The 72,089-nt window shown below is 41.9% G+C and overlaps 2 protein-coding genes and 1 long non-coding RNA gene across 6 annotated transcripts; 2 read left to right on the top strand and 1 right to left on the bottom strand.

Annotated features, from left to right (window-relative positions):
• The first annotated feature begins 18,021 nt into the window (after positions 1 to 18,021).
• C1galt1c1 (C1GALT1 specific chaperone 1) lies at positions 18,022 to 22,507 on the top strand. Of its 3 annotated transcripts, XM_035450264.1 has the most exons (3): positions 18,022 to 18,261; positions 20,613 to 20,791; positions 21,159 to 22,507. In XM_035450264.1, exons 2-3 carry the CDS (start codon positions 20,743 to 20,745, stop codon positions 22,118 to 22,120), a joined length of 1,011 nt encoding a protein of 336 aa, XP_035306155.1. In that variant the 5' UTR covers positions 18,022 to 18,261; positions 20,613 to 20,742; the 3' UTR covers positions 22,121 to 22,507. The 3 variants fall into 3 exon arrangements, with proteins under 3 accessions (XP_035306155.1, XP_027289307.1, XP_035306156.1); XM_027433506.2 differs by lacking the exon at positions 20,613 to 20,791; XM_035450265.1 differs by lacking the exon at positions 20,613 to 20,791 and having other exon boundaries at positions 18,022 to 18,220.
• An 8,970-nt stretch (positions 22,508 to 31,477) lies between these two features.
• LOC118239429 lies at positions 31,478 to 45,744 on the top strand. The gene is made up of 2 exons (XR_004771494.1): positions 31,478 to 31,649; positions 45,427 to 45,744. It is a non-coding gene; the product is annotated as an uncharacterized LOC118239429 (long non-coding RNA).
• Mcts1 (MCTS1 re-initiation and release factor) lies at positions 38,915 to 49,715 on the bottom strand. Of its 2 annotated transcripts, none has more exons than XM_027433545.2 (6): positions 49,390 to 49,715; positions 48,116 to 48,268; positions 47,516 to 47,613; positions 45,481 to 45,614; positions 40,379 to 40,446; positions 38,915 to 39,121 (listed from the first exon to the last, which is right to left on the bottom strand). In XM_027433545.2, exons 1-6 carry the CDS (start codon positions 49,398 to 49,400, stop codon positions 39,040 to 39,042), a joined length of 546 nt encoding a protein of 181 aa, XP_027289346.1. In that variant the 5' UTR covers positions 49,401 to 49,715; the 3' UTR covers positions 38,915 to 39,039. The 2 variants fall into 2 exon arrangements, with proteins under 2 accessions (XP_027289346.1, XP_027289345.1); XM_027433544.2 differs by lacking the exon at positions 49,390 to 49,715 and adding an exon at positions 48,772 to 49,228.
• Between the last annotated feature and the right edge of the window lie 22,374 nt (positions 49,716 to 72,089).

Genomic DNA, 72,089 nt, shown 5'->3' on the forward strand with positions numbered 1-72,089 from the left:
ATGTTTCCCAGAGAATCGAAGGGTATTTCTCCAAGACATGAGCAGATTGTGGTTGAACCTTGGCTGTGAGCCTAGAAGGAACTTTTCAAGGTCACTGAAACACCATGGAAAGAGCCATTCCCCTAGTCTCACGACTTAAATGTATGATTCCTGAGTGTTAAATCTGTACATAGTATATAGTCCAAGTACCCTGAATAGTGTTTGCTGCACAATAGTTGCTCAGTAACTGCTTTATGATTTAATGAGTCAATGGATGAATAGAGGCATGCGAGTGCCTATGAATCGTGAACTGTCTGCCATTCCTCTCTTCTCCAACTTGGAGTGAAAGCTGGGTCCTCTTTCCTGGTTCTCCTTTAGCATCCGTGATTTCCCCATATCTAGCACCGCTCCTCTTACCTATACTACTAAATCAGATTCAACACGTGACATTCTGAAGGCATTTCTTTCTCTGTGGTTCTCCCCTCTTCCTGGATGAATGCTCCTGCTATTTGCCAGCATCCATCTCTGAGAAAAGCTGGATGGCCTCTTCGATTGTTAGGACACTGACCTTTCTGCTAGAGCTACGGTATGGTTCTCAGGCCTGATCGCACATTAAATTAGCTTTAAAAGAATCTTTCCCTAGACAACATTCCCAGAATCTCTTATTTAATTGTTTTGCTGTGGGACCAGAGTGTAGGCAATGTTTCCCTAAGTCCCCAGGTGATATTAATGGACAACTCAGACTCAGAACCACAGCCTCGAGTACAGTCTTGCAGGCCGCACCAAGTGCTTTTGGGTGTGCCTACTCCTGAGACCTTAAATACCTTTCACAGGGAACAAAATGTTTCATTCCATAGAAGAAAAAAAACAATAAAGTGCAAATCTCCCTAGAAGAGGCATTAAGCCATGTAAAGACATTCATGTGTGATCAATCGGCTTCTTAGTCAGATGGCCTCGGTTGTAGCACAGACCACCATTTCTGAGCCAAGTGATCTTAGACAATGAACTTCTCTAGCATGCAAAATCAACTATTAATATGCCTGGCATGAAGCAGGTACTCGATATATGTGTGTTGACTCTCAAAAGGAACCTCTGGGCTTTATCTGAAAACTGAGGGCCATACAGCTGTCTTCCTACCGCCTAGGATTGCTATGACTCTAAAAATAGATCACAGGCCTGAAGGCACTTGGGTGCCATACAAATGGCAGCTCTAAACATTGCTTTTCGTTTATGGAAATGGCAAATGTGTGTGCCACTTTGTCAAAACTTTTTTAGGAACCTTCGTGCCTCCAGGCTCATAAAGAGCTCTGACAGCAGACTGAGTGGGACTTTCACTGACAAGCAAACTAAGATGAGATCAGGTCGTACGGTTTACACCAGGTGGCTCAACAAAATGAAAAGTGGAATTCTAGGACCATTAACTCAAATGCAGCCATTCTCTTCATCCAATGACTGCTACTGAAGGGTTATCAATAAATGCCCTTAAATAACTACGTTGATCATCTGATCAGAGTGGCAGACTGGTCATGTTCTCATTCGATGCATTTAAAGCAGGCGTTCTAACCCGGTTTCCCCAGGTCTATATTCAGTCCACTGCCATCCATCCTACTTCGGTTTCTGCTTTCCTATCATCTCTGGTTTCCCTTTTAAGCTATTATCAGTAACCAGGCTTTGGCTGTACTGAGCAAAATCAAAAGAAACATTCCCAACTCTACCTCATCGCAGTAGCTTTTATCTGTCCGTGTGTCACTTTTTAAATTTCAACCCTGGGAGGGGGGGGGGGGAATGCAATGAAATGGCAACACTGAAGACTAACAGCCACAAGATGGCAGAATTTACCATTGCATTTTTCCCTTGGGTCTATCATTTGTTCATTCATTCATTCATTCATTCAAGAATTATCTTTGAGTGAAGTGCAGTGGTAGACCTCTGTAATCTCAGCACACAGAACTCAAGAGACTGAGGCAGGAAAACCATGAGTTCAAGAACAGCAAAGGCTACATATCAAGACCCAGTCTTAAAAACATATATATCTTTGAGTGTCTGGGGGTTTTCCTAGAAGTCAAGAAAAATACAAAAGACATATATATTTCTGTTTCAAGTCTTGATTGTCTGGCAACAGGGAGAAGTCTATGAGGAGGGGATGGCAAAGCTGAGGGCCCTCAGCTGAAAATAAAGTCATTGTAAGGGGCAGCTGTAGGAGGTTAGTTCCAGAAACTTCCATAGGCATCAAAATTTATTCACACTTCAAAGTGGCATTCCAAATAAACTATATGAACTATACCAGTTTCCTGTATATTTTTTAATCAACTGTAACTTACTACATAAGTAGGCTACTTATACAACTTAACACCAGGACTTGGGAAACAGTTCATTTAGTAAAGTGCTTGTCAAGGGGACTTGAGTTCAATTCCCAGAACCTAAGAGGAAAAGCTAAAGCATGGTGGCATGCTTGTAATTCCTTCACTGGAGAGGCAGAGACATGCAGAACTCTAGAGTTCAGTGGCTAGCCAGCCTAGACTAATCAGTGAGCTACAAGCCAAGGAGACTCCCCCTTCTCTCTCTCTCACACACACACACTCACACAGACACACACAAAGCCCAAGGTGGACCTCTCTGGCTTCCACACACCAACACACATGCATACACCTACATACACATGAACACCTACACAAAAAAGAAAAATTTAATAGAATTCAAATTCTATAAAAATATTCATCATAGTGCACTATTTAAGAAATAATGAAAACAACAAAAAAAGAAAAAATGAGCTGGGTGTTGGTGGCGCACACCTTTAATCCCAGCACTAGGGAGGCAGAGGCAGGTGGATCTCTGTGAGTTCGAGGCCAGCCTGGTCTCCAGAGGGAGTGCCAGGATAGGCTCCAGAGCTACAAAGAGAAACCCTGTCTCCAAAAACCAAAAAAAGAAAGAATGAATGAATGAATGATAGCCAGGCAGTGTTGGCACACGCCTTGAATCCCAGCACTCCGGAGGCAGAGGCAGGAGGATCTCTGAATTTGAGGCCAGCCTGGTCTACAGAGGGAGTTACAGGAAGGCCAGGGCTGTTAGCCAGAGAAACCCTGTCTCAAATAAAACAACAGAAAAAATGTTTTTCTTATGCTCTGAGTTTCATCCCTAGCACCAAAAAGGAAGAAGATAACTAGACACAATTGCAATTAATTCTAAAGTACAGAGTGCTATGAAAAGAGATAGAGTTAAGGATGATCTCAGTCATGTAGATCAGAGGTTTCCCCCAAGAAAGGGTAAGCTGGACAAAGAACAGGGAAGTATTTCAGGTAAAGCAAACGGCAGGAAACTGACTCCAAGATCAGAAGGTGCCTGGCCTATCAGGAAACCGAAAGATCACTGTAACCAGATGTTAAGCACACTGCTTTAAAATATCTGCAGGCTTTACATGGCCCTCAGGCACTAGGTAAACTGGGACCTGTTGCTCAAAATTCCTTTGTACTTATGCCATTACTTTTCTAGTTCTTTCTAGTCTAGGCTACCCTGAGTATCTTAGTGAGACATTGTCTCAAAGAGGAAAAAAAGAGGACTCAGGGTACAGCTCAGCAGTAGGGCTCTTACATACTGTGCCAAGGCTTTGAGTTTGATCTAACACACCACAGGAAAGAGAAACACAGACTGAGAAAATGAATGGGTGTCTCAGAATGATATGATTAATGATACTTTCAAGGCTGCATTATTTTAAAATGTTTACTTGGGGGTTTGGGGAGTTTGAGGTTTTTTTGGATTGGTTTGATTTGGCTTGTTTTGTTTTGTTTTGTTTGTTTGTTTGTTTGTTTGTTTGCTTGAGACAGGGTTTCTCTGGAACTCACCCTGTAGACCAGGCTGGCTTTGAACTCACAGAGATCTGCCTGCCTCTGCCTTCTGAGTGCTGGCTCAGATTAAAGGTGTGTGCCACCACTGCCTGTCATTTATTTTTATCTCTACTCTTTTTCCCGAAGTTTTAGGCATACAACCCAGGGTCTCATGCTATTTGGACAAGTGCTCTAATATGAAGCTACACCCCAGCCAAGTTTAGTGACTTTTAAGGTTGGATTTCCCTGAGAGGGGCTGTTTGTTTACAATGCCTATAAAAACAGCACTTGGGAGGTAAAGCAAAGACACAAACTCTCTGAAGCTCATTGGCCAACCAGCCTGGTCTCAAAAAAACAAAGGTGGACAACGATCAAGAAAAGACACTCAATATTGGGCTGAAGAGATAGCTCAGTGTCTTACTGACTTACACTTACTGGTCTTGCAGAGGACCCGGGTATAGTTCCAGGGGATCCAATGTCCTCTTCTGACCTCCACTGTCACTGCAAACTCATGATGTTCATACATACACTCAAACATACACATAAAATAAATACTTGTTTTGGTCTTTTTAAGACACTTTTAAAAAGATTTATTTATTTATTTATTTATTATGTATACAGTGTTCTGCCTACATGTATACCTCCTGAAGGCTAGAGAGATCTCATTATAGATGGTTGTGAGCCACCATGTGGTTACTGGGAATTGAACTCAGGACCTCTGGAAAAGCAGGCAGTGCTCTTATCCTGAGCCATTTCTCCAGCCCTTTTTAAGACACTTAACATTGATCTCTGGCTTCTACACATAGTTATACACACAATACCCCCCCCACACACACACATAATAAACACTAACAAGTATATGTACCACAAACATACATACACATCATAACACACTAAAATCTGTGTATTTTCTTATTGATTGCAGTTTTTTAAAAATCTGTCTTTGTTCCTTGGCTATTGTGTCAGTTTGAATACAAATGGCCCCTATAGGCTCATATATTTGAATGCTTGGTCTTTAGGGAGTGGCACTACTTGAGAGGGATTAGGATGTGTGGCCTCTTTGGAGGAAGTGTGTCACTGGGGGTGGGCTTTGCAGTTTCAGATGCTCAAGCCAGGCCCAGTGTCTCTCCCTGCTGCCTGATGATCCAGATACAGAACTCTCAGCTCCTCCCCAGGACTATGTCTGCCTCCATGCCTACATGACGACAATGAACTAGACCTCTGAAACTGCAAGCCAGTCCCAAATAAACACTTTTGTTTATAAGTGTTGCTGTGGCCATAGTGTCTCTTCACAGCACTGTAATACTAAGACAGTTATGAACTTCATGGATCAGAGTCTATGAATGGTCTTTGTACCTAGCTTAGAATAGGTATTTACAACTAATGTAGAGTAACTATTTAGAAGATGTTTGGATGTTGCCGAATGGTGGTAGCGCACGCCTTTGAACCCAGCACTCAGGAGGCAGAGGCAGGTGGATCGCTGTGAGTTCAAAGCCAGCCTGGTCTACAGAGCGAGTGCCAGGACAGACTCCAAAGCAATACAGAGAAACCCTGTCTCAAAAAAACAAAAAAAAAGAAAGGAAGGAAGGAAGGAAGGAAGGAAGGAAGGAAGGAAGGAAGGAAGGAAAAGAAAGAAAATGTTTGGATGTCTAGGTTAGGTAGGTTCCAGAGATGTTTTATAAGAAACCACATAGATTACATGGGCAGTTGGGTTTAAAAACTAGTATTTAGCTGAATAAGTGAATACAAAACAGGAAAGGGGAAAAACTCATAGTGGAAGAGGGCAGATTCGGGACAAAGGAAATGTGTTGTCTTTCTTCACATGAAGAGGTGGGGGAGGGGGAAGAAGGGAGAGACGAAAGAGGGAGGGAAAGTCAGAGATGAAAGAAGAGAGGGAGAGAAGGAGAGACGGAAAGGGAAGAGAAGAGGGAGGGGGAGAGATGAAGAGAGGGGAGGAGAGAGAGGAAGAGAGAGAGAGAGAGAGAGAGAGAGAGAGAGAGAGAGAGAGAGATCTTCATGATAACCTCTAGACTGGTAGGAATTGCTAATGGCCACAGCTGTCCTTGAGCTCTTATTAAATCTCTATAGGCTGGGAAACGGCTTAGTCAGTGAAATACTGGCCCTACAAGCACAAGGACCTGAGTTTGGTTATGTGCTTACTTTTAAAGCAGGAATCTCTTTTTAAAAGATTTTTCTATGTATGAGTATTTTGGCCGCATGCATGTATATGCACTACATCCACGCCTGATGCCCAAGGAGTCCAAAACACGTCCTAGGATTCCCTGAAACTGGAGTGACAGGAAGTGCTTTTAACCACCGAGTCATCTCTCCACTCCCACAACCTGGGCTTGCTCCCCCCAAACCTCCATTTTAAAAAAAGCCCAAAGTGATAGTATGCACTTGTAATCTCAGCTCTGGGGCAGGAGAGACAGGCAGATCCCTGGGGCTGAGTGGCCAACCAACCTAGCCAAATGGGCAAGTCCTAGGTCGGTGAAAGACTCTTAAAACAAAGACAGCTCGTGAGAAATGGCACTTGAGGATAACCTCAGACCTCCATGTACATGTGCATACATGTGTCCCCACACATGTGCCTATACTTACCCACACATCTCAAATAGCCAACTGGGGCAAAGAAAAGAGAGATTTCGCTGACTCTGTTTTTACCTAATAGGTTTTACCTATTTAGAAATCTGTCCCTTACTTTGAGAGCCCGTCCCACGTGAAGGGTTACACTCTGGCCCTGGACACATGGGGAAGGTCCCAGGACCAGCACAGGAAGATTTGGTGGACTTTGCAGAGCCCCTGTTGAGGGCCCTACCCTGCCTGGGGAGTGGTGGGTGGATGGGTGGGGGGTAGGCTGGGGGTGGGGGAGGAGGGATGGGGGTGAGGGGAGGGAGAGGGAGAAGGGACTTACATGTGAAACAAGCTTGTTCCCTAACTAGAACTAATAAATAAATTTAAAAAAAAAGAAATCTGTCCCTTGGACACCTTCCAGAATTGTATGGAATGGCAATAGGTAGACTGATAGTGTACCTGTAAATCATTGGTAGAAAGAAGCCTTGCCTAGCATGGATGGCACAGTCCTGGGCTCCACCCCAGGAAATAAAAAGCAGTTGGTGACAGGGATCGTCTGGAGGCGCTTGTTTGTTTTAATGGGGTCGGAATATACTTTTACCAAACTCTGCCAGACCCTAACCAAAAAACTTTCCATTGTCCTGAGGCTTGCTGAAATCCCCTGCCCCTGTGTTGAAATTCCAGGCCCTTCTCCCTCACTGCCGTTTCCTAGCTCAGTCACCCACCTTCACCTACATCCTGAGAGCCAGAGCAAGGCAGTTTCTAAAGAGAAAACAGCCTGCGCTGGACAAACAACTCCAGGAAGTAGAAACTGCAGGCTCCTACAGCTGCATTGAACTTCCCATTCTCCAAACCCTCTCTATATAAACTCCAAGTATCACCTTCCCCTTCATAGGCACCCACCCTTTCCCACAGGAGAGCATCTGTCCCCAGCTGTTTGAATTAACAGTCTCTTCTGCTGGGGTCAGCCTGGTCTCCCGCCTTCCTCTCTCTACACTGCCGCAGACACCTAACAAATGGCATGCTCACACTTGACAGACCTCAGAAGTAAGAATCATGAACTCCTTCTATTGCCACTTCACCGGAAAAGCAGCATTTAACTGTCCCATGGCCGATCGATGCCAGCACTGCCAGAGCTACAGAACTATGTTGCGCACGTAAGATTACAGCAGAAGTCTGGAATCAACCCTGGAAGGATCGCTGAGTGACAAGACTTCACGCTGGGAGACACTTTAGGTAGTCAACAGATAAAACAGAAAAGATTTGGACGCCTGTTCAAAACTTACAAAACAGGTCGATGAAGTGGCTGAGGGTAGTCAGATGAAGAGAAGCACATACTTGAGATAGGGCTGCGAGAAGAGATGAGGGAAGAAAAAGCAGAGAGAAAAGGTCAGGCTACAGACAGCCCTGCAATAGCAGCTGCTTTGGAGGCAGAGGCAGAAAAGCAGCCCGCACTACAGAGTTGAGTGAGGAAACAAGTCTCGAGTGTGTGAGGGATTTGCTAGATTAAGTTAGCTGAGGTGGGAAGAGGCCCTTTACACGTGGGCCCCACCATCCCATGAGCTGGAGTCCTGGACTGAATACAAAGGAGACAGTAAGCTGAGCGCCAGCATCCATCTCTCTCTGCTTCCTGACTAGGGATGTCACGTGATCAGCAGTTATACTCCTGCAGACAGGCCTTGCCTGCCATTTGAACTTCCCCTTAAACTGTAAGGCAAAATAAGTCCTTCCTTTCTTAAGTTCCTTTTGCTCCAGTATTTTGTTGCAGCAACCAAGAAAATCACTAATACTGCAACTTAATGATACCATCTCTCTAACTTTGAAAAAAAAGGCTGGGGATACAGTTCAATGATGGAGAAGTTCAGGGCGGGATCCAGTTCAGAGCAGGAGAAGGGGAGGGAGGGGGAACTGGGGTTGGCATATAAATTGGAAAAAATTTAAGTATAAAAAACTAAAGGAAAAGACGGACCAAGTTAACTATACAAGTCTTATATCATCTACATAACTAAATACCAAACATCAAGCAAAAGACTAGGTTTTACCTCCCCCAAATGATATGATGGACTTTGAAGGTCCCCATGGAGGACCTCACAATCCCTGGGGAAGAGTTGGGGGATGGGTTGGGGGGTTGGTGGGGAACATGGGAGGATGGGAGGGCGAGGGAATGGGGGATGGATATGTAAATATGAGTGCCTCTAAAATAAAAAAATACTAATAAAAAAGACTAGGTTTTAAAAGTAGTTAATATTCATATTACAAAAGATTGATATCTTTAAAACATTTTAAGATTTGTTTCATTTTTCAGTGTATTAGTGATTTTCCTGTATATATGTATGTATACCACATGCTTGCCTGGTTGGTAGTTGGTATACATGGAGGCCAGACCAGAAGAGGGTGTCGGATCCCCTAAAGCCTGCATTTCAGAGACTTGTGAGCCACCATATAGGTGCTGGGAACTGAATCTGAGTCCTCTGCAAAAGCAAGTGCTGTTAACCTCTGAACCATCTCTCCAGACCCATGATTGATAGTTTCAATACATAAATCAATTAAAAATTTAAAAGCATAAGGTATCAAGTTGAACCAGCAGAAACAAACAGAACATTTCATAGAAAAAGAAATATAAGAGCTGGGCATTGGTGGCACACGCCTTTAATCCCAGCACTCGGGAGGCAGAGGCAGGCAGATCTCTGTGAGTTCGAGACCACCTGGTCTACAAGAGTTAGTTCCAGGATAGACTCCAAAGCCACAGAGAAACCCTGTCTCGAAAAAAAAGGCATTTTTTTTACCAGCAAGTGGAGTGCAGGAATAGCTCAGGTTTTGCTAATATACCCATGGCCCAGATATCCATCTTCAGCAGCACAGTCAAAAACTAGCAAAAAAAAAAAAAATAGCAAACAAAGTGTTCAGGGAATGCTATTGGGAAGCACACTAGTTAAATTTTACACAGGAAATTCTGACAATTAAAAAAATCACATGTAAAGTAAGTATGGTGATGAATGCTCCTGGGGTCAGTATTCAGGATGCTGAAGCAAAAGGATTGCCATGAGTGTGAGGCTAGCCAGGGCTACATAACAAGACTATCTCAAAATAGAGGTAACACTTCTAGAAAGAGCTTGCTATTTGCCAAGCACTGTGTGATGACACTGATTGACTCCCTCAATCCTCACTCAGTTTTGCTCCTCAATATTAATCATTTACAATGATGAAAACCTCAAGATCCCTCCAACATCCAAGCATTTGCTTAAATAGAGCATAGATCCACTATATGATAGAATTGAAATAATCTGTATTTACAACCACAGTTTTTAAAGGATACAGAGGACGATATGTGTATTGTGTTATATGTGATATATCCTCCTTTTGTTTTTAGTAATGCTGAGTATCGAACACAGGACCGCACACAGGCTAGGAAATTGTTTGACCACTGAGCTATACTTCAATCCACCATTTCTATAACATTAGAAATTACATGAATATATATGCACACGTGTATATAGAAAGAAAAGTTTCTGAGATATATGCCAAAATGATAACAGCAATTATTTCTAGGTTGTGGGATTGTAGGTGATTTTGATTACTATTTTATGCTTTTCTGGTACACCTTGTGGAATTTTGCCATCATGACACCTGTTTCCTGGGAGGTGACTTTGTGGACCTATAGCCTATGTAGTCACACAAAGGCCCATTTCTTAGAAAACCTCATGTTTGCTTTAGTGCTCTAGTGGCACTGATTTAATTTTTTTTTGCAGTCACTTTTTGTTCAGTCTCATACTATCAAATTATTTCTACATATATAATTTGTTTTGATAATATTCATCCCTCATTACCCTGTCTTGCCTACGCCCACTAATCCCCTCCTTCTTAACTAAGTCTCTATCTTAGTTTGGGGGACTATTGCTGTGACATAAAGCAACTTGAGAAGAAACAGTTTATTTCACTCACAGTTCCATGTAGCAAAGAGTTCATCATCAATAGCAGTGAGGGTAGGAACTCAAGCAGGGCCGGAACCTGGATGCAGGAGCTGATGCAGAGGCCCGGGAGGGTGCTGCTTATTGGCTTGCTACTCATTATCAGCCTGCTTTCCTCATAGAACCCAGGACCACCAGCCGAGGGATAGTACCACCCACAGTAGACTGGGGCCTCCTACACCAATCAGTAATTTTTAAAAAATACCTTAAAGGCTTGTCTACAGCCGGATCTTATGGAGGCATTTTCTTAATTGAGGTTCCCTCTCAAATGAATGTGGCTTCTGTCAAGTTGAGATAAACTATCCAGTTTCATGTCATTTTTGTTTTGACACAATGGGTTTTGTTAGGATTGCTTTCATGGGTATGGGTGGGAGATAGTTTATAGGCACTTGGGCACATTACCAGTGGCTACACCACTGTAGACTATGTCTCCCTCTCTCCCAGCAATGATTATCTGTCTCTAAATCCTCAAGGAGCCAGGCTCCTTCAGCCCCACCTCATCCCATGTCAGGATATTGATGGGGCCCATTGGAACTCTTTACAGCTCATGAGAAGGGCTTCACATTTTCATTTGGTGCTCAGTCTGAAAATTCCATGCAAGTCCCTTCAGTATACCCTTACCTCTTCAGTTTGAGCCACTATGAGAACTTGACATTCCCATTATCCTTCCTTCAAGAGGAAAAAAAATTCTTAACAAAGTAGCTTCTGACTCTTTATTGTTTCTTATTTCTTTTTAATTTTATTTTATTAAGGGGTGTGTGTGGAATTCTGGTGACTCTAATTGAAGTCCCTAAGTTTGACATGGAAGCTCTTCTATTCACTGATCCCCCCTCTCTCTCTCTTTCCTCTCTCTCTCTCTCTCTCTCTCTCTCTCTCTCTCTCTCTCTCACACACACACACACACACACACACACACACACACACAGAAACATGTGTGAATGTCCTGACTCTTTTATCTCTCCCCTAGGAAAGAGAAGGAAAACTTCTGAGAGTGGATTACTTTTGTTCCCCACTGAAGTTTGGTTTCACACTCTCTCCAAGCCACTAACAAGATAGAATATGGGTGTTCATAAATCAGCCCTACATATAAATGGTTCCATATCCATATAACTAAGGCTAAGAAAAATCCCTGAAGAAAAAAAGATGTTGTCTGAGGACCAGGTGTGGAGGCACACACTTTTAATCCTAGCATTTGGAAAACATAAGGAAGTCAGATCTTTGTGAATTCAAAGCTAGCCTGGTCTACATTGGGAGTTTTGAAACTCTGTCTCAAAAAAAAAGGAACAAAAGAAAGAAAGGAAAAATAGTGACTGACATGAATAATATATACAGGCTATTTTTCTTGTCATCAGTTTCTCAACAGTACAAGAACTATGAACACTTTAGATTTATCATAGTCAATCTAGAGATGATTTAAGTTCACAAGAGAATTTGAATAGATTATATGTAAATACTACACCTTTTATAAAAACGACTTAAGAATCCTCAGATTTGGATATGGGGGGGAGTCCTGAAATCAACTGATAGCTGAGAGAGAATGGCATTAGGTAATTTGCCCATGTTTTCCAATTGCTAGTGTTTCCAGAGGTGAAAATACTTTTCTCCTGGCCTGCTACTCCAGTGAACTCCAGCTACTATCATATTTCATTTACATGCCATTAAATCTGTATATGTAGGCTATCTATATATTTAGCAATGAACCTTAATGGCTACAGCTTCACCATATCTTATATGAGGTCTTCATAATATCTATAAGTAGTTTCAGACCAACAACTACAGTCAGCATTTATAGATACCAATGAATTTAACTAACCCCATACCCATGAGATTTCATTATAGCTTATTCACCCATGTCAACAAGGTTTGAATTATTCACATAGATTTTTTTAAAGATTAATTTATTTAGTATACAGTGTTCTGCCTGCATGTCTACCTGAAGGCCAGAAGAGGCACCAGATCTCATTACAGATGGTTTTGAGCCACCATGTGGTTGCTGGGAATTTAACTGAGGACCTCTGGAAGAGCAGCCAGTGCTCTTAACCACTGAGCCATCTCTCCAGGCCCCTCACATAGAATTTAATATAGTCAGAGGGGAAATAAAAAATGGTTTGGGGCAAATAAAGAATTTAATATAGTCATCAATTTAGTGATGTCATTGTGTATTTCTTCCTTTAGATCTTTTGCAAGCACTTATTATTTTATAAAATATATCCCACCTCACCACATCCCTAAGAAATCATGCTGTTGAAATGTCAAAACAATTTTCTTAACATCCATTATCCTTTGTCTCCTGTTTCTTTTTTTTTTTTAATATTTGGGGTGGGATATTTGAAGTTTCCTATTGAGAGGAAAGGGAGTCAAAATCCTAACGTGGATCTATTTCCTTAAAAACAGAGCGCAGGGCCGTGTGTGGTGATTCAAACCTGTAATCTCACTCAGCACTTGGGAAGTGGAGGCAGAGAGATGAGGAATTCAAGGCAAGCCTCAACTACAGAGAATCGAAAGCCACCCTGGGCTACCTGAATTCTTTCTCAAAGATAAAAGAAAGGAATGATGAGGGTTTTGTTTCCATAGTCTTACAAGCATGGGAACCTAATGAAGCCCAGAAGTTAAAACTGTCAAGCACATACTGTGTAACAGTTACCTCCAAAGGGAAACATTCCCTCCAGGAGGGAGGGAGCCTCCAGGGATAAACATAAGGTCATGCCTCTGAGAACAGAAACTTGGCGGATTCTTCACATCTCCCACCCCCAGAAGTATAAAAATGACTCAACAACTGCTGGGCGAGGACCCTGAACAGCTGAAATGCAGGGAGGAGCTCTTTCTCCACTGTGGAGTTGTTTGGAGAGCTCCAGGGTTGCAGCTTTCGGGCCTCACCACCTGTTTGGGAGTGGGCTTTTCAGTGACACACACAGCTGCTTTTGAGACATCTGTGTTCTTTACAAGTAAACCCTCACCCATGTTCTGTTAGTGACCCCATTAAAAACTCATTGGCTCACCGAGTTGGACTTTGGTGCAGTCATTACTTTGGTGTGTCATGAGGTCCCTTTCTGGATAGCTAGAGGTGCGCGTGCTTGCGTGCGTGTGGCATCTCTCCAGTAAAAGTCTGCCACATAACAACATGGTAGCATATGTTTATAATCCCAGTCCTTGACAGGTGGAGACAGGAGGATCCCTGGCACTCATTGGCCAGCCAGTTTAAACTAATTGGTGAAATCGAGACTAATGAGAAACCTTGTCTCAAAAGAGAGGCCTCCACACACATGGTGTACACACCTCTTTACCCATATACATACATACATACACACACAAATAACTATAACAACAACACCAGTGTTCAGACAGGCGTGGTTCCTGCTTGCAATTCCAGAACTTGGAAGGCTAATATAGTAGGTCTGTAAATTCAAGACAATCCTGAGCTATAAGTAAAGGGGACTCCTTCACATTGGGTGGGGGGATCCCTTCCAGACCTTGGATTAGGCACAAATCACACCCAAACACCTGTTTTCACAGAGAGATTCTTTATTAAGCAGGGAAGAAAAGTCAGTTGCTGCTTTCTGACTCAGGCAGAGACACAGCAGCAAATGACCTTGCAGGTGTCATTCTTAAGAAGAGAAAAGGGGGAGATATGGGTTAGAATGGGCTAGGATGTGGTGGTAAAAGAGATAGGAGATGAAGGAGAGGGGGATGGAGAGAATGGAAAGGACCCAGGGATATTTGGTAGCTATAATTTAAAATAACATTAAAAAGCTTTTGACAAGATGTCATGACCACTCCTGGAATTCCCTAATTGAAGGGACACTAGCCCACTTGAACATGTGTCTCTGGCAGGACACATGAAGGACAAAGGACTGCCTCTGGATAGAGAGGAGACAGACATGGCACATAGACAAATGGCAGTTTATAAAGGTAAAGGGGCAAACCCCATGTTAGGAGGTGTTTAATTTTAATTGGGCATGTTAATTAGGTGAGCCAAAGGGGGCTTCTGATTGCTTGACCTCGATAGTCAGCCCAGGAGAAGGAAGTAGCCAAATGAGGGAATAGACCTTGGTGACTAGCTTTAGGAATGTAATCTAACAGTTTTTTAGCAAGGTGTAGGGGATGGGAGGAAGAGTAAGGCCTGCCAGAGCCACATGTTCAAGTGGGCTAGTGTCCCTTCAATTAGGGAATTCCAGAAGTGGTCGTGACATCTTGCCAAAAAACTTTTTGAAGTTATTTTAAATTATAGCTATCAAATGCTTTACCTGTGCTCCATTTAATGCTTCCAACAAATTCCATGGATTAGAAAAGCATTATAAAGCTCATCACAATTCCGCCATTGCCCCTTTGAGCTCAGGTATTCTCAACTAGTTTTTCTAAGGTAATAGGCAAACTTCCCAATTCTTCAGTGACCTCCATTGTTATATGGACAAAACTTTAATTCTTTTTTTTTTTGAGATGGGATCTCAATATGCAAACCTGACTGGCCTGAAACTCACTATGTAGACCTGGCTGAACTGAAATGTCTGGCCTCTACCTCCGAAGTGTTGGGATTAAAGGCTGGCACCACCACACCAGCCCCTAATTATGAATTGTTTTTAAATAAACATAGAAACATAGAGAGTAATGTGAAGTTCAAAGGATCCATGACTCATCTTTAGTAATTACATTCTGCCAATCTATCACCACTATTTCTTTTGGCAGGGCTGGGCGCTGAACCCAGGGCCTTGCTCACATTAGTTACCTAGGCCCATAGACTATGGAACGGAACGAATGGCACCACTCGTGGCTAGACACATGACTTGCCCCCTTAAACTTCTCTGGATTTTACACACACACACACACACACACACACACACACACACACACACACACACACACACACGTGCTTTACTAATCACCTAGATGTTTCTCAATTCGGTCAACAATCAAGTTTAATTGTCACTGACATTTCATTCAAAGTTTTCAAGGAAAGATATGCCTGTAAATGTGGATCTTACACAAACGGAATGAGAACAACAAGGCTTGAGCCTGATCCCACCGGCACTATATTCTGCACTGGGGGCACCACGCAGCCAGTGATGCTGGCTGGAGCACAGTATGAAACAAGCAATCTTGTCCCTTAAAATAAGAACAAAGCCTACTTCTGTGCAAACAGTGCTATCATCCCAGTAGAAGCCTTGCACAAGCCCTTGACCTTGTTTGTAGTCCTCTGAGTTGAATGAGAAACCCCAACTTGCAGAAATGAGGCTCTCCTCTCAAGAGGGTTGCTTTGTAAATCTGTGTTTGTTAATTTTAGGCACCCACTGATGGCTTCTCACCCACACTACCTGGCTAAGACATCAGCAGTAGACAATGCGCCTGACATCTATTTTCCAGCTTCCCACTGGTGTGGAAATTCCACTGTTAGCAATCTCACCATTGCTGGCCTTGGTAATGCAGTCCTTTCACTTGCCTCAAGGTGAGCCATCTTTAATCTACAAAGGAGGCCTTGATTGCTTCACTCATTATGAGGTTGCATGCTTTTGCAGCTCCTTGTGTTTATTTTCATTTCAAATGTAGCATTTAACTAAACATAATCACACAGAGAGAAAAATAAGAACCAACACTTCGGGCTTTTGCAGAAATGATTACAGTCTGATTGGACTGTGAAATTGATCATCCTTGCCCCCTGAAAAAATAGTGTGTTACCACTGAAAAAGAGAAGGACAGTTATAAAATGAGCTATGCATAGATGAAAATTGAATTTACTAGCCCTGTTTCATTCAACACAAATGTAAGTAGATATTTGGCAAGATAACCCAGTACCTAATTCATATTAAAAAAAAATTAACTATAACGGAAGACAGTAGATCCTTCCAGTAAGAAGTCACCCCCCCAAAAAAAGGAAGAAGAGGAGAAAGGTATTAATAATGGCAATGCCATTCAGAAGTAATTACTGGAGAGACAGAAACAAAGAAGTCTGGCAACCTCTAAAACTTCCCCATTCATGCTTTTCACAAGTCTCTGGAGAAACAGGAGGTATAAGGAGTGACTCTTCAATTGCTCAGGGAAAAGATGCAGAAAATGATGAAGACGTGGGCCAAACAGTTTGTGAAAGATGATGAGGTAGGTGAGAGACTGTAGACATCTTTTTTTAGGATATGAATAAATTGGGTGTCTGCAGTGGAGAGGAAAAAGAAAATAACCTTAATGCACAACATAAAGCAAAGCAATCCTAAAAGAAACTCTGCAGAAACACAAGCCCACGTAGAGTATGTGCAGGACAAAGCCAAAAACAGTTGATTTCTCTTCACCTTGTAAATAGCACTGATAATTTTGAACTTCTTTCTCTTAAAGACAAACATACCTCCCCCTGAAAAACAAGGCTTCCCAGGAATATAGCCGCCAGACTCAGAACAATATTTCCTGCAATCTAGGTTTCATTACTGTTTTTGGTTTTTCTTTTTTTTTCTTTTCTTTTTTCTTTCCTTTTCTTCTTTTTTTTGTGGGGGGGGGCGGTTTCTGAGACAAGGTTTCTCTATATAACAATTACAGTATTTATTGAACCATTTATTATACTTAAGTCAATGGCAGTCAGCCATCAAATGTATGTGGTTTCAGGAACTCAAGCCCAAGTCACTCACTATTCAATGTTACTTGAAGCAAATCTACTCACAGCACATTTTGAGTAGCTATAAGGCTGGCCTTCAACTTGCAGTCCTTCTATGTTGGCCTCGCTAGTGGTAGGATTACAAGTGTGACCCAACAGCACCAGCTACAAAAGAGCACTTCAAGAGACTGTATTTCTTGCTTCTGGAGTCCTAATCAGACCTGAATTATACAGCCACCTCTGCATCTAAGTTATTGGGTAACTCTTTGAAAGCAACCCTTATCCTGTATTGGGCCTGATTCCTCAACTGTATTTCTAACATTCATTAACTGCCCAAATATTTGCCTATTGCATGCCGGCACTGTGTGCTAGCAATACAGACTGGAACAGAAAGAGCCAACATTGACTAAACGCTTCCTTTACACTTGAACTTTTGCTAGGGGAGTTATGTACGCTGACTGATAACCTGTGAGCCACTAGTGTGATCTTTTCCAAACATAACAAAGGAACCAAGGCATAGTGAAGCTGAAGTCACTTCTCCAGGAGATCATGGATTTGGATAAAGATTGGATAGCTTTGAGGCTTCAAACCCCACCACCCCAGTAACCAGAGCCAATTGTTTCTCTTCAAAGAGATTACTATTTCCATTTCTTTTCTTTTTTTCTTTTTGGATTTTCCCCCACAGGGTTTCTTTGTGTATCTTTGGCTGTCCTGGAACTCACGTTGTAGATCAGACTAGCCTTGAACTCACAGAGATCCACCTGCCTCTGCCTCCCGGGTGCTGGGATTAAAGGCGTGCGCCACCAGTGCCCTGCTTACTTTATTAATTAATTAATTAATTAATTTTTGCGATTACTTTTCCAATGATTTGCATTTTGGTTGCAAGCCACAAATCCTGGGAAGAACACCCTCTTGTCACTACAAGGGTACCAACACACACATTAGAATAGGTTAGAGAAATGATCCAGAAATCTGTAACAGGCAGACAGCACCTGACTCTCCTACTCTGGAAGTTTCCACGCCCAGTAGGCCGGCAAGGAGCAGAGTGTGGGCGGACCTAGCACACGCATGCCCTTCGGAGCCTCTCATTGGGTATAGTTGAGCGTGCGGGTTACGTCTGGTCTGAACCTCGGTGCAGGGCGGGCCGTTTCAGCGTCGCGGAGCTCGTTCCCCACCCCCGCTCTTTTCCTGCAGCTTCCTGTATCGCCCGATCTTTAATGAAACCAAAGAGAGGACACCGTCCCCGTCGAGAGCAGCCTGGTCGGGAGCGTAACTGAGTGGCCGGTGGACGAGAAAGGAAAGCCGCTGTAAGCCTGAGTTTTCCTGCCCTTGAGCCATTCTAGATGCGGTGAGTGCAAAGACCGCGGTCCCCACTCCAAGTGCAACACTAAGCGGCTGCTCCCCTCCCTCCTCTGGGAAAGGTCTGGGCCCTAGCCCATTCCCAGGATGCCCCACTCAGAATGCCCTGGCAGGTGCGATGGAAGGACCCCACGGGGGTGGTGAAGAGCACCCTTCCCAGAAGTGCTCCCTTGGCCCCTCAATGGGATTTTGAAATACTCAAGCCCGTCCCTGTACTCTGTCTCCATTTTGATCTCCACCCACTAACTCCTTAAAAAAAACTTTGTCTCAAAAACAAAGTTTCTTCCCTCACTGTGTGTGAAGTTTTAAATTCCCTTCTGCTCTGTAGAAAATACCCTAGCATGTGGATCGCTGGTGTTACATTTTTTTTATATTCCTCCACGGGGGGGAAATGTTAGGATAATTTGTGCAAATAGTTTTGTGTAAAATATGTAGACGTTTGGGTTTTAATAGTATTTTTGCTGCCAGGAGGAGTATCCCTGTCGGGAAAAATTCTGACACAAAATCAAGCGAAGGGTCTTGTCTGGATTGTTGTGTATTGGCCTAAAATAATGATTGCATTTATAACAATTAATATTAAGGTGCACCCAACAACACTGTTTTGAGGCATAGCTTTTCTGCTGTTTCTTCTTTCCTATGGGAGTTGTTTATTAACCAAGTTCTCTGGAGGAAAGTACCATCTTGCCTCTCTCCACCCATTTCCCCAAACACACTTAGAAATGTCACCTGCCCATCACACAGCTGTGTTTGTGGTGGAAGTCAAACTTCATTTCCTGTATAAGAAAACAGCAGGAGCCAGAAGTGGTGCCGCATTAACACCAGCACATGGGCAAATGAAGCCAGAGGCTCAGAAGTTGAAGACCAGCTGGAGTTCCATAGTGAGACTATTTCACAAACAAAAAAGAAGAAAACTCAATTTAGCATTGTGTCGAAATTTGGTGCAAGCATCAATTATGTTTAGTAGATCCACATTTCTCATTTATAGCTTACTTCTATCACTGATAGCCTCTGTGACTTGGGGTCAGTTACTTAACCTCCATTTCCCTATTTAAAAGAAATATGTGATTGGCATGAGGGGAGGGGGTCACAGAGCTGGGTATTCGGGCCAGATAAAGACAGGACAGGTAACCTGCTCTATCACTCTCCCTTTTTTTCTTTTCTTTTTATTTATTTATTTATTTTTTGGTTTTTCGAAACAGGGTTTCTCTATGGCCTTGGAGGCTGTCCTGGAACTAGCTCTTGTAACCAGGCTGGTCTCAAACTCACAGAGATCTGCCTGCCTCTGCCTCCCGAGTACTGGGATTAAAGGCATGCACCACCAACGCCCGGCTTCACTCTCCCTTTTTATTCTTCCTGAGCCAGGAATATGCAGAAGGCCAGCAGGCCCCAGTGGTCTCCTGTCTCCTACCCCACAGTACTGGGGATGCACATGGCTCCCTGCTTTGTCTAGCTTTTTATATGGGCACAAGGACTGCAACTCAGGTCCTCATGCTTGCATAGCAAGCTTTTATCCACTGAACCATCTCCCCAACCTCATAACTTTAAAAACAAAATTGACATATAACTGTACATTTTGTTGTTTTTTTTTTCAAGACAGGGTTTCTCTATATAGTTTTGGAGCCTGTCCTGGAACTCTGTTAAACTAGGCTGGCCTTGAACTCACAGAGATCCACTTGTCTCTGCCTTCCTGGTGCAGGGGTCAAAGGCGTGTGCCACCAGCACCCAACTAACTACATATTTTCTAAATGAGAGAAATGACGTTAGGTAGCTTCTAAAGTTCTTTTCAAACATGAGAGACAAAGTGGAAATCTAAGGAGCACAGTGGAACTTTGTGGAGTCACAGAGGAAATTGGGAAACGTTCAGCCTTTACTAACAAAAATGGAAACCTTATTTTCCACATGTTTTATTTACATTGGCATTTCTTTCAGTTTCTAATTGAAATTAAAAATGCAGGAGTTTTTCTCCCAGTGTACCTCCCCAAGGAAGAAAATTCCTTTTGAGGAGATAAAAATACTTGTTAATGTCCCCCAAATATACCTACCTTAACTTCTTTCTCCAAACAACTTTCCATTGTGGGCTTTTATTACATCAGTAGTTCGTGTACTGTATTGTAAGACACTTAGTCGAAGAATGATATTAACAACATGTGGTATTAACCACAAGAAATGTGATTTAGACTGTTTAAAATACCTTAGGACATTAGCCACCAGTTAAATAAAGCACTAGGTTGAAAAGAGAAATTTGAGAGGTGGTGGTGGTGGTGGTGGTGGTGTGGTGGTGGTGGTGGTGGTGGTGGTGGTGGTGGTGGTGGACGCCTTTAGTCCCAACATTTCACTCAGGAAGCAGAGGCAGAGAGGAACTCTGAGTTCAAGCCCATCCTGATCTCCAGAGCAAGTTCCAGGACAGCCAGGGATACACAGAGAAGCCCTGACTCGGAAAAGAAAAGAAAGAAGGAAAAGAGAAGTTTCAATGGAAATTGAGTATCTGTTCAACTTAAAGTCTTTTGTAATGGCCAGAGGTACTTCAAATCATAGTGCAAGTTTGTCACACAAATTTTTAGAGAATGATGGAAAAACAATCTCTATAACTTTGGTTTCTAGGCTAATGCTTTGATTTCCTCTTGGTTAAATAAATGATGATGTACAAACATTGCTCCCCCCCCCCACTGCAAATTGTACTCCATGGAGGAGTTTCTATAATGTTGCAGTTTCTACCTAATGGTGACCAAATGCCAGTGAAAGGATTGTAAGAGTACTTGTCACATATACTACTCACCTCATTTCAAGAATGTGGACCTGCTTTTAAACATTAAGAGCAAATCGTAATTATATAAGAAATAAGCAAATGAAACTATTAGACTGTTTGAAAAGTCTTTTTCTTTACAGGAAAAATGCTTTCAGAAAGCAGTTCATTTTTGAAAGGTGTGATGCTTGGAAGCATCTTCTATGCCTTGATCACTACGCTAGGCCACATTAGGATTGGGCACAGAAACAGGACACACCACCATGAGCATCACCACCTGCAAGCTCCTAACAAAGAAGATATCTCGAAAATCTCAGCGGCTGAGCGCATGGAGCTCAGTAAGAGCTTCCGGGTATACTGTATAGTTCTTGTAAAACCCAAAGATGTGAGTCTTTGGGCTGCAGTGAAGGAGACTTGGACCAAACACTGTGACAAAGCAGAGTTCTTCAGTTCTGAAAATGTTAAAGTGTTTGAGTCAATTAACGTGGACACTGATGACATGTGGTTGATGATGAGGAAAGCTTATAAATATGCCTTTGATAAATACAAAGAGCAGTACAACTGGTTCTTCCTTGCACGCCCCAGTACTTTTGCTGTGATTGAAAATCTAAAATATTTTTTGTTAAAAAAGGATCCATCGCAGCCTTTCTATCTAGGACACACTGTAAAATCTGGAGACCTTGAATATGTGAGTGTGGATGGAGGGATTGTCTTAAGCATAGAGTCAATGAAAAGACTCAACAGCCTTCTCAGTGTTCCGGAAAAGTGTCCTGAACAAGGTGGGATGATTTGGAAGATATCTGAAGATAAGCAGCTAGCAGTCTGCCTGAAATATGCTGGAGTATTTGCGGAAAATGCGGAAGACGCTGATAGAAAAGATGTATTTAATACCAAATCTGTTGGGCTTTTCATTAAAGAGGCCATGTCTAACCACCCGAACCAGGTAGTAGAAGGATGCTGTTCCAATATGGCTGTCACTTTTAATGGACTAACTCCTAATCAGATGCATGTGATGATGTATGGGGTGTACCGGCTTAGGGCCTTTGGACATGTTTTCAACGATGCGTTGGTTTTCTTACCTCCAAACGGTTCTGATAATGACTGACAAAAAGCAAGAGCATGCATTTGGTAACCACATTAAGACATGTTATGCTTTCTAATCGATAATGCATCTAACACAGTAGTGTGTTTCTTTTCCTTATCTGGTCACATTGAAGTCTACTTGTACATTTTCAAATGGAATGGTATTTTTTTCCCTTAAATCATTTGTGAGAAATTTTAATGTGTTAGAAATAAATGTTTTAAGAATAGCAATTTTGCAAATAATGTATTTATAAATATTATATTTATGTGATAAAGACCAAATTATAGACATTAAAATCTGTGATGTATCTTTGCCTATTGATTTTAAATGTTTAATGTATCTTTTTAGATTTCAAATATATGCAAATGAGGTATCTAGTGAATTTGTGATTAAAATGATACTTTTAGCCTTGTGTTTCCTTTACTTTTCTGTGGGGGCAGGGTCTTACTGTGTAGTACAGGCTGGCCTAGAACTGGCAGTTCTCCCTAGCCTCGTGAGTGCCAGTATTAATGGTGTGTGCCACTATGCCCAGTTGTTTCCTTTACTTGGGATGTAGATTTGTACTCTAAGCCACATCAATGCCAATTGATTTGCTCTCCTATAATATACAACAAAGCAATTAAGGAAGTGTTCATTACTACTATTAAGACTTCAATTCTAGCCTCAAGAGATCATGCAAATTATTTACATAGGTTAAGTAATATTCCTGAAAGTAATTAAGTGGCATTCCTGAGCATTTACACTTTCCATTAACTCTATACTTCAGCATTCAGATCATGCATTTGAAATGGTGGCTATGAAAATTGTAATGTTTCACAGCTGGGCGTTGCTGGTGCACACCTTTAATCCCAGCACTCGGGAGGCAGAGGCAGGCAGATCTCTGTGAGTTTGAGACCAGCCTGGTCTACAAGAGCTAGTTCTAGGACAGTCTCCAAAGCCACAGCGGAAACCCTGTCTCAAAAAACCAAAGAAAGAAAGAAAGTTGTAATGTTTGACTAGTTTGCCCCTTAAGCTCTTGAGCTGAAGCTTAGATTAAATGTATGACCTGTGGTTTATTCATGCCTGCAGGACAGTGAGTTCTGTGCCGATCTCCTTTGAAAGAAAACTTGGTTTTGCTCATATGGCTAATTCACTTACCTAAGTTAAATGTGGGGTTTTGTTGTTTTGGTTTTTGTTACTTGTGCAAGTTCGGGGATTTTTTCCCCAGATTTGTGATTGTATCACATATTTTGTTTTGTTTTGTTTCCACTTGGCATGGGTAGGCACTAACCTCACCATCCATGTTAGATTACCATATTATTTGCTTAATTTCAAATGACTACCTAAAATGCCTATCCTTTGTGGATACCGGTATTCCTGTCCTCCTATAAGTGTAGTTAAGTTTCCAGTACCCATATTGGGTGTCTGACAACTACCTGTAACTTGGAGTCAACACCATCCTCTGACCTTTGCAGACACCTGCACACACATGACAACAGAAACACATAAAACATAATTTCTCGACTATGGAAGGCCTCACCCTCCCTGGGGAGCAGAAAGGTTATATGAAAGGTAGGATTTAGTTGAGGGGGTGGTAGGGGAGGGAGCGGGAACTGGGATTGACATGTAAAACAATCTTGTTTCTAATTCAAATAAAAAAATGGAAAAAAAACATAATTCTATTTTTATTGTATTGCCTTGCCAGTACCAGCATATTTAAAAATTTCCAGCTTTGGGCTAGAGAGTTATTTCAGCCATTAAAAGTTAGGCTCAAAACCAAAAATATAACATTTTCATCTTTAATTACATTAGCCTATCAAAATACTGAAATTGCCAGGCCCCAGTACTCAGGAGGCAGAGGCAGGGGGATCACTGAGTTCCAGGACAGCCTAGTGTAGGTAGTGAGTTCCAGGACAGCCAGGGCTTATCACAAAAACAAACAAACAAAAATACTGGACTAAATGTCAGTGAACACATCCTTTTGACTTCCCAGTCAATATATGACAAGGTAAACATGCTTGGGTTTTTACACGTTATTGCATATAAAATGTTTCCAATAATATGTAGACTCAATGAAATTATGTATATCCAGGCTTGTAGATAAACAGTGGTTCACTAAAAGGAAAATTGTGACACTGTGGTTATAGATACAGATATACTTTACATACATGTCATTTCACCTTAGTTGTAAAAATACACATTTAGTAGCTAGAAGCTAGACCTAGCCACACTCTGGAATTAGGGAGTGAGTTGAGGAAAAATAGAGGTCCAATGCAAATTGATGATGAATGTGAATGAATATCCTTTATATATGGCTAATGGGTAACTTAACAGATACATAGGTTTAGACAACTATCAGAAAACTTAGCCACCACTAAGATGTAAATGAGAAAAAAACTTCTCTTTTTTTTCAAGACTGGGTCTTTCTGTGTAGGCCTGGCTTTCCTGGAATTCACTCTGTAGATCAGGCTGGTCTTGAACTGAAGAGACCTGCCTGCCTCTGCTGAGATCAAAGGTGTGCACCACCATTGACTGGCTTGTAGATGTCTTCTAAAAATTGAATTTGTATTTACTTTTTTGTTTGTCTTAAGTAGATACTGGAGCCTAATTTAGCAGACCCCAGGCCATTTCCTTTCATGAGCTGAATCCTCCTAAAAAATGAAAACATTACGCCTGGCATTAGTGGCACATGCCTTTAATCCCAGCACTCGGGAGGCAGAGGCAGGTGGGTCTCTGTGAGTTCGAGACCAGCCTGGTCTCCAGAGCGAGTGCCAGGACAGCCTCCAAAGCTACACAGAGAAACCCTGTCTTAAAAAACCCAAGGGAAAAAATGAAAATATTATGTGTAGAATAAAAAGGAAATTATACTCTGGCTTTTTCTTTTTGATGTGGCAAAAAATAAGTTACTGTGTATCAAATCTGGCTTATAAAACCAAGAGGTTTTTAGGGGGGAGGGCAGAAGAGGATGTCATATCCTCTGGAACTGGAGTTCCAGGCAGTTGTGAGCCACCTGATGTGGGTGCTAGGAACTGAACTCAGGTCCTGGTTTTCAAAAAGAACAGTACATGCTCTTAAACTCTGAGCCATCTCTCCAGCCCATTTGGGGAGTATGAATGTTTTTATCACACTTGTGTGTGTGGATGCACGGCACTTGGCACGGCACATGTGTGGAGGTCAGTTCTCTCCTTCTGCCCCGTGAGTTCCTGGGATCATGCTCAAGTCTTCAAGCTTGGCAGCAAGCACCTTTGGCCACCGAAACATCTCTTCACCAGCCTTGCTTGGGTTTTTTGCTGTTGTTTAGTTTTTAAACACAGACTTTCTTTAGCCCAAGCTGATTTCAGATTCAAGGGTCTCGTCCTGCCCCTACTCCCAAGTATTGAAATTATAGACATGATTTAATACATGCCTGGCTTTTTACAGGAATTTTTTGTTGAGAGTCTAAAATAATGGGAATATATCTTTGTAATTTGCTCTTCACCCTCCCAGTACACTTCCTCATGCCACCAGCCTGGTTTTGCTCCTTCATCCCTCAAATAGCCCCCTTCTGCTTTCATGACACACACAATCAAAATTCCAGATATGAGAAAAATGTATGATATTTTTGCCATCCCCCAACCTACTGTTGTTGCACCTACCCCTCCCTTAAGATTCCCTTGATCCACATAGTCTCTAGCAGAAAATAGCTTCCTTTTAGCCTAGGAACAGTTTTTTAAAGTTTACCTACTTTCCCCCAGCAAATTTTAAAATTAATGTATCAGGGTTTAATTGCTCAAACCTAAAATCCCAGCTGAACAGTGGGGGCAGGAAGCACTCATGTTAGAACCCAGCCTTTATGAAATTCTGTCTCAAAAAAGTAATAATCGTGGGCTAGAAAGACGACTTAGTGGTTAAAGGTACTTGCCACCAAGCCTGATGATATGAGTTCGATTCCCAGGACCCACATAGTAGAAGAGAACTGGCTCTGACAAAAAAAAATTTCTTAATCTCTACAGGCAGATAAAAAAAAGGAAAATAAATATTAAAAATCAGCCAAGTGTGGTGGTGTAATCCTTTAATCCCAGCACATAGGAGACAGGGCAGACAGATATTTGTGAGTTTGGGGCCAGCCTCAAGTTCCAGGACAGTCAGGGGTATATAGTGGGACCCTACCTAAAAAAATAACAAAAAAATCATATTCAACATGCATCATCATGAAAAAATTAAATATAATAGAACATTTAATGGGTGGTGGGAAATTACTTGTTTGGAAAATAAAACAATGTATATCTGGGAGTCTTCCATAACTTGAGTATCATTGTGGCATCTTTACAAATTTTTCCTTTTACATGCCCAGCATTTTTGAGCTGAATGCTAGGCCTGGTGTCTCCTGGAATGCAAAAAGAGCACAAAGTCTGTCAATTTGTGTAAGGTTTGCATGACCTGTAAAGCAAACCACTGTTACATTGTATAACACTGTCCTCAGCATGTCATGGCCATTTCCCCTCTTGAACTCTTAGCAGCTGGCGTTACCCTCAGGAGACCCAAACACAATTTGGTTCATTAATTCTATCGTAAGGGGAGGGTCTCATGAGGTTCTCACCTGTTCCTAAATATATACAGGCAGTTAGTAGTTGCATACGGGGGGGGGGGGCAGCTCACAAGGCACCCACTCTTCTGTGAAAATATGTAGGTAGTTACCAGTTGCTGAGATCAAGTGGGACTCAGGAGGACCATATCCTCAAGGAGAGAGACAGTTAACAGTTGCTGGAAGAGACCGGGGCCTCACCCCTCCCACAAGATGGGTAGTTCACAATTGCTGAGCTTGGGACTCAGGAGCTCCCTACCCCACCAAGGATACACAGGCAGCTAATAGTTGCAGAGAATGGGGTTCAGGCAGACACCCCTCCACTGCCAAGGATAGACAGACAGTTACAAGTTGATGAGGAGAGAACCAGGTGTCCCCAGTCCTCCCAGAAAATAGGCAGTCAGTTGTTTAACCAGGTATAAATTGCCCATGCTCCTGTAAATACCTCCCATTAAGCTCATTGGTCACCGTGCTAGACAGGATTGAAATCTCTTCTTTGGTCTGTAGTTTTGGTACCTTATATGAGGGAAATAGGTATCTATTCATCACCCTAGCAAAAGTCACATAAAAATTAGAATATGGTGGTCCCTTTGCCTTAAAAATCCTGGATTTTGAGAGGTAATTATTTCTTTAAATTCACATACTATCCGTGTGTGTGTGTGTGTGTGTGTGTGTGTGTGTGTGTGTGTGTGTGTGTGTGTCTGTATCTGTGTATCTCTGTGTGTGTCTGTGTGTGTGGTGTGTCTGTGTGTTTGTGTGTCTGTGTGGTGTGTGCGTGTGTCTGTGTGTGTCTGTGTGTGGTTTCGTGAGTCTGTATGTGTGAGTCTGTGTGTGTATGTGTGTGAGTCTGTGTGTGTATGTGTGTGAGTCCGTGTGTGTATGTGTGTGTGTCTGTGTGTGAGTCTGTGTGTGGTGTGTGTGTGTGTGTGTGTGTGTGTGTGTGTGTGTGTGTGTGCCCACACAAGAATAGCCATGCCATTTATGCCATTGCATTATTACTTTGGCAAAAGTTCTGGCAGAAAAAGGACTTAAAGGTTTGGGGCTTTTGGTTTTGTTTTATGAATTCTTGGGATGGGACAGGAGAGATGACTCAGTGGTTAAGAGCACTGACTGCTCTTGCAGAGGATCCAGGTTCAGTTCCCACACACACATGGTGGCTCACAAACAGCTGTAACTCCAGTTCCAGGGAATGCAATACCCTCTTCTGGCCTCTACAGGTGCCAGGCATACATGTGGCAAATGGACATACATGCAGGCAAAACAACCATACACATAAAATATTTTTTTTTAATTCTTGGATCTGATAAGATATATCACCTAGGTACTCTGCTTACTAAATAAACAAGAACTGTCAAAACATGAGTTGAGTACTACCTGAGAAAGAGGGGATAAGTTGACTGGCCTAACAAAGATCTTTGAATATTGGTACTGATCATTTTTCTCCCTGTATTTATATAAAGTATATGGGAGGAAGCCTTAAGAAATAGTGCCTTTTCATGAGCCCATTGCTGACCATACATTAAATATGAGCACCACATATACAGTTTTTTATTTTTTGTTTGAATTAGAAACAAGATTGTTTCACATGTCAATCCCAGTTCCCTCTCCCTCTCGTCCTTCCCTACCACCACCCCCAACTAAAACCCTACCTATCCCATATCCTTTCTGCTCCCCAGGGAGGGTGAGGCCTTCCATAGGGTGTCATCAGAGTCTATTGTATCCTTTGGGATAGGGCCTAGGCCCAGCCCCATGTGTCTTGGCTCAGGGAGTATCCCTCTATGTGGAATGGGCTCCCAAAGTCCACACCTATGCTAGGGATAAGTACTGAACTACTACAGGAGGTCCCGTAGATTTCCGAGGTTTCCTCACTGAAACGCACATTGCTGGCGTCTGGTTCAGTCCCATGCTGGTACCCCAGCTATCAGTCTGGGGACCAGTTTAAAGATTTCAGTAACCACATTAAAGAGTAAAAAGACATAGGTAAAATTACTTTTCAGTAATATTTTATTTAACCCAGTATATCTGAAGTACTGTCATTTCAGCATGTAATCTACAGGAATAATTACATAGTTAACATCATTCTTTTTTAGTTGAGTCTTTGAAATGCAGTATGTATTTGATAGTAATAACACATAACAATTCATTTACCACATTAACAGTGCTCAGTTGCAACATATGGCTAGTGACCACCATACTGCATGGCGGAGGGCTACACAGTTCTAGAAATGTGCCAGACAGTTTTAAAATGTGAATGGGAGAAAACACCCAAAAGTCCTGTTTGGGGTTGTGTTGAATGAAATGGAAACTGGAACCTGACTTTTAGTAGGCTCCAGGCCATCACATTGCATGAGTTCAGTCAGGGGTCCATCACCTTCAAAATGAAATTATTGTATTTGAAGCAAAACATCAATTAGACATCTCAACTTTCCCCCTTATACAAATGAATCCAAACTACTCATTAACTTTAATCATCATTAATATCTTCTCCCAACTATCTTCAAAGCAATTATTAGGTCTGTCTTTGCATGTTGCACTTGTCTAATTGCCATGTTTTTTAAAAGACAGTCTGTGCATGGTGCAGTCAGTGCTCTAGCCTCAAAGATCCTCCACCTCAGCCCCCTGAGTGTTGGAATTACTCCCATATAACTAGCTATTCCCTTGTATCATTAAGGATCCAGCAAAAGCCCCTAATCGCCACAACCTTTACATGGACATAAATCACCTGGCTTCAAGGTGACTGAGTAGTAGCAACAGCTCAGCTCTCAGAACTGAGCTCAGTTTCAATGGGTTCTCCTAGTGCATCCTGCCATTGTAAGATTGTGTAAGCACTCCCCACACCCCATATGAACACTACCCCCTGTTAACCCGGTGTGAAACAGAAGATTACCAATGTACACTTCCCTCTCATGACCCACAAAGAGGATTCAACTGTGGGCCAAGATTAACATTTATGGAGTGTCATGGGAAAGTTTTCCGGCTTTGCAGCTGGGTACTTAGATTCAGATTCCATTCCTGCCATTTAGTAGCTATGCATCTTCAGGTAATTTAAATCACCCATTAGTGTCCCCATTTGTAAAAAACTTAAAAGCTGCTCCCACAGAACCATAAAAAATGAATGAAAATATATGAGAAGAGTTTGTGCATGGTGGACACGTGGGGAATGCTATCTGTTTTGTTTCCCTTTTCCTCTTCCTGCCTCTGCTTCCCAAGTGCTGGGATTAAAGGCGTGCACCACCAACACCTGGCTCTCTTGTACTCTTTTGAAAGCAATAAAGTAGTATATGAAAAAATACCTTCCAGTCATGTTTTGAAAGCTATTTAGTAGATGATGTCTTAGATGTAGCTATTACTATGCTTAATGAAGCTGTTTTAAATCTGTATTTGGCTGGGCAGTGGTGGCACAAGCCTTTAATCCCAACACTTGGGAGGCACAGACAGGTGTATCTCTGAGTTTGAGGCCAACCTGATCTATAGAGTGAGTTCCAGGACAGGCTCCAACCTACAGACAAACCTTGTCTCAAAAAAAAAAAATCTGTATTCAAATATTTTTTTAAAACATAATATTCTCTTTTTTGTATAGTGTGTTTGTAGTGTATGTGTATAGTGTGAGTATTGTGTGCGTGTGTGTGTGTGTGTGTGTGTGTGTGTGTGTGTGTGTGTGTGTGTGTGGCGATGGTTCAGCACTTAACAAACTTACTGCTCTTCCAGGGGACTTGAGTTTGGCTCCTGGGATACACATGGGGAGGTTCAAAATCACCTGTAACTCCGGCTCCGGGGAGTCTGACAATAAAAACATAATATTCTTTTTACATTTATTTTTATTTTATGTTCATTGGTGTTTGGCCTGCATGCATGTCTGTGTGAGGGTGTCAGAAGCCATGGAACCTGAGTTATAGACAGGTGTGAGCTGCCATGTGGGTGCTGGGAATTGAACCCAGGCCCTCTGGAAGAACAGACAGTGCTCTCAACCTCTGAGCCATCTCTCCAGCCCCCAAAATTCAGTTTTTTAAAATTGAATTTTAAGTCTAAATGCTTATACAAGAAAATAAAAAAAAAAACTTTAGGGACTAGGGATGTAGCTTAATTGCTACAGTGCCTGCCTAGTATGCAGGAGGTCCTGAGTTTGATCTCCAGCCCTGCATTAAAAAGAGGCCTAGTCTCACCCTCCCTGGAGAGCAGAAAGGGTATGGGATAGGTAGGGGGGCAGGGGAGACAGAAGGAACTGGGATTGACATGTAAAAGAATCTTGTTTCTAATTTTAGAAAAAATGGAGAGAAAGAAAAAATAAAGATAAAAAATAAAAAGGGGTCTAGTGGTGCACAACTGTAGTCCCAGTACTTAGGAGGTAGAGGCCAGAGATGGAGAAGTTCAAGGTTATCCTCCATACATTGAGTAAGTTCCATGCTAGCCTGGGCTACATGAGGGTCCGTGGAAAGGGAACCAGTATTTATCCCTAGTGCACAAATGGGCTTTGGAAGCCCATTTCCCCATGGAGGTATACTTCTCAGCCTAGATACAGGGGGGAGGGCCAATGATGTAGCAGACTTTGATGATTCCCCATGGGAGGCCTCACCCTCCCTGAGGAGTGAATGGGGGTGGGATGGGGAGAATAGTGGGGGGGTGGGAGGACAGGAGGGAGACAGAACTGGGACTGGTACATAAAATAAGATTGTTTAAAATAAAAAAAAGAAAAAAAGCTTCCAAGAAGGTACAGGACAAAAAATACTCCTCACCCTCACCAATTAAGGTCAGATATGTAAGTGAAGTGAATTTTGGCTTTAAAAAGTTTAGATAACATCATTTTCCAATTTTTTACATTTATTTATTTAGTGTGCGCATGTTCACGTGGCACCACCTGTATGTGGTAGTCAGAGGACAACTTGAGGGAGTCATTTTCCTCTTTCCACCAGTGGGTCCCGGGGACTGAACTCAGGTTGTCAGCCTTGGCAGCAAGAACCCTTACCTACTGAGCCATCTTGCAAGCCCCCTGGAGCACCAATTGAATAGGTAAGAGCCATTCTGCATAGAATATATTTCTCATCATGACAAACTTGAGAATGTCAATATAAAGAACCAGAAGAATAAGCCCTGAAGTTATTGAATAAGGAAGCAAATTCGGCATTTTTTACAAGTCAGGTTGGGCAAGATGGCTACAGTTTGTCATCCTGAGTTCTGCAAGCAAGAGGATTATGAAATCAAGCCTAGCCCGAGCTATATCATCATACTGGTTTGCAAGTTTCCAAGCCTCAGGGCATTAGCATAAGGCAACGTCAATCTTGGGGGACAAGGAATATCCCCTTTCGAAACAGAAATCAGTAAGAATAAAAATGAGCTTCCAGATCTTAGACTTCCCAGTAGGTTTCCATTGATGAACAAGGAAAACTGAATTTGGTTTGGTTTGGTTTGGTTTTTTTGAGACAGGGTTTCTCTTTGGCTGTCCTGTAACTCACTCTGCAGATCAGGCTGGCCTCGAACTCACAGAAATCTGCCTGCCTCTGCCTCCTGAGTGCTGGAATTAAAGGCGTGCGCCACCAACACCCGGCTACTTACGTGAACTTGAGGGGAGTAAATAATTTATTATACCCTATCATTTATTGGTCCCCATTCACCCTGACTGAAATTAAGTATTTGAAAAGCTGGGCATTAGCCAGGCGTTGGTGGGCATGGTAACCCAAGTACTCAAGGGACTGAGACAGGAGGATCAGGAGTTCAGGGCAGTTTGGACTATACACATAGCAAGACCTTTCCTCTAGGGGAAAAGAGAAATCTTTTGAAAATGTTTGGATGGTTTGATAGATTTGTCTGTGTTTCTAGTTTTCGCCTAAAAGAAAAAGCAATGGCGTGCATGCTAATATTAATGGGTTGGAGAGATAGCTTAGTGGTTGAGGGCAATTGTTTTTCTAAAGGACCCAAGTTCATTCTCTGAAGACACATGGTAGCTCATGAATATCTTAACGCCAGTTCCAGGGAATCTGATGCTTTCTTCTGGCCTCCCTGAGCACCAAACATACAAGTGGTGCCCAGACATGCAGGCAAAACACTCCTACATTTCAAAATTGTAAGTCTGCTACACACCATAAACCACTGAACTAGTGCGCATGTAAAACTGGCACCTGTACTTCTCTTTTTAATTAACTACTTCTGATAGGTGCACATCTTTCCTTCCTCTAATCAAGTTTTCTTTATCCATTTGAGGCATCAGGTCCCAAACATACTAACTGCCAAAACAATCCATTTAGTTATAAACTGACATTAGTAAATGAGGCATGGCATTCTCTCCAACTAGGGTTTTAAGTAGAAATTATTTTTACTACTTTGTCTATTTCTCAGAGTATTGGAGGATAAAATTTAGTGTTCTTCAATTGTTACTCTAAAGCAACTGTTAATTCCCTCCCTGTGACTTTTTCATTTCAGGGTTTTGTTGTTGGAAATAGCACCTATGTAGTCCAGGCTGGCCTAGAACTCACATTCACCTGGGATTAATGAACTGCTCCTAATCAACAATATCAGAAGAAACTCCTGAGTTTCTCCCTTAATCCGTCCTATGACAGATTTTATCCACTGAAAGGTTGGCTTTAGAGATGAGGTAGAATAAGCTGGTCTTCAAGCCTCAATCTGCCTCCCCCAGCCTTCTGAGTAACGGGATTGGAGGCAATTATAGAGGCGCACTACCATACCTGGGTTCTTTTTTGTTTTTCAGGCACATCTCCGGAAGTAGCAGGGCTCAATCTGAGTTCATGGTAGTCCTGCTTAGGTCTCACAAGTGCTAGGACTACAGGCACATACCACCACACTGAACCTAATTCTAATGCTGATTTTAAAACTGACCCTCAGTTTTATTCATTCACCCAGATCTGATGTCACTGTAACCCTTTACTGGGAATTAACTGGTTTTAATACAATACTAAACAAACTGATGTTACAGATGGTAAGTCTCACTATTCCTGCCACAAATGCTTTACTAAAGATATACACAGAAAGCATAAAATAAAAAAATATCATTCATTTACATACATCAGTCTTTACACAGACTGGTAAGGCTTCATTACAAACTGCTGTAAGACTATGATACTAAGAGTTATAATTGCTCTCATTTTTGCTGTGTTAATATGATTGTAACATATTTAATGTATATGCTCTACAGGGTTTCTAAAATATTTTATTGGCCTACTTTTTTTTCTTAAAAATCAACTTTTAGTATCTTCTTTATTTTTTATTTTAGAAACGATTTTATTTTACATATCAATCCCCCATTCCCTTGCCCTCCCACTCCCCAAGGATAGTGAGGCCCTCCATGGGGGGCCATCAAAGTCTGTCACATCAATCTGGGGGAGGGCCCAGGCCCTCTTTCATGCATCTGGGCTGCAACAGTATCCCTCCATAGGGAATGGGCTCCCAAAGTCCACCTATGCACTAGGGATAAATACCAGCTCCACTGTTAGAGGTCCCATAGATTGCCCAGGACTCCTAGCTGGCACCCACATTCAGAGGTCTTGGTTCGGCCCAATGAATGGCCTTCTCATACAGCACGTTTATGGTTGCTTGAGACCTCAAGTCATAGTTATATTGACACAGGATTTATGTTTTCGCTGTTTTTCTTTCATTACAAATCAATTTTAGTAGATACTCCTTTAGAAATTGAAATCATTTTGAGTTTTCTGTAGAACATTGAGAGAGATATACTCAATATTAAGGAACAAAATTAAAATATTTACCATATTTTGTTTGGGTATACATCCATATTTCCATTAATACATACTTGCTGTGTTTATGTTACCATGACCAACAAAAAATGGAATACCTCTACAAATTTAGCAAATTGCTACTCATTTTTCTTCTAAAGCACTATACCTAGAAATAGTGTATCCTCAGTTACGATGTGTTTAGATGGGAAACTTACTTGTATAGAATTATTTGACAAGTATCATATGATTTTATTTGGGGAATATCAAATCCCTCAATTTGGAAATGTTCAAGACTACCCTTGAAATAAAGAAAGGGAGGAGGGAAGAAAGGAAGGAAGGAAGGAAGGAAGGAAGGAAGGAAGGAAGGAAGAAAGAAAGAGAGAAAGAAAGAAAGAAATCCAGCTGGTTTAGTTTACAGTTGATAATGTTTTTTTTAAGAGATAAAAGAAAACAAGCTGGTCCTGGTGATGCAGCCCATAATCCTAGTTTCCTGAGAGGCTGAAGCAAGAGGACTGCAAGTTCAAGGACTGTTGGATTCTAGAGCAAGCTCAAGGCCAACTTAGGTCAATTAATGAGATCCTGCCTCAAAATAAAAAGACTGGGGATACAGTCCAGTGTCAGAGCACTTGCTTAGCATTTACAAAGTCTTGGGTTCACCCTCCAGTCCTGGGGGGTGGGTAGGGCAGGTGCTAACAGAACAGTAGCAAAACACAAGACTGCTAGAAGACTGACTGCTCAAGCTTTAAGGCACCGAACTGTGGGATAACCATCCAATCTGGGATGGTCAACTGTTACAACCCCAAAGCCTATGGATTTTTTAAAAGATTTCTCTATTGTGTGCTATGTGTTTTGCCTACATGGATGTGTATACAGCACGTATGTGCCTGGTACCAATGGAGGCTCGTCTAGATCCTCTGAAACCAGAGGTCCAGACAGTTGTGAGCTACCATGGGGTTGCTAGGAACTTAAGCCAGTCTTCCGAAATAGCAGCCTGTGCTCTTGAACCACTGAGTTATCTTATATCTCCATTCCTACATTTGGATTTTTTGTTGTTGTTGTTTTTCAAGACAGGGTTTCTCTGTGGCTTTGGAGGCTGTCCTGGAACTAGCTCTTGTAGACGAGGCTGGTCTTGAACTCACAAAGATCTGCCTGCCTCTGCCTCCCGAGTGCTGAGACTAAAGGTGTGCGCCACCACCGCCTGGCTGGATTTTCTTTTTTTTAAAAAAAAAACTTCATACTGGATACAATATAAGAGGTGCTTGTATAGCTCATTTATGTGTAATTTGTAAATTTTTTTTGAGACAGGGTCACACCATATAGCCCTATCCTAGAACTCGCTGTATAGATGACACTGACCTCAAACTCAGAGATCTGCCTATCTCTGCTTTCCAAAGTGCTGTGGTTAAAATTGTGAGCCACAACACCCAACACAAATTCGCAAAGCTCTGATAACTAAAATTGGAAACGTATTATAATTAATACTGACTTTATAAATCGGTCTTGGGCCTATCACCATTGCCCATGTTTTTCTTCATGAAATTTTCTATACCCACTACACTTGAAGCCCCTTAATTGCAAGAGCTTCTTACGTATTTTTCCTTTGTGCTATTCTATATAGGAACAAAACCTATTGAGTTCAACTGACTTGGGCTCAGTGAAAATGAGCCAACTACACAAGAATAGCTAGAATGGCTGGGCGTTGGTGGCGCACTCCTTTAATCCCACCACTTGGGAGGCAGAGGCAGGCGGATCGCTGTGAGTTCGAGGCCAGCCTGGTCTCCAGAGAGTGCCAGGATAGGCTCCAAAGCTACAGAGAAACCGTGTCTCAACCCCCCCACACCAAAAAAAAAGAATAGCTAGAATGTAAGTTAAGTCTGACACAGATTTAATTTTGAAACTTGCAACTAGTGTCACATTGCTCAAAAGATAACAGACCCTCTCTGTATTACTCTCAAGAATACAGGTAAATGAAAGTTTCCTTCAAGCATGCTGCAATAAAGTGCCGCATCTTTCTGCCAGGGCTGTTACACAGAGAAACCCTGTCTCAAAAAAAAAAAAAAAAAAAAACTGGGGAAAAAACTGAAAAGGCTTGCACAAGGAGAGAAGCACCTCTGATTAAAATTCATGAGATGGGGCCTCAAACTCAGGAGAGGCAGGCAATATACTTTGTACCTTAGCATAGTAGAAAAGCAAGCACAAATATTGATGTTGAATACATTTCTGTTTGTTTTTTCGAGACAGGGTTTCTCTGTGTAGCTTTGGACCTATTCTGGCACTCGCTCTGGAGACCAGGCTGGCCTCGAACTCACAGAGATCCACCTGCCTCTGCCTCCCGAGTGCTGGGATTAAAGGTGTGTGCCACCAACGCCTGGCTTGATGTTGCTATTTTGAAAGTGCTCTCTACAGCCACTGTGACAGTGGTTAGGTACAAGGATCAATTATTCTAGAAAGCAGGCAACATAAACTTTTAACTTCCCCAGTTTATGTTTCTGTGTGCCATGCTCTTGACTGTTTGCTCCACACAATCGTGGTCAATAACATGACTTTATCAGCAAAATGAAAGGCTCAAGGCTTGTTTTTTTTTTTTGGCACAAGTGGTGTATACATTATTTTTGGGACTATAAGAAGCTAGAGGCATCAAAATGTTTACTTCTGCCTCAGAATTAGAGACATGAATTTGAAATCAGTAAGTCAGCATAAATGTTTTGAGACAAAATGTCACTATGCACATCTGGCTGGCCTTGTACTCAGAGATTCTGCTGCATGAGTGCTTGGATAAAAGGTGTACGCCACCACATCCAGCAAGACTTTTTTATCTTCCAAGAATAACTATCAAATCGAGCAATATGCTTTAAGCTATAAAATGCAACTGTCACAATAAGAGGAAAATATTAGACAGAACTTGAAAAGGATACAGGGCATCTCTACAGGCTAGGAAAGACAAGATTTTGGCAGTGATAAGCATTCTAATTCAGGAAGAAGCAGGAAAAATTCTCCAAGCCTTACCCCAGTCCAGATGAATTATCCCAAGTTACCAACCGTTCTTTGCTCTCTGTATTTACCAAGAACCTCCTTGTTCACTAATTGTTTCCCCTATGTTGGCCCATTACACAAAGTAATATATTTATATTCTAACTGGGAAATCTGCAAGTCTTACATGGTCCCTCATTGGGGAATGGCTTGCCAATCTGAGGATCAGCTCTTCTATCTGTATTCACCTATGTTACATCCTGGGAGGCCCAGCTAGAACAGCTAGCTGCATGATCCCTCTTTACTATCGACCCTCACCATTCTCACCAACGTCTAACTGTAACTCGGTCACCACAAGCTTGTAAATGTCTGTGTCCATCTGAAAAAGAAAACCACAGGTCAAGATCGGTAAACGACCAAAAGGAGATGGCTGAGACACTAGCCTAACAAGGTCAGTGGGAGGAAGGCCTTTATCACTGAAACTCACAAGTATTCTTTTAACTCCAAAACAGATTACTGTTCTTTCTACAGGTGGTCCATTGCCCTCAGGATAGGAAATACACATTTTGCAGGGAATATAGTGGAACACAAAGCGGAAAGGTTAAATATTTCATGGCATGATTTGACTCAAGAAGGCACTACACATGAACCTTAGGGTGGATGAAGCCTGTTTTGCCACAGGATTGTATATGCTACATTCCTGTGTACAAGGGGCACTGAAACAATGGCGGGGCGGGGGGGGGGGGGGACAATAAAGAACATCGGAACTTCCGAAAACCACATTGCTTAAATGATTTAAAAAGACAAAAGGTGGTGGTGGCGCACACCTTTAATCCCAGCACTCGGGAGGCAGAGACAAGCAAATCTCTGTGAGTTCGAGGCCAGCCTGGTCTACAGAGTGAATTCCAGGACAGCCTCCAAAGCTACACAGAGAAACCGTCTCGAAAAATAACAACAACAACAAAAATGAATCCTGTCTGGTCCCTAACTCAAGGAAACTAACAGTTTATAAAACTTGAAAAGAGATAATCGAGGTAATCTGACATGTTTAGATAGTTGGTCATATTAGAAAATAACTTTTTAAGCATCTTCAGGGCATTGTGATCATTTTTTTAAAGACTATCTTTTTAAAGAAACATATTAAAGTAGTTACAGGTGAAATGAGCTAAGACTTGCTTCACTGGGGAATAGGGAAGAAAACAAGAATAAATTAAAGAAGACTAGTCAAAAAGTGAAGCAGGCTGATGAAGGCAGTTAATTATACTATTAATAATTATACTATTAATAATTATACTATTATCCATATTTTAGAATATGTTTGGAACATTTTATAGTGAAATTTAAAACAACAACAAACACACACACAAACAAGGGAACACTGCTGGGTGCCTCTGATTAATGGAACAAAATTCCAAATCTAGCTTCCAGCCCCATAACTAAACAAACTATCTAGGTATCCACCGTAAACTGGCAAACACATTTATCAATCTTATATCATTAACCTAAATAGGACATTGACTTGTCTGCTGAGTTACTTACCAGATAACCTTTTAATGTCCAAGTTTGCTACCCAGTCATAATTTATGTTTACGTTAAAATAATTTGAAGCTAACAGAATTTTAGCATCCGTCAAATTTATTCAGCAAAGCCACACGGGCATTGTATTCATGCGGTCACACACAGTCACAAACACAGATATAGCATAATCTCCATATTGAGCCCAAGCACATTCCTTTTGAGGCTCATTTATATGTCTTCATATGCCACAGCCCATCATTTAAATAATGGATATTTTCAATGCCAATTCCTTTGTTGACTTTCTCGCTGTAGAAAGAAAAAATACATAAACAGGTTTTATGAATTTTATAGGCTTATTTATTCATGAGAAACAAAATCCAAAGTGTCTTGCTACTTTATAATCATTGAGCAACATGTAAGAAATTTATTGCTATAACATTATTGTCTACATTAAACTACAGTGCTCTGTAGCAGTTTGTGGGGTTTGGGGATTTGGTTGATCTGACTTTTCCTTTAGTTGGCTATTTGGTTTTTGTGGTACTACAGAATCAAACCCAGGACCTCACGCATGCTACACAAGCACTCCACCAATGAGCCACATAATCATTCTTGAAATTCATATTTAAAATGATTCTAAAGGTGGGTGTGGTAGCACACACCCATAATCCCAGAACTGAAGGCAGATCGGGAATACAAGATTATCCTCAACTGCATGGTAAATTCAAGGTCAACATGGGCTACAAGAGACCCTGTCTCAAAAACCCAAAAATAGCAGGATGTTGGTGGTAAATGCCTTTAATCCCAGAACTTAGGAGACAGAGGCAGGTGGTTCTCTGTGAATATGAGAGCAGCCTGGTCTACAAAGTGAGTTCCAGGACAGCTTAGGCAACACAAAGAAACCCTGTCTTGGGGGGGAAAAACAAACCCAGAAAATAAATAAAATACTGACTTTAGCAGTCTATCAAGCAATCAAACAGAATGATATCAACAAAATAGACAAATATCAACACACTAAATCCCAAAGCAAAATTAGTAGAAATTTGGTTATATAGGTTGGGAACATGCTACATTTTTTTCTATCACCAGATCAGAATGTAAAATGTGTATAGTGCTGAACTATATCATTGTTTTTGAGACAGTCTCACTTTGTAGTCTCAAGTAACCCCAAACTTGCAATGCCCTGCCTCCACCTCCCAAGTGCTAGTATTACAGTCATGTGCTATTACACCCAGCTGTATATGTGTGTTTTTAAAGCTAGCAGTGAAATACACACCCCTTATCACCAATTTAATCTAGATTGTAAAGAGAAAATCCTAAAGTACCATACACATTGGTATAAAACACCTGTTTTAGCACATGTTTCATTTCAAAATGCTTAAGGATATAACCCTAACAACAAAACGAGTTGTAATGGCTTCTTAAGTGTTACGAAAAGTAAGAAATGAGCTACTTTGCTTAGATATTTTAAAGATGCAGTATGAATGCCATCAAACTTCCCCTGTAACTGATACTTCCTGAGCTACCACTCATATTTCAGTTAAGGGAGCCTAAAGTGAGACTTACATATCTTCTGCAGACATCTTCATGACGCCAACACACAAAGCATGTTGCTTTCCTTCTGCCATGATTGCCTGGAAACAAGCTAAGAAAACTATTCCTCAATTTGGGGAAGGGAAGTGTGAGAAACAATGATTGTTTTGCCATTTGAGCCCATCTTTTGTTCTCTCCTAGACCACTGATTCCTTAAGAGCAGGAACCTAGGGGTCTTTGGATACAATATAAATATACAATAAATCCCAAATGAATCAGTCACTTTATAGTTTCAAGCCAAATATCAGTACAGCACCTCTTACGAACCAAACCAGAAAGTCAGGCAAAAAGAAGATAAAGCTTATTGCAGATGAATACTAAAATATGTGAAATATCTATCAATTGTTTTAGTTATTTCCACCAACAAATGGTGGCTTTATATAAATGACACATAAGATAATATTTATATTTCAGCTGGGCAAGATACAAGCTGATAATTGCCACTCAGAAAGTTAGGGAAGGAAAACTGTAAATTTCAGGAGAGTCTGAGCCTGAGCTACGTAGCTAGTTTAAGGTCAGCTCTATGTTACATAACAAGACTGTCTCAAAAATATACATTTCCATTGTGTTTTTGAAGAGCCCCTTGTAACAGCTTCAACCTATATACAACAGAAACAATGATTTTGGTTATCCTTTTAAGTTTCTGATTTATGCTGCAGTGTTTGTTTTGAGTTCAAATATACACAGAATCTCTATTTTTGCAATTCCTGTAAATCTATTATTTCAAATGAGTAAAACTGCATCTCCAAAAGGGGGTAGAGGGTGATGGTAAAGTTTAGGTACTAGGAAATCTTCCAGTCAAGGAAAATTCCAGAACTGAAAACATACCACTTTTTAAATCTATAAACAAAAAGGTAACCAGATCCTCATAGAATACTTCTCTCCACTGGCTTTTCCAGTGGTCCATTCAGTGTAGCACAAATATCTGAGCACCTAGTATGTGACTAGTATCTATGTCAATACAATGTGTGTCTAACACATACACAACTTATTCTATCCTTTAGGTATAAATGCCACAAAAGAGAAAGCCTTCTCTTGAGCACAAGGCACACAATGCACTTTTTTTTTTTAAAGATTGGGTCACACTATGTAGCCCGGGCTAATATGGTACTATGTAGACCAGGATGGTCTCAAATTCACAAAGATCCTCATGAGTGCTAAAAGCATGTACCTACCACTATACTGTGGTATTTTTGTTTATGTTTTTATTTTTGTTTTTGAGGCTGGCCTCAAACCAATGGCAATTTTCCTGCCTCAGCCTTCCAAATGCTGGGATTCCAAGTGTAAGTTACCATATCCCGTTGAGACACATCTTTAAATGTGTTCCGACACTCCACAGTGACTTCCTTGTTCCTGTTCTCACCCCGAGGCAAGTGACTACTCTGTCTATGACAAAGCAGAAGATGGAATCCTGTCCTAATGGACAAAAACTTATTTAACAGCTAATATAGCTGCAAAATGGAAATGATGCAGAATCACTTAGTCCTATTCATGGCATAAATATAACCTTTAAACAAATTCTCATGTACTCCAGCCTGGCTTTGAACTCATGGCACTTGTCCTGTCTCAGCTTCTCAGGTGGTGGGAATACAGGTGTACACCACTACTTACAGATCCATGTGCCTTTCTTGAAAAAAAGTTAAATAGGTTATATTGCTTTTTTGTTCCTGTGGTTATTTCTTTTTTCTTCTTCTTCTTCTTTTTTTTTGGGGGGGGGTTGGTTTTTTTGAAACAGGGTTTCTCTGTCTAGCCCTGGCTGTCCAGGAACTCTCTCTTTAGACCAGGCTGCCTCAAACTCATAGAGATCCGCCTGCCTCTGCTTCCCTGAGTGCTGGGATTAAAGGCATGAGCCACCATCATCTGGCCTGTGGTTATTTCTTAAGAAGGTCTCACTAGATCCTTGTTTGAAGCTACACTGCAGTGTCTCTAAATGCATTTATTTGACCTATTACATTCATTATTAATATCTGCCACCTTCTTTTCTAATGAGACCTGTAGGAACACAAACTAAGACATTCAGTCTGGTGGCCATATAGTCCTTCCAAATGAGCTATATTTAAAAATTCATCCTTAGTCAGGAGTGGTGGTGCATGCCTTCAATCCCAGCGTTCAGGAGGCAGAGGCAGGTGGATCTCCATGAGGTAAGCACATATAAATTCCAGGACACCCAGGACTACATAAGAGAGACCCTGTCTTAAAATAACAAACAAAAGCCCTAGCCAGACATCGTTCATGCCTGTGATCCAACACTTGAGAACTTGAGAGCTGATACAGGCAGATCACCAAGAATTCAAGACTAGACATTTTCTCAAAAAATTCTATTTAAATATTTTCAAGTAGGATATATTAAAAATCTTAAAACATCTCCCCCTCTCTGTGTGTGTGTAATGAGTGGTGATACTCACCTATAATCCTAGTACTTGGGAAAGCTGAACTAGGAGAATAACAGTGAGTTCAAGGCCAGCTGTGCTACATATCAAGATTTGGGGGCGGGGGTTGGAACAGGGTTTCTCTGGCTTCGCAGGCTGTCCTGGAACTAGCTCTTATAGACCAGGTTGGTCTCAAACTCACAGAGATCCACCTGCCTCTGCCTCCCGAGTGCTGGGACTAAAGGTGTGCACCACCACTGCCTGGCCAAGGTTATTTTTAAATACAAAAATACACATTTTTCATAGAGAAAATATGTTCTCAGGTCCAAACAAATCTTCAATTTTTTAGGCTGGGTGTAGTAATGGATACTTGTAAGCCCAGCACTGGGACGCTGAGACAGGAAGATTCAAGGCCACCCTGGGCTACCTCTCAAGTTCCAGGCTAATCCAGGCTACACAGCACAAGATAACTGCCACCACCTCTCTCTCTCACACACACAAAGTGAATTTTAAAAATAAATATTGAGCGGGGCGTTGGTGGTGCACACCTTTAATCCCAGCACTCAAGAGGCAGAGGCAGGCGGATCGCTGTGAGTTCGAGGCCAGCCTGGTCTCCAGAGCGAATGTCAGGATAGGCTCCAAAGCTACACAGAGAAACCCTGTTTTGAAAACCCCCCCCAAAAATAAAAAAATAATAAATATTGAGGACTTCTAATATTTCTCCTAATACAGAGTTGTTATTTGAGATGTGAGAAACTATACCTGCTGCCTCAATTCAGTTCCTTCTTGAATGCTTTTACTCCACTATATCTGGATAGTCAAATTAAATGTTAAAGTGACAAGGTCACGTGCAAAAGAGGAATACAACCCAATCTCCTATAACCCATTGATAATCAAGTTTCAGAATGCATCCCAAGTGTGATCATGGGTCATAAACAGGCTGCAATGGCCCTGGAACTCCTTCATAACTTTTCAGTTATCTTCTATGAATCCACATAAAATGAAACATAATTTGTAATCAAGAAATAAAAAGGGAGGGCAAAATGGTTCAGACCGTAGAAGTGCTTAAGATATAGACCTGATGAGCTGATTTCTAGCCCAAGATCCTATAGTAGAAAGAGAATTGACTCCTGAAAGTCGTTCTCTTACCTACACATACACACAAACAATAGAAATTTTTTTTAAAGAAATAAAAAAGATCCGGGAGGTGGTATTGAAAACCTTTAATCCCAGCACTCGGGGAAGCAGAGGCAAGTGGATCTCTCTGAGTTCGAGGCCAGTCTCATCTAGAGAGCTAGTTCCAGGACAGCCAGGGCTGTTACTCAGAGAAACCCTGTCTCAAAAATGAAGTTAAAAAAGAAATCAGGCATGATAGTATATGCCAGTAATCTCACAACCCACGAACAAGGAGTTCAAGACTAGTGTTGGCTACATAGTAAAGTGAAGGCCAGTTTTAGACTTTCATAAAAGAAGGGAACTGGGAATAGTGGTAAACATCTATAATCCCAGCAGTCAAGAGGCAGATGCAAGAGTATAACAATGTCAAGGATAGCCTGGGCTACATAGTAAAATCTAAGCCAGTCAGAACCTGTCTCAAAAAAAAAAAGGAAAACCAAAAACAAAAGAAAACTGGGTATTGTGGCACATACCTTCAACCCCAACACTCAGAAGGCAAAGACAGGCAGATCTTTGTTGAGTTCGAGGTCAGCCTGATCTATATAACAAGCTCTAGGCCAGCCAAGGCTACATAGTAAGACTCTGTCTCAAAAAAATACAGAGAATGTAGTGGGCATAAGAGGAGGGGGTGTGATTATAAGACATTGCATACACATGTAAAATTGCTTTAAAAAACTTATCTGGAAAAAAAAGATTGAAAAGGGGGAGCCAACTCAGGGATGGTGACGGCACCGGAGGCGGAGAAGCAAGTGGATCTCTGCGAGTTTGAGGCCAGCCTGGTGTACAAAGCGAGTTCCAGGACAGCCAAGGTTACAAAAAGAAACGCTGTCTCAAAAAAAAAAAAAAACAAAAATGTGGGAGGGGGAACAAGAATGATGGCACATGCCTATAACTAGAGAACCTGGAAGGTAGAGGCAGGAGTATGAGGTCTAGCGCATCCTTGAGACCACCGTGGGCTACATGAGACACCTTCTCAAAAAGGACAAAAAAAAGAAATAAAAAGGTTGCTTGATTCCAAGTTTATCTCTCACTTCTTTTCATGGCCAAGAATATGCCTCCTTTAGTCCATCCTATAATCCTATAATCCCAACATTCAGGAAGCAGAGGTAGGAGAAGTCCCATCACTCTGAGACCAACTTGGGATACAGGGTGAGTTCTAAACCAGCCTGGACCACATACTGAGCTCCAGGTCCAGCCAAGACAGCATAATAAGACCATGCTGCAAAAAAAAAAAAAAAAGAAAGAAAAAAAATTCAGGGTTGGTTGATCTGAGTTTATCTCCCATTTCTCTTTAGCCAAAATTAAAAGTCTCCTTCAAAAGGGTATGATAACACATGCCTGTAATCCCAGCAGTTGGGAGACTTAGGCGGCAGAATCACAAGCTCAAGACTAGCCTTGGCTACAGAGTGAGACTCCTATTTCTGAGAAAATACTAATAAAAATTAAAAGCACATGTAATATTCTTTCCTCTTTCAGTAATGGCAAGAATACAAAGAACAATTTTCAGTGGTTAAATCCTGGGAAGGATACAACAATAGTATCTACGGCAGCAGGATAAAGCTTAGCTCCAGGAGAAGTTAAGCCAGGACACATGATATTTGCTCCACTGAGGACAAATTTGATGGCTCCTTTATCAACCTGCTGATGTGGCAAGATAAAAGGATCTACAAGAGAAGAAATAAATTGTATAAATTAACATGACTGAAAACTCAAGATAATGGCAAAGAACATAAACAAGTATTTTCCAAAATTATAGTACTCTTATGGTTGCAAAATAAAAGCCAAACCACTGTCCTTTACTGACAAAGTTGATGAATATTTCCAAGAAAAGAGTATAGGAATACACATCCTAATAGACTGCTACAAAGCTTGCAAATGAGTATAAGCTTCCTTTGGAATGACTTAGCAGCATGCATTAAAAGCCTTGAAAAGACCCTTTGACCCAGGAACTCTCCTTCTGAGTCTGTCCTAAAGAAAATGGAGGTAGAGCCATGCAGTGGTGGCAAATGCCTTAATCCCAGCACTCGGGAGGCAGAGAGAGGCGGATCTCTGTGAGTTTGAGACCAGCCTGGTCTACAAGAGCTAGTTCCAGGACAGCCTCCAAAGCCACAGAGAAACCCTGTCTCGAAAAACAAAACAAAACAAAAAAGAAAATGGAGGGATGTGCAATATGTTGGGTAGGACAGCTAGGGCTACAACACCGAGAAACATTGTTTCAAAAAAAAGTCAGTGGTTCCTAGGACTCCTCTAGGTAGACTACAGGGGCTATTTAAAGCACTAAATTTATTCTGTATGACAGTAAACAATAGACACTTGATATTATGGGTCTGGCAAAGCATATAGAATTAGTTTCCTATTCCTGTGAATTCCTACATTTATGTGCATATGTTCATTCTTTTTGTAATTTTTTTTTTGGTTTTTCGAGACAGGGTTTCTCTGTGTAGCTTTGGAGCCTATCCTGGCACTCGCCCTAGAGACCAGGCTGGCCTTGAACTCACAGAGATCCACCTGCCTCTGCCTCCCAAGTGCTGGGATTAAAGGTGTGCACCACCAATGCCCGGCTATAATTAGCTTTATAAATATTAAAATATTTCATGTGCTTAAAGATTTACCAAACAGTTTTGCTACTCCTGACCTCTGGAATACCAAGAAACTAACAATGTATCTCCTTGTGATTGAATGAATCTGTTTTTACAAGAACAATTCAATCACCACTATCCAGCATCAATAGAGCCTGTCACTACCTTTCCTTCTGCCTCTTGACAACAATACCAAACTAAAAAGCAGAAAACTTAGTTCCCATTTGAAAAGTTCTTGCTCATTCAATTATACCTTCCTTCAATTTTTTTGTAATATAGTCATCTAGCAATTAGTAAATGTATGCATGAAATAAAGATTATTTGATTTCATGACATCTGTTCATGAACTCAATCAGAATAAGTGGGTCTTCCACATTTACCCAAGGCTTTTTCATACACAGAATTATCTCTATTAGGGAACTCTACTAACAAACTTAAAACAAAAATCTTCAAAGCCCTTATCAGTTTATGAATATATATGTTTACAATTACATACTGGTCTGTTCTTCCAACTACAATAAGGACAGACTATGTCTGTCTTGCTTACAACTGCACTTCTTAGTAGCTAGCCCCTAGTGCCAACCATATAAAAGTTCACTAAATAATTACTGAATTAATATTTCTGGGGTCTTTTTTCGTGTGGGGGCAGGGTATCACCTGGTAGCCCAGACTGGCCTCAAAATTGTGTCAATCTCCTGTCTCAGCTTCCCAAGCTCTGTGATTACATCTGTGAGCCACCACACCAGACTTTTATTGAATGGATGAACTAATGGATGATTTTCTGTAGGGGGAGGGCTTTCTGTAATAATAAGAGAATTTGCATTTTTCAGACTTACCACAAGATGAAGATCCACTTTACTTTTATATTCCTTATTACTTATCACTAATAAATAACAAACTATCAGAAGTCACTTTCCATTCCTATGGTTTTCAATTCCTTTTATGTATTTTTATATTCCCAAATGCATATTTCTAACAAGACTTACATTTATGAAGTAATCTTAGGGTTGGATAAAAGGGCCCTTCTCTTTGTCTAAAAAACAGTAACTCCCCATTTACTGTAAGGATTTCTATGTGTTCATGGCTGCAAGAGAAATGTCACAAAGTACCAAGTTAGATATTTTCCTTCAAAAATGAATGTAAGTCATCCAATTAAAATTATAACATGAAATAATCACATACACAGACACATTATGTTTATTAATCCAGTAAAGATCCTGATAAAAAAAATACCTGTCCAGTAGAGAAAACTAAAGAGGACAGAGAGGAAATATGACCTGCAACAGCCAATTTCATTCCACATTTTATTATTATAATTACATTGTCAAGTGAAAATAAATCTCAAGAGCAAGCTGAAATAATTCCAATTATAAATAAAAACAAGTCTTTGATAAAAAATACATATTTTTCATATATTTAGATAATATTTGAAGATAGAAATATTGGCAAGTTTAGAATTAATTCTGTCTATTCTCATCATTAGATTATCTACAGCTAATGTGAAAATAGTTTCCATTTACAATGAGAACAATCTAACATGATATTCAGCTACTCAAATCTTTACATGGAGAAAAACAAGGACTTACCATCGGACAATTTTCACAGGATCTTTCTTAGGCATGATTTGATTAAGCCATGGTTCAATACCTGGAAACTGCTCTATCAATTGATTTTTAATACCCTTAATAACGGAGGTTTTCAACTGGATGCAGTTGGACACATTTTCTTTTTCATCAAATCTGGAAAATGATTTTTAAGGGGAATAAAAGGGGCATTGCTAAGCAGAACAATCAGAAAATCTAAAACTAAGGTTCTAATTAATCATCTATTCCCAAGTAAGTACCCATGCTTAAAATAATTATGAAGCAAATTGCTTTTGTCTTATATAATACAAAGCCAATGTTTTAAGACAGTATTAGAATAAGCTGCCATGCATGCTACAATTAATGGGGGCAGAGCAATTGTTATGCTAGAATCAATTATCAGCTACACAAAGCCTTTTACTGAAAATTCTTGCTCAAAGGAAAAAAAAATAAGACTCCCATCCATAATAAAAACCTGGGTTTTTTTTAATAGAAATGAAACCTCACACATTAAAATACAAAAGACCAACCCCAGCAGAACAAAAGAATGAGCCCCAGCAGGTTACGTAGTTTGCTGAGATTTTTTTGATTTAAGGAATGGTGGTGATAATTTTAAGATCCATATAAAGATTTGGTCAGATTTTCATGCACAAACCCACCTTCCTTTTCCCATGTTCCCCCTTTGCCTTTTGTGTCTATCAAGTCTGGAAGATAAACCCACTGGGTAGGTTTCCAAAGAATTTTTGTCTTCCTTACACTGACTAGCACACAGGGCTATCACGTTGTTTTCAAGACAAGGTTAATCTGGCGGCTAAGCAATAGGCTTGAAAGGCTGCTTGCTTCCTGTCACCCAGACTCCTTCGCTGCCATGACCCAGGAAGTCAAGCCTTCCCCTTTTCAGTTCATAACTAATAAACATATGGCAGCGAGTGCAGGGCTCTCGCCTCAGCTCAGGAGGATGTGTCCCTAAATCACAGTGCAAGGATGTGATTGGTAGAAACCTAGGAATGGAGATAGCACTGCCGGAGGGGGCAGAACAGGGTTAAGGAGAAAGAAAATGGGAGCAGACCCCGGTCGAGGACTAGAGATGAAAAGCTTAAAGAAGTGTTCCAAGTCCTGAGTGAGAGCATAGTAGTATATATATTTAAAAAAAAAAGTAGGGATTCAGGATGGTAGGGGCGGGGGGGAGAGAAAGAGGACCTTTGCTCTCGCCCTCTTCCCCACCCCCACCCCCACCGCCTTTGTGAGCAGCCGATGGAGGCCACACGTGTCCTTACTTCTTGAACATGATCCAAGGTGAAGGGGGCGACGATAGGGAAGGGCCTGGAATGGGAAGGAAATTGAATTAGGAAGGGTCCGGCACGAGGAAAGCCGGCACTGACAGTCGATCTGCTGTCGTTACCCGGAAGGCGAAAAAACTATCCGCTTTACGGCCCTCAGCGAAATCTGACTACTTCCGCTCCTCTCAACTCCACGTTGATGCTTTTGTCGCCTCCTTTTAAGTAACAGCGTACTCTCCATTGGGGACAGCCAAAAGGGCGGGACTTCAAAAGGAAGAAGTGCTCAAGCAATTCTTTCTGGTTGCTGGAAGAGAAGAATGGAGGGGGGCGGGAATCAATCAAAGCAGCTCTTGTGGCACTTGAATCGGTTACGGGTTCCTCAAAGGGTCAAGATTCTTCCGTCTTTTTGTTGCTACCTGCTAATGTAACAAATTGTTTCTAATGACACTCGTTTTTGTTTCCTAGTAAATATGCTGCTTACCAAGCAGCAGGAACCTAGACAAGCCTCATAGCTTCGTGTTAAAATAATGGCAACGTTATCGAGTTCAGCAAATAAAATTACAAGACACCTAGTTAAATTTGAATTTCAAACACTGAGCATCTTTTAATGCAAGTATATGTCATCTACGTTTTGAACATGCTTAAGATAAGAACTTCTTGTTTATCTGAATTTAATTGAGCAATTTTTTTTCTTTTTTCCTTTTTCGAAATAGGGTTTCTCAGGGTATCCTTGACTGTCCTGGAACTTGCTCTGTAGACCAGAATGGCCTCAGACTCACAGAGATCTGCCTGTCTCTATCTTCCCTGTGCTGGAATTAAAGCCTTGTGTCGACCAACCTATTTTTTATTTGGTAGCCCTAATCATAAGACAGTGAAGTGCTCCCATAAAATTATCAAATAAGTCACCAGGTTGCTGTCCGTTGCTTCACTCTAATACTTAGAAACTGAGCTATAAATAAGTGTAGCAGGCATGGTGGTATATGCCCTTAATCCCAGCACTTGGGAGGCAGAGGTGAGTGGATCTCTGAGTTCTAGGCCAGCCTGGTCTACAGAGCTATTTCCCAGACAGTCAGGGCTACACAGAGAAACCCTGTCACAAAAAACAAAAATAAAGACAAAGTGCAATTTCCTGCCAGGCATGGTTAACACATGCCTGTAATCACAGCACTTGAAGGGTTGGAGGAGGCTTAAGACCTCATCTCAAAAAGAAAACAAAACAGAAAATTAAACATAAGGTAATTTCCTTAAAGAATAAAAAGACCAGTAATAATAAAGGGCCAGTAATATAATAGTCATAATCTAAATGAACAGATAAAGAAATCCATTTTGCTGATTTTTAATGATATTCTGCTATACTCTGCTAGATGGGAGCCTAGCATAATTGTCATCAGAGAGGCGTCATCCAGCAACTGAAGGAAACACAGCCGAAAATGGGCAGAGCTTAGGGAATCCTGCAGAAGAAAGGGAGGAAAGATTATAGGAGGCAGAGGGGTCAAGACACCGTAAGACACAGTCTCACAGAATCAACTAACCAGGGCTCATAGAGACTAAAGTGACAACTAGGGAGCCTGTATAGATCTGACGTAGGTCCTCTACATATATGTGACAGTTGTGTAGCTTGGACTTCTTCCAGGACGACTAACAGTGGGAACAGGGGCTATCTCTGACTCTTTATCCTGTTTTGGAGAACCTTTTTCTCCTACTGGGTTGCCTAGTGTAGCCTTGATATGAGGGTTTGTGCCTAGTAGTTTGGAAATATGTTACGCCCCGTTTATTTGTTATCCCTGGGAGGCCTGCTATTTTCTGAAGGAAAATGGGAAGAGGAGTGGATCTGGAGGAGGAGGGCACTGGGAGGAGGCAGGGAGCTGGGAGGAGAGGGGACAGAGGAAAACTGGTCAGGGTGTAATATAAGAGAAAAGAATAAATTTCATTTTATTTTTTTATAAATTTTATTCTTTCTTTCTTTCTTTCTTTCTTTCTTTCTTTCTTTCTTTATTTATTTATTTTGGTTTTTTGAGATAGGGTTTCTCTGTGGCTTTGGAGGCTGTCCTGGAACTAGCTCTTGTAGACCAGGCTGGTCTCGAACTCACAGAGATCCGCCTGCCTCTGCCTCCCAAGTGCTGGAATTAAAGAAAACACCAACGCCCGGCTAAGAATAAATTTTAAAAGAAAAAAGAAGACATACATTTTGCTTGTTGCATGACGGTTTTTTTGTTTTGTTTTGTTTGTTTGATTGTTTGTTTGTGTTTTGAAATAGTAGTTCACTGTATATCCCCAGCTGGCCTGGAACTCTTTAAGTTGATCAGGTTGGCCTCAAATTCAGATATCCACCTGCCTCTGCCTCCCAAGTACTGGGATTAAAGGTATGTGCCACCACACTCTGGTTGATATAATTTTTAAACAAGTTTTATGCTTCAAAAGAAAGGTTTTTTAAAAGGGAAGTATGGTGGGGATTAAAGATTGAACAGACACTACTTAATTTGTGAGACACATGAACCTTGACCTGTAAGACAAAAATAGCAGTCTCTCTAGAGTCAAATATTCTAGTCCTCAATGGGGAGGTAAATCTTTAATGTATTCCAACCAGATGTGCTATGCATTTAAGTTGTTCGATTGCTTGTGAATAATTGGTGGTTAATATGCCAACCTTGTCTTGATTCTATGGTACCAACAATCTTCATTTAATAAATTTATATTTTCAAATAAAATCTGCATGAACAATTATGTTTGTCTTTGTAAATTACTAATTTGGTATTCTGGTTTACACATCAGTCTTTTGTGAATATCCTTGATGTGTGTCTGCATTACTAACATCAATCAACATGGAAGCATTTGGAATATTACATTTATGAACATGCAAAACTGAAGCCAAGAGCCTGGCGTGGTGGCCCATACATGTAATCCTGGCACCAGAAAAGCATGGAAGTTGAGACAGGAAGTTGGAGAGTTCAATGGCAGCTTGACTACAAAATGAAACTCTGTCTCAAAAAAAAAATGAAGCTAATGTGCTTCTTGTCAAATATTCCTTGTCTAGCAATTCTCACACCACTCCAGGAGCCTGCCATTTAACAACAATTACTTTGTCAACAGTAAGAAGCAGCCAATACTAAGTAGTTTAATGTTAGTGAAAATAGGTAATTTGCATTAGAATTTATACAGATGCTCTTTGCTTTAAGATAGGATTATGAACCCAAAAACCCACTCTATAAATTGAAAATATCATTAAGTTGAAAGTGTGCTCAATACACCCACCCTAACAAGCAGCATAACTTATCAACACAGAACACTGTCTAGAGAGAATTGGTTGTTTCCCTTCGATTTCATGACTGGTTGAAGAGATGGGCTTTTTTGTTGCTACCCAGACTTGCAAAACAATACACTATATATCACTAAACCAGAAAATATCAAAATTCAATGTTTCTACTGAATGTTTATTATTTTTGCATCCACCATCAAACCACCAGAGCAGCTGTATATGACAATATTTTATGTATAAGTTCTACAAGCAAATCAGAGTTAATTTATTGTGCAAAGAATTTAAGAATAAATTAGCCAGGTGTGGTGGCACAAGCCTTTAATTCTAGCATTTTGGAGGAGAGGCAGATGGACCCCTGAGTTCCAGGTCAGCCTGTTTTACAAAGTAAGCTCCAGGACAACCAGGGCTACACAGAGAAACACTCCTTTGCTCTATTCTCGACTCCTTGAGCACCAGGCATTCAAGCAGGTAGACCATCCATACACATAAGAAATAAAATAAAAAGTCAAAACTACTACTTTTACTTATTCAAAAGTATTATGCTGCCAGGCAGTGGTGGCACATGCCTTTACAATCCCAGCACTCAGGAGGCAGAGGCATGTGAATCTCTGTAAATTCGAGGCCAGGCTGGTCTACAGAGTGAGTTCCAGGACAGCCAGGGCTGTTACACAGAGAAACTCTGTCTCAAAAACCGAAAAGGAAAGTATTATGCTAAAAATTCATATTACTAGAAATAATAACTTTTTTCCCTCATGCAGTCAAGTTTTTGCTAGAGCTGGTACCATATATTGCCAGTGCCCAGTCAATGGCGTTTTGTTTTGTTTTGGGCTTTGTGTTTTGGGGCTTTCTGTATGTGACTTGTGGTGGTACTGGGAATGAATCCAAAGCATTGTGCATGGTAAGCACGCACTCTACCACTAAGCCATATTCTCATTCGTCTTTTCCTATTTTTTGTTTTTTTTTTAGATTTTGAGATAGTCTCACTAAGTTGCCCAGGCTAGCCTTGAGTTTGAGATGTTTCTCCCTCAACTTCCTGTGAATCTGAGATTATACACCAGTGCTATCAGGCTAGGAGTGGTAGCTGTTGCTTGGTTGCTTATAGTTTTTTGGTTTTTCTAGACAGGGTTTCTCTGTGGCTTTGGAGCCTATCCTGGAACTAGCTCTTGTAGACCAGGCTGGTCTCGAACTCACAGAGATCTTCCTGTCTCTGCCTCCCGAGTGCTGGGACTAAAGTTGTGCGCCACCTCCACCCAGCATGGTTGCTTATAGTTTTTATTGTTCTTTTGTGATGTTGTTTTTGTTCAAGGCATCCCCTTACTCCATAGGCTGACCTGAAATTCATCAAGTAACTCAGGCTGACTGAGCCCAAAATGGCCGTCCTCCTGCTCAGTCTCCCAAGTGACAGAATAACAGGCATCAACCCTCACACAATTCAGTGGCATAGCACATACCTAGTATGAGTCATGTATGCACTCCCACCCCACCCCCACACTCATGCTATACCTATTAGTTAGTGTTGTTGTTTCTTTCTTTGTCCTGTCCTTGCCTCCTCTGTCTGGGATGGATAGCCGTTTCTGTACATCACCCCAGGAGAAAAACAACAGTGTTACATACGATATAATAATGAAATGGATTCTACTTTTCCAGGATTATGTTTTGGAGTTGGCTCCTGAAAATTATTTATTTATTTATTGTGTGGTATGCTCATGTGCATACCATGGTGTGATCACGGGCAAGGGGCAGCTTGTAGTAGTCAGATCTCCCCTTCTGCCATTGGCACTTGGGAATCAAACTCACTCGGTCAGTCATAGCATAAGCATCTTTACCTGTTGCCCCATCTTGCTGGCCCAGGACTCACCTTTAAGTAAACCATTGCTATAACATACCAGCGCCGCAGAAGACATAGTTCAAAATTATTCTCTTCAAAATTTAAAAATTGAGCTGGGTGGTGGTGGTGGTGGTGGTGGCGCACGCCTTTAATCCCAGCACTCAGGAGGCAGAGGAAGTTGGATCTCTGAGTTTAAGGCCAGCCTGGTCTCCAGAGCGAGTTCCAGGACAGCCAGGGCTGTCTGGAAAAAGAAAATTGTAGTAATGATGACTCAACCCTGTAAATGCTACATTTGAGTGGTAGAAGAAAGAGGATCAGAAGTCTAAGTCCAGCCTAAGGTATATGAGACTGTCCCAAAAATACAAAAAGAAAAAAATTAAAAATGAATTTCCAGGCCAGATGGGGTGGCATGGGTCTGTAATGCCAGCACTCAGGAGGATGGAGCCTTGCAAGTTCAAGGACAGCCTGGGCAATACAGTGACACAATGTCTTAACTAAATCAAAAACCCTAACCCTGAAAATTAAGCTTACACTATTTATGTCATAAACAGTTATAAAATTCTTTTATGCTTTTGCTATGTATGATCTCTGTCCTATAGTTTATAGATAAATATGTCCTGCATCTTTTTTTACAAGGGTCCCCAATGTCCACATAGGACAAGACATAATCCCCAAACCCAGGACACAGTCCCCAAAGCAACCATGTATTTTACTAAAAGGGCCAATAAGCATTAAACACGTTACAGTTGTTTGTCCACTTAAGGTTTTGAAAGTGTTGTCTTGATACAAGGCTCAAAAGTGCAACTCAGGGGAAGCACTTCTTAAGCAATAAGTATAGCACCCAGACCCATTAGGGAGGCTAGGAAAGAAAGGGTTTCTTAGAAGACAGGACACAGATTTGAACAGTGGAGAAGCTGCAAGAAAGAACTGAGCCACTGCCAGACCCTTGCTGGGCCTCCCGTCTCTCAGAATCTATAGCCTGTGAAGTCTTCTCGTAGGCTCATATTTCCCACAGACTGCCTCTCAGCCTTCTACTTTAGAGACAGCTGCAGCCTGGCTTTATATCCCCTCCTAGATCAAAACACACCTAAGAATCTCAAGACTCCCACCAGTGCCCCCCCACACTAACTCTGAAAGCATACATTAATTAGTACTTCTTGTCCAGATCTTTCTCTACCAGGCAACATATGTAACATCAGTGAAACAAGCAACTCTCACCTCCAGTCTCAAACATGGCTGGGCTGCGTTTGGAGCCCTGAGAGTTCCTATCTAGCAGAAGACTATCAGGGCTCACCAAACAGCAAGACTGGTGATGAGCCAAACTCACTTTGCCTCGTTCACACCCCTGTTTTCTTCTACCACTGCGAAACATGAAAGCACTCAGTCTCACTTGTTGAGACTGTGAGCAAGTTGTGTTTCTCCCCTCTTTTTCTTACAGAATTTCATGAAATGCATTTTATTTACTCCCCACTTGTCCAAATTCTTCCCAGATTCATCCCTCCCTCCCTGCCACCCACCCCCACCAATTCCCTGACCTCTTTGAAAAAACAAAACAAAACTAATTAACTCTAGTTTGCGCTTCCTGTACTTTCCTGGGTGTGGGCTGTCTGCTGGAGCATGGTTGATGTACCAGGCATCACACCCTTAAAGAGCACTGACTATTTCTCCTCTGGAAAGCATCAGTTGTTCGTGGGCCTCAGTTAGGTGTGAGGACTCATGAGCCCCTTCCCACTCCATCCTAGAATATTGATTAGCTTGACCCTGGTGCAGAGTCTTGTCGAGATAACTACAGATGCTGTGAGTTCCTGGACTCAGTTTTGTCAGGTCCAGAAGACACAATTTTTCTCCAGTCCTCGACAACCTCTGGCTCTTAACAATCTTTCTGTCCCTCTTCCATTATGTTCACTGAACACTCCACTGAGACTTATTCTCTACACTTACACCAGTTATGAGTTTCCGTGTTAACCACGGAAATATCGTGGATGAGGTGTAGGACTTACATTATTCTATGGGTAAAAAAAAATTGAATTTAGCCCAAAGGGGAAAAAAGGAATTTAGAGATCAGTTTGATACTTGTCTATTTATCAGGTTCACCTCCTGGCGCCTGTGAAACAGGCTCAAGATAAACACGCCCATGATAAGGGTCTGGGGGATCCAGGTGTGTCCTGGCCACACAGATAGCACAAAGGTCGCCAAGCTAATAACTACCTCTGTCACCAGCCTTCTGGGTGGAAAACAAGTTACACATCTCTCTCTCTCTCTCTGAAGAGACAACCCTGCATGCCTAACATTCCTGGCTTCCCTAGTGCTTATCTGTGAGCACAAGGACCTCTGTGTCTGCCCCTTACAGACACAGAGGGGCCTAAAGAAGATAATTCACAGTGGTATTAGACTAAGATTTTTGTTCCTCCTCTTCCTTGTTCCGTCTCCCACATTACCACATTGCTCTATGCTTCTCTTCCGTGTACTCTATGTCCCATTTCTGTCTTCCTTTCCAGGTGCTTCTGCTGGAGTGCAAAGGTAATTCGGTGGTAGAGCATTTGGCTAGCATGCATAAAGCCCTAGGCTCAACGTCCAGCACATTTTTTAAAAAATGCATGTCAGATACATTCCTGTAATCCCAACCCTGGAGAGGTAGAGGCAAGAGGATTACAGGATTGATGCCAACAAAGACTGTCACTATTGTCCTAAGTACAAAATAAATAGATAAATACATATATACATACACAGAAACAACAAAACCCCATACTTTTATAACTGAAAAAAGATACACATAAGCCTCTAATATTTTAGACTGTTTTAAGAAATTATGGTAGTCTTATTTGCCAATCTCTTCCTTTAAATGATACTTTCTTTTAAGATTACAAAAAGAGTCTCTGCATTAAGTGCTGCCCATGGAGCTTTGCTCACAGAAGCTTCTTTTTGCAATAGATGGCAAATAACACAGAGCTCAACAACCAGTCAATGTGCAGACTGTGGAGTGCTCGGCTCTAAATGGGACAGCTATATCACACCCATTCCCCACAAGCCTCAGCAAACATCTTGGAAGATGGGGTGGGGGAATTATAAGATCCAAAGGGAGAAGATAGCTGTAGTGAAACTGTATTTGCCTGTTATAACAGTGCAGTTACACACATGAACTCACACCCACTAGGACTGCCTGCACAAGACTAAGCCGGCTAAACTCCCAGCATGGATGGAGAGAGGCTCATGAAGACCCACCTCTATCTGAGGAGTTATTGGCAGTAGATAGCTACTTGGAGAGGAAGAGTCATTTTTATTTGGGGATGTGGTCCCTGATGGACTTCACTAGATGGTCCCACATCCCATGTACCTATAGTCAGAACTAAATGGACTCAGTGTATATTAAATTTAAAATGCACACACACACACACACACACACACACACAGAGAGAGAGAGAGAGAGAGAGAGAGAGAGAGAGAGAGAGAGACTCAGAGATTGATTGGGGCTGGAAAGATGACTCAGCAGTTAAGAACACTTGCTGCTCTTTAGAAGACCTGGGTCCCAATCACAAAAAGACAAACATGATATGTACTCACTCATATGTGGATTTTAGACATAGAGTAAGGGATTACCATCCTACAATCCACACTGCCAGAGAAACTAGTAAACAAGGAAGACCCTAAAAGAGACAAACTTTGTCCCCTGGAGAAGGGGAAAGGTTCACCATCCCCTGAGCAAATTGACAGCATGGGAAGAGGGGGGAGGGAGCTAGGAGAATGAGAAGGGAAGAAGAGGAAAGATGCAGAGGTCATGAGGGAGCAGAAAGGTTGAGTCAGGTGAAGGATAGAAGAAAGGGTATGTGATAGGTAGGGTTTTAGTTGGGGGTGGCAGGGGAGGACAGGAGGGAGAAAACTGGGATTGTCATGGAATTCAATCTTGTTTGTAATTCAAATAAAAAAATGAAAAAAAAAGAGAAGCTCTATGTGCACCAAGGGGTCTAGGGCACCATCCAGGAAACTGGGAAGAAAGATCTGCCACTAAGGTATACAAATCCAGGTAGAAAGGAACTTTCATTTGGAGTCTACTTGCTAGGAACTTGAAATTTTAGAGTCCTTCATCTTGCCTAAATCAGGTTACTTTGTAACTCAGTTGTTTCCTCAAGTCAAAAGAATTTGATCTTCCTTTTTTGTTTTATTTTTTTTTAGTGTGGTTCAAGTATTATATGGACTAAAATATAAGAATAAAGATTTAATTAAATTAAAAAAAAGAAGACCTGGGTTCAATTTCTAGCACCCACATGGTGACTTACAACCTTCAATAACTCCAGTTGCAGGAGATCTGATGCCTTGTTGTGACCTTTGCAGGCACCAGGCACTTACATATATACACATATGTATATGTCATACACAGTCATACAGTCATACACATGAAGTTCAGAGGGGAAATTTGGGGGTGGGGTGGGAAAGGAATGCAGAGTGGAAGGGATCCAAACACATTATATGCATGTATACATATTAAATATCTCTTTTAAATAGAAGCTCCTCTGATCAAGTTTGAAAGCAGCCCAGGTTCATGGGTGTAAACATTTTAGCACCCATGCATGGAGAGAGATAGCACTAATTAGATTCGCTGGGAGATTTCAAAGAAAGAGGACATCAAGTTGGGATAGGACACACGTTGGGGGGGGCTTGGGGGACTTGGGGATGAGAATGGGAAATAAGCATCATCCTAATGCATTGGACATAGGTGTGAAATTCTCAAAGAATAAAAATCTCCACACTTCCCCGAGGCTCTCCCTTCTGTTAACACCAAGAGGAGACCCATACACTGCAATCATGTCAAACTTCACCACCCATCTTCACCCTTAACAGCAAAAGTCAGGCTGTTGTCCCAAACATTCTCGGCTCTCTATAGCCACACTGTCGCTATCCACCTTGAGTCCATCAGGGACCATTCTGGCCAGAACATGAGTTTTGTGAAATCGGAAGAGGGGCTGTTTGTGGAGATAGAGAGCCAGTAGCACGGAGGAAGGGAAACAGGTGAGAGTAATGTGGAGAGAATATGACTGCCATGTTATACATATCCAAATGTCATAAGGAAATTCATCATTTTGTACATTAAGTTAAAAAAAAGGAAAAAGAAGCCAGGCGGTGGTGGCGCACAGCTTTATCCCAGCACTCAGGAGGCAGAGGCAGGCGGATCTCTGTGAGTTGGAGACCAGCCTGGTGTACAAGAGCTAGTTCCAGGACAGGATCCAAAGACCACAAAGAAACCCTGTCTCGGGAAAAAAAAAAAAAAAAGGAAAAAGAACAGCTGTTGTCACTTTAGTTAGTCACTGTAAGAAGCTCCAGACTCCATAGCTAGCCAACATCTAACCCATATTCATTTCCATTTGGCTCTGTACATCCTCCACTCTGTCCCCATCTTCCATGTTGCCCTAACTACTGCAATCTTTCCACTACATCCATCATGAACAAAACCTATATTCTCAGTTCCCTTTCCCTGGCTCCCTTCATCTTTACTCTTAAAGACACCGGGATACTTCCTGAAATCAGTGTTTTCCCTGCAGCTTTGAAATTGTTTTTCCTCCCATAGGAAGTGGGGGTAAGGGAATAGGTTTTGCCCTGTTCATTACCGAAACTGACACTACATTCCCCACTGTCACATATGTTAACAGTATTTGGATATGACACATTTAGAAGATATTAGGAATCGGATGAGGTCTTTAGGGTTGGTCCCTCATGATGTATTAGTGGCTTTACACACCTTTAATCCCAGCACTTGGGAGGCAGAGGCCAGTGGATCTCAGTGAGTTCAAGGCCAGCCTGGTCTCCAGAGTGGGTTCCAGGACAGCTAGGACGATTACACAGAGAAACCCTGCCTCAAAAGAGAGAGAGAGAGAGAGAGAGAGAGAGAGAGAGAGAGAGAGAGAGAGAGAGAGAGAGAGAGAAGGAGGGGGAGGGAGGGGGAGGGAGGGGGGGAGGGAGGGAGGGAGGGAGAGAGAGAAAAGAAAAAGAAAAAGGAAAAGGAAAAGAAAAAGAAAAAGAAAAAGAAAAAGAAAAAGAAAAAGACCCAAGTTAGCAAGGATTGCTGTGTCTCACAATGTAATGTTCTCTGCCACATCATCACCTATCAGGAAGTCTTTCACCAGATGTCTGCATCCTGCTCTTGTACTCCCTAAGCCATGGGCTAAACAAACCTCCTTTATTCATATAGTACACAGTTTATGGTATTCAGTTATGGCAACAGAAATTGGACTAAGGCACACCCAAACTATACCATCTATCCATTTTGCCTAGGTCCAGGTAGCTGAAAGTGGCTAGAGAAAAACAGAACCATACTGACTGGCTTCATTTTAAATTCATGAATGTGAATCTAAGTGGTCTCTTAATGCTTTCTGGCAATCATATATCACTAGACTAGTGTTATCCAATATAAATCTCTGCAGCGATGTAAATGTTCTATAATTTGTACCACCCATAACAGGAGGTATGAGTACATACAGTTACTTATATTTACTTTCAAATAATTAAGTGGCTCTTTTAAATTAATTCTTTAGTTCAAGCTTAGTTCAAGTTTAATAGTCACATGTGGCTAGTGGTTATGTGATGGACAGTGTAGTCTAGACAATTTACTTTCCTACGCGTCTAGCTATTTCCATTGTCCAATGTTATCCACAAATTCCTATCACTCCACCTACCCACTTAAACCAGCATCTGTACCCACATATATATATATATATATATATATATATATATATATATGTCTTTTGTCAATATACACACATGCATATATATGAAATATATGTGTATGACATATGTATGTATGTATGTAGACACAGACATACACACATCAGTGGTTCTCAAGGTGTTTTCTGAGGACCACACAGAATGTCCATGAGGTTGATTTGATATGTCTTAGTCCATTTGTGCTAATACAACCAAGTATCTGAGACATGGTAGTTTATGCATAATAGAAATTCATTTCTCATATACTTATCATTGCTGGTTTGTTATTGTGGGTAAGTGGAAGTCCATTTGTTTGTAGCTAAAACAATGCCACAAACTGGGTAAGTTTTAAAGAAAAGAGGCTTATTTTGGCTCACAGTCTTAGAGGTCCAAGGACAACAGGATGCAGCTGGTGAAGGCCAGGGTACTGCAGGTTATCACAGGACAAGGGGTAGGTCTCCCTATGTAGTCCAGGCTGTCTTTAAAGTATGGAAGGCCTCACCCTCCTTTGGGAGCAGAAAGGGTATGGGATAGGTAGGATGTTAGTTGGGGGGGGGGAGGGAAGGAAAAGGACCTGGGATTAACATGTAAAATAAATTTCTTTCTAATTAAATTTAAAAATGCAAAAAAAGTCACTGTCTTCCTGTCTCACTCTTCCAAGTGTTGAGATTTATAGGGCTGGACGACCTTGTAGGAGACATAGAGGTCCTTGTGCTCACTGATAAGCACTAAGGAAACCAGGAATGTTAAACACAGGGTTGTCTCTTCAAAGAGAGAGATGTATAACCTGTTCTCTGCCCAGAAGGCAAGGGACAGAGGTGGTTAATAGCCTGGTGACCCTTGTGCTATCTGTATTGCCAGGACACATGGACTCTTACATTTATCTCAATTCATAGTGCCATCTTCCCCCAGCCCCTTCTGAACATTGTATACCTAGAGCCTACTTCCTTACTTAATTTATAGAACACAGCTTTATGGAAGATGTCACTTGTAATTTCAAGAGTTTTGATGTAATCATGTCAAACTTTGTTGTACACATGGGATTGAGTTAATTATCACCAGGAAACATTTTTTTTTCTAAATTGTGCTGTGCTTAAATATGTGTGAAATAAACTAACCAGTGTCAGACTCTCGAAGTTTGAACCAACACCAGTGGCTGAGTTGTGTTGAATTCGAGTTCCTTCTTGCCTTACTCAATGGAACACTCTGCTGGATACTCTGCTGGCTGTGGTGTTTGCAGAGACTCCTCACAGGAACCATTATCCCTGTCTCTATGAAAACACATTGGACAAAAGTGAGTTCTACAAAATATCACAACAGACTCAGTAAAACTGTCAAATCCACCAAAATTTAACCTATACCACTCTAGCGAACCACTATGCATTTACTGACCTGTTAGGTGAGTGAGCAGAGAAGAGACAGAAAATCTAGGTGGGCCTTTCCTTCACTTCTTTTACACCAACAGTAGAGGATATATTTCTCTTCCCATCAAAACTGCATCATTTTTCCTATACTTTGTGTAGGTGCAGATTATATTGATATCTGTTTTGTTCTGTGTTCCCCCGTTTTGTTTACATTTTATTAGGTACTATAGCATAGACTTTGAAACTTCATCCCTCCCCGCCCCCTATCATGGGGTCAGTCCTTTCCAGGAGCCCCTGCCTTTACTGCCTGGACCGGCTGCAGCTGTGCAAGGCACTCCCTTTGTTGTTCTAACTGTTGCTCAATGTCACAAAGCTGGGATTCACATTGGTCAGTTTCTGCTGTGATACACTCTGGCCTCTTCCCCCCAGTGGCTGGAAGTCTCCCCATCCCCAAGGGTTTACCCAAGCCTTCTTGCAGCTGTTGGTATTTGTCCACTTCTCTCTGTTGCTTCTTTTAGACCATGTCAGACATGGTGACAGTGAAAGCCTCAGGGACTGGGGATGCTGGGTCTCAAACTCTGAAAGACACCTGAGCTCACTTTTCTGGCCCTCTTCACAGTCTCCCCTCTACATTAACAAATCTCTTTTGTTGTTTTATTTGTCTTTTTGTTGTTGTTGTTTTGGCTTTTACAGACAGGTTTCCCTGTGTAGCCCTGGCAGTCCTGGCACTCGCTCTGGAGACAAGGATGGCTTTGAACTCACAGAGTGAGTTCTGCCTGCCTCTGCCTCCCGAGAGCTGGGATTAAAGGCCCACTGCCCGGTTGTTGTTGTGTTTAAAGGGAGGAATTCTGTTATTTTGAGTCACAGTTGTAGAAGCTTTCAGCCCATCATGGAGAAGGAGTGAGGAAGCAGCTTAGTTAGTTCATCATGACAGTAGCAAATAGGGGTGGCTGTTCACATCACAAGGACCATCTGGAAGCAGAGGGAACGCCACAGGAAAGGAGCCAGGAACAAAATCCCTAGAAAGATCATATCCAGTGACCTACTTACTCCAGCTAGGCCCCTCATCCTACAGGTTCTATTTTTTTGTGGGGGGAGTTCGAGACAGGGTTTCTCTGTGGCTTTGGAGGCTGTCCTGGAACTAGCTCTTGTAGACCAGGCTGGTCTCAAACTCATAGAGATTCATCCACCTGTCTCTGCCTCCCAAGTGCTGGGACTAAAGGCATGTGCCACCACCGCCGGGCTTCAGGTTCTATGGGTGTTTTTTAGCATATATATATTTTTTTTTAAAAAAAAATGTCTCACTATGCAGCTCTGGCCAGCCTGAAACTCCCTATGCTGAACTCACAGAGGTTGGCCTGCCTGCTTCTGAATCTGGAGTTCTAGAAGTAAAGGTATGCACGACACCATTCCTGAACATGGTTCTGGGTTTTTGTTGTTGTTGTTTTTTGCTTGTTTATTTTTTACGTATGTGCTCACATGTTTGTATGGGGAGTGTGCATGTACACATGTATGCATATTATGTGTCTGGAGGCCAGAGAACGACCTCAGTTGTCCACCTCCTTTGAGACAGACTGTTTCATCGGACTGAAGCTCACCAATTGGGCTGGACTGGATTGCCTCATGTCTCCTCTTCCTGCACTGGGATTATGGGCCCGAGCATCACCACACTAGGCATTTTTATGTCAGCTCTGAGACTCAAACTGAAGACTTCATGCTTGTGAGGACAACCATATTACCAACCGAGCTGAGCACCCAGCCTTTGTTTTTGTCCTTGTATGCCACTCCACTCACACTAGCAGCATCCCTTTCTTTAATTTTAGAATAACTTGAGGGGAGGAGGACAGGTCAGGTACTTACAGAGGTCACCAAATGGCCTTTCTTTTCTGAATGCAATTCTGTTTTTAATGTTTGTTTTGCATGATAAATCATGCATACTAATAGATCTCATGACATTTTCATGTGGGTATATAATGTATTTTGAGCTTACTAATCCTCTACCACTCTCTCCTGTTCCCCTCCTACTCCTGCTGAACCCCTTCCCAGTCTCAGCTAGTCCCTCTACTTCCAAGTTTGGTTTTGTTTTATTTAGTGACTGGGGGAGCTTAATGAAGGTTACTTACAAAACAATGAGCATGCTCTTTACAGGAACATGATCCACTCACCAGTGGCTAAAGCCACTGAAAAAATTCTCTCCCCATTCTCCAGTGAAATAAACTGCCTATAAAGCCTCAGGGCAGATTGGGCCTAGGGAGTCCCTCCCCCAGGGAACTGTTTAACTGTCTAAAAATCCTTAGAAAGGGGTGGGACTTTGTGATCTCCCCACCCCCAGGAAGGAAGGTCGACAGGCCCAACCTTAGGCAGGTCTTACTCAGGTAATCACATTTGCTGGGAATTCAAGAGTATGCTGGCCATGTCCTGGGCAGAAGATGGAGAGCCACAGTTTCCAGCCTTTCCTCTTTCTGGTTCTTAAATTGTTTCTCCATCCTGAGACATTTCCTGAGCCTTGGAGGACAGTATAAATGTCCCATTTGGGGCTAAGGGAATACAATTATTTAATTATCCCTGGACATTCCTTGCTCTTTGTGCTCATTCATTCTGAGATTTTATTTTCTCTGAATTTGCTCAAGCAATTTCATCTTGCAGGTTTTTTATTTATTCATTTGTTTTGTTTTTGAAGCAGGATGTAACTATGCAAGTCTGGCTGTCCTGAAACCCTATATGTCGACCAGGCTGGCCTTGAACTCACACACATCCACCTCCCTCGACCTCGTCAATACTGACATTGATGGCTTGGGCCAGCTACCTGCTTATTGCAAGTTTTAGACTGGGCTCTTCCTGCTCTTTTATCAATGTTATTGATATTTCTGGACTGCTAACAACCCCCCTATTTCTCCTCTATCATTGAAACAAAGTCTCATCCTGTACCCCAGGCTGGCCTGGAACTTACTATGTAGCCCAGGCTACTGGACTTAAACTCAGAGAGAACAACCTGCCTCTGCCTCTGCCTCTGCCTCTGGAGTGCTGCAACTGAAGGTGTGTGCTACCATGCCCGGCTCACTATCATTTTTTTTGTACAGTTAAACAAATCTTTACTGTCCTTTTCCCCTAGAGCTCTGCCCTCCTACTTGAATACACTGAGTCAGACTTTCTGCTTCCTGGATCTCATATCTTCCTCTTTCTCGTTTCAGTCTCAAAGTTTAGTGGAGTATGTGCTCTGGTTGCTTCCTGAGAATGAGTGTTAGAAAAAATGTATTTATTCAACCTAAAACTCAATTGATATGTATTGGCTGAATGCAGAATTCTTTTTCTCTTTTTGGGGGTGGGGGGGCGGTTCGAGACAGGGTTTCTCTGTGGCTTTGGAGGCTGTCCTGGAACTTGCTCTGTAGACCAGGCTGTCCTTGAACTCAGAGATCCTCCTGCCTCTGTCTCCCAAGTGCTGGGATTAAAGGCATATAACTGTATAAAAAAAATGGTGCTTTGCTAGGCGTTGGTGGCACACATCTTTAATCCCAGTACTCAGAAGTCAGAGGCAGGAGGATCTCTGTGAGTTTGAGGCCATCCTGGTCTACAGAGCAAGTTCCAGGACAGCCTCCAAAGCCACAGAGAAACCCTGTCTCAAAAAAAAATGGTGCTTTGATGGAAGAGTTGTTTCCTGGTTTCAAAAAAGGTAGTGACTATGTTCAAGTTTTCCCATTTTCTATGTATTTATGTTTATTAATTTCTTTTCTGAGACAGGGTTGCACTATGTACCCTGGCCTGGCTGCAAAATCATGGCAATGAACTAGAGGTATCAACCCCCAAAATATTAGAATAACAAGCATGATCCACTATAGGGAACCTTCCCCTTATGGTTTTGGGTGTGGTTTTTATAGCTCACTATTTTGTTACATTTTGCATTGTGGGTGATAGGGATCAATTCACCATCTTGTGCACACCAACCAATTGTTCTAATATTGAGCCATAACTCCAGTTTAAATCTTAAGTAAAACAAACAATGCTCTGGGTATGATGGGAGCAGAAAGGAATTTCTTTTTTAAAAAATAATTTGTGTGTTATGTACATTGGTGTTTTGCCTGCATGTAGGTCTGTGTGAGGTCTGGAACAGGAGTTACAGATAGTTCTGAGCTGCCGTGTGGGTGCTGGGAAATGAACCTGGATCCTCTAGAAGAGCAGTCAGTGCTCTTAACCACTGAGCCATCTCTCCAGTCCAAAAGGAATTTCTTAAGCATCAAGAGTATTAAACTGTCCACTCCTAGACATATACCCAAAAGAAGCACATTCATACAACAAGGACATCTGTTCAATGATGTTCATAGCAGCACTATTTGTAATAGCCAGAAAATGGAAGCAGCCTAGATGCCCCTCAACCAAAGAATGGATAGAGAAAATGTGGTACATTTACACAATGGAGTACTACTCAGCAGAAAAAAACAATGGAATCTTGAAATTTGCAGGAAAATGGATGGAACTCAAAGAAACCATTCTGAGTGAGGTAACCCAATCACAAAAAGACAAACATGGTTTGTACTCACTCATATGTGGATTTTAGACATAGAGTAAAGGATTACCAGCCTACAATCCACACTGCCAGAGAAACTAGTAAACAAGGAGGACCCTAAGAGAGACAAACTTTGTTCCCTGGAGAAGGGGAAAGGGTCACCATCCCCTGAGCAAATTGAGAACTTGGGAAGTGGGGGGAGGAAGCTACAGGGGTGAGAAGGGAAGAAGAGGAAGGATGCAGAGGTCATGAGGAAGCAGAAAGGTTGAGTCAGGTGAAGGATAGAAGAAAGGGTATGTGATAGGTAGGGTTTTAGTTGGGGGGTGGTGGGGGAGGAAGGGAGGGAGAGGGAACTGGGATTGTCATGTAAATCAATCTTGCTTCTAATTCAAATAAAAATGATAAAAAGAGAATTAAATTGAAGAGTAAAGAGTATCAAAAAGCTAGGCTACATAGTGCAACCCTATCTCAGAAAACAAATTAACTGACATAAATAAATACAAAAAAGGGAAAAACTGGAGCTATCTTCTTTGATACCAGGAAACAACTCTTCCATTAAAGCACAGGTGAGTTGAAAGGAATGAGTATTGTTGTTTGTTGGGAGGGAAGCCATCAGCAATTATTATAACCAAATTGCTTCCCCTAATTACAAGCGGTGGGGCATGCCTATAATTCCAGTTGGGAGGCTGAGGCAGAAATATCACAAGTTTGAGGAGAGCCTGAGCTCCATAGGAAAACCCTCTCAGGAAAAGGCAGGCAGGAAGAGAAAGTCATTTTCCCTAAATTTCGGGAAGAGTGACACAGATAGACGTGACACAGAGAAATATGCATTACTGGGTCTTGGAGACTCTCAAATGCATTAAGAAAATAAAATGAAAAAAACTGTATACATTTAAAGGAATAAAGAAGCTGAGCATGATGGTGCACACTTTAATGCCAACACTCAGGAGGCAGAGGCAAGCGAATCTCTGTGAGTTCAACGTCATCCTAGTCTACAAATCGAGCCAGTACAGCCAGAGCTCCATAAAACTATCCTGTCTGAAATAAACAACAGCAATAATAACAAATAAAAAAACGAAGAAGAGGGCTGGAGAGATGGCTCAGAGGTTAAGAGCAGTGACTGCTCTTCCAAAGGTCCTGAGTTCAATTCCCAGCAACCACATGGCGGCTCACAACCATCTGTAATGAGATGTGGTGCCCTCTTCTGGCCTGCAGGGACACATACAGACAGAACATTATATACATAATAAATAAAAAAACTTTTAAAAATGAAGAAGAAAAATGCACTTATTTGAGGTGATATGATTATATGCATTCGATATCTAAGAAATGCAATTACATTTTTTTACATCCCAACCACAGTTTCCCCTCCATCCTCTCCTCCCAGTCCCTCCCCATCTCCTCCCTTTTGTCCCCCAGCACCATCCACTTCTCAGTTTCTCTACAGAAAATGATAGGCATGGATACCAGCTATACATGGCGTATCAAGTTGCAGTTAGACTGCGCACATGCCCTCCTATTAAGGCCAGACTCCACAGAGTGGGCATCTGTTGTTTAGATTTGCCTACCATTTCTGCTTGCCAGATTTCTCAGAAATTCTGCTCAGAGAGGCAAATTCCTCACCCTACACCTCACAGCAAAGCAGCTACCCCAGGATGAACTAGCCACAGTAGTAAATGCTGCTAGACCCTGTAGCAATGTCAAGAGGTAGAGAAGAGACCCAGACCAGAGATGTGACTTTGCATTTTTCAAAATTAGAACAGAGAGGTGTAGAAGGAAGTTTCTGTCCTGCCCAGTCCCACAGGTGTTTAGTCCCAAACAAACACACAGAGGCTTATATTAATTATAAACTGTTTGGCTGATTGCTCGGGATTCTTACTGGCTAGCTTTCTCTTAATTATTAACCCATTCCTATTAATCTGTGTATCTCTACAAAGTCTTGGCTTACTGGTGATGCCCAGGTCTCTTGCTTCCTCAGCAGCTACATGGCATCCACCTAACTCTCCCTAATATCTTTCTCTATCCCTGTTTGGATTTCTTGTCTGTCTAAATCCTGCTTGTCTATTGGCAGAAACAATTTTATTCATCAACCAATAAGAAAAACATATACTCACAGCATACAGAAACACATCCCCCATCAGAGAATCCCTTGACTCTTGGGTTTGAATTTCTTTTCTTTGTATTGAGACAGAGTGTTGTGTAGTCCAGCTGTGTAGTCCAGGCTGACCTTCCTGTGTCGGCTTCCCACATCCCAGCATGCATCATCACACCAGCTTTTTTCTTCAGCTTCAAGCTGTATAAAGTAAGGTCACTAGAAAGCCTGTTGTGTCTACCAAACAAGACTCTTGGTGGCGCACGCCTTCAATCCCAGCACTCAGGAGGCAGAGGCAGGTGGATCTCTGTGAGTTTGGAGACCAGCCTGGTCTACAAGAGCTAGTTCCAGGACAGCCTCCAAAGCCACAGAGAAACCCTGTCTTGAAAAACAAAACAAAACAAAAGCAAACAACAACAACAAAAACACAAACAAAAAACCCAATTCTACCATTCTATTGCAATCTCTTTCCCTTATCCAAGCAATAATAGACTATGTACCACATTCTCATGCATGAAAGGAGTGTATGGGAGATGCTAAAGGCACAGATAAAACTTGGAGAAACAGAGGCAGGCAGATCTCTGTGAGTTCGAGACCAGACTGGTCTCTAGAGCGAGTGCCAGGATAGGCTCCAAAGCTACACAGAGAAACCCTGTCTCGAAAAACCAAAAAAAAAAAAAAAAAAAAAAAAACAACTTTGAGAAAATTCTACTTTTTGTAGACAAAGGACCAGGCAAGAAGTAACCCAGTAACAAATAGAATTTCGGAGCTGATAAACTCGAGCCAAATGCTGAAGGAAAATTTTACACGCTCTGCAAGTGGATGAGTTGAAGAACCCTTGACTCCTTGGAAATCTATGAGACCCACCCTGTATGGAACTTGATCCCCCCTCCCCTCTCGCTTATCATTGTGTTAGTGGGACCTAGCCGAGAGTGAAGATTTCCATTACTCTCCTGTAATGCGGCCACCTGTCCTGTTACTGTCCGTCTAACTGTCACTTTAGGAGCTTTGCCAAAGCATATAGCAGCTTGGTGACCTTTTGGTGTCCCAAAGGTGGTACTGTTAAAGTATAACTCAGACTTTGGGAATGTATCAAATTATCAATTATCACGGTGTTCTAAGACTTATTTTGTTTGTTGCTTATTTTGTTGTTGTTTTGGTTTGGCTTTTGAGACAAGGACTGTATGTAGCTAATGTAATCTAGGATGGCCTCGAATTCAACCGCCTCCTGCTTCAGTTTCACGGTAAATGCTGGGATTACCTCAAGCGTTCCATCAAGGCTTCATTTTGATAGGCTATGACATCACCCAAGCCCTTTGTTGTCCAGAAATGTGTCCCTGTGTGGATTGGCCAGATCTGCTGTCAGTTACCAGAAAATCGTTAACTGCCAAGTGTGGGTGGGTGGGGTTTGAAATAAGGCCAGTGTCCTCGTGGTTACCGTCAACGACGGACATCTTTGCGAAGGTCTCTGCGATCGTCAAGGTTTGAGAGCTCGCATGAATGATAGAACAAAACAATTTTTGTTGATCCCCCAGTGACAGTAAGTTAAACAAGCCTTGTGAAAGGGTGAAAAATGTTTCCTTTAGAAACTAGATAGGTGGGCCAGATGTAGGGTCTCTAAGTGGAGCCTGATTTTGAGGTAACTTTTTTTTCTCACTGTTGTACTAAATGTCATTATCAAATTTTAAAAGGGGTATGTTAGAAGTCGTTAGGGCGAAACATCTTAGAATCAGTTAAGGGTGTCATGTGAGAGAAAGTCTGTAGCTGACTCTGGCTCTCGAACAGAAAGCCCCTCCGTTAGTTACAGCAGTATGTTGGTATGGATGGAGGACCAGAGGTCATAAGAAGCTTGGGAGACTGGGAAGAGAGCAGTCAGGAAAGTGTTCTCAGTAAACCCAAATGGGAGAGCCTGAGTTTGGATTGCCCCCTTCCTTCCCCAAACTCTTCTGCTGGGAAGGTGGAGACAGGAGGATAACTAGGACTTCCTAGCCAGCCAGTAGTCTATAATCAGTGAGCTGCAAGTCAGTGAATGACCCTGTCGCAGAAAAGTAAGGAAGAAGGCACTGGGACCTCCCCTGAATCCCTCATTCCCCTCCATTTAATCCTGACCCCACCCTGGTTTCCATCACCTCCTCAACGTCCGTCCCTCGTGCCCCACCTTTCTTACTCTTCCTCAACGCCTTCCCTCCCTTTCTTTGACTCTCTACGTCATCTGCACACCTACACCCCCCTCGTTACCCATCCCTCCTCCCTTCTCTTTTCACATTCCCGGTCCATCTCAGCTCCTCCTTATCTAGTCACTCTCCTTCCCGCTCCTGCCCCTCCCTCTCCCAGGCCCGCCCCTTTCCTGAACACACCTTTATCTCCTGACTCCCTACCATCCCCTTCCCTCTTCCTCCCTCCTCCCCTACCTCCTCTCTGCCTTTCCCTCCTTCCTTTCCTTACCCCTTCCTCTCCTCCTCCTCCTTATGCCCTTCCTTCAATCCTCCTCAGCACCCCCCTCCTCTCTACCCCCCTCCAATCCTCTCCCTCCCTTCCTCTCATTGCCATACCCCTCCTGTCCCCATCCTCACCTCCCTAACCATCATCCCTACCACCCAAAGCATCGTTCCCATCTTCTTTCTCCCTGCCTGTCCTCCTGTTTCACACCCCTCAATCTACCCCTCCCATTCCCTCCTCCCCAATCTCCCTTCTCCTCCTTAATCTCCTCCGCAATCCTCTTCTCCCTCCCCCTCTTCCTTCAATCCCCCTCCTCCCTTCCCCTCCTCAGTCCCCCTCCTCCCTCACCCTGCTCCTTAATCCTACCCTCCCTTCCCCCTTCATCAATCTCCTTCCTCACGCTCTTCCATCAGTCCTCCTCTCTCAATGCCCTTTCTCTCTCACACTCTAAGCAATCAGCGTTCTCTCCATTCACCTCCTCGCTTCCCTTCTCCCTCAATCCCTCTCCTCCCTTTTGTCCTCAA

Source organism: Cricetulus griseus, chromosome X, assembly GCF_003668045.3.
Source record: "Cricetulus griseus strain 17A/GY chromosome X, alternate assembly CriGri-PICRH-1.0, whole genome shotgun sequence".
Lineage (NCBI taxonomy): Eukaryota > Metazoa > Chordata > Mammalia > Rodentia > Cricetidae > Cricetulus > Cricetulus griseus.

Coding starts and splice junctions, on each gene's coding strand:
- C1galt1c1 (XM_035450264.1), top strand. CDS start 20,743: ATGGAAATTGAGTATCTGTTCAACTTAAAGTCTTTTGTAATGGCCAGA. Junction 20,792..21,158: donor GTCTTTTGTAATGGCCAGAG/GTACTTCAAATC, acceptor TTTTCTTTACAG/GAAAAATGCTTTCAGAAAGC.
- Mcts1 (XM_027433544.2), bottom strand. Junction 45,615..47,515: donor CCTAAGATTACTTCATAAAT/GTAAGTCTTGTT, acceptor CTTCTCTTGTAG/ATCCTTTTATCTTGCCACAT. Junction 40,447..45,480: donor CTGCCGTAGATACTATTGTT/GTATCCTTCCCA, acceptor GCTTGTTTCCAG/GCAATCATGGCAGAAGGAAA.